The sequence below is a fragment of the Dermochelys coriacea genome, chromosome 1 (assembly GCF_009764565.3).
Source record: "Dermochelys coriacea isolate rDerCor1 chromosome 1, rDerCor1.pri.v4, whole genome shotgun sequence".
Classification (NCBI taxonomy): Eukaryota; Metazoa; Chordata; order Testudines; family Dermochelyidae; genus Dermochelys; species Dermochelys coriacea.
The window spans coordinates 4,964,273-5,036,361 of NC_050068.2; the positions used below are offsets into that span (position 1 = coordinate 4,964,273).

The following is a 72,089-nucleotide window of genomic DNA, read 5'->3' on the forward strand; positions in this document are numbered from 1 at the left end:
GCCACCCTGGTCTCCAAAGTCCGTACACGGTCTCTGAGGGCCAGGAGTTCCTTGCACCGAGTGCACACATACGCCACCAGCCCATAGTGCTCATAGGGCCGGCAATCATACATGTTGCATTGGGTACAGTAAACTGGGTAGCTCCCACTCTGTTGCTGGACTTCTGCCTGCTTTATTTTTTTTACTCCCGAGGCTTATTCCCTTGTTGGTGATTTGTTTTTATCAAGCAGTGTTTTGACCTATAAGTGCAAAGAATGTTAGGTGTATCTCGCCCCTGCTCAAACTCCCCCTGTAAACTCCCTTGCCAAACTCCCCTGTTAGCCACTCCTGTTCACTAGCTCAGAATAGCTAGCTAGAAACAGAAATTAAAAGGTAGAGTACCAAAAGTAAAATTCCTGCAAGCTGCATGGAAACTTTTTAAAGACACCATAGTAGAGGCGCACCTTAAATGTATATCCCAATTTAAAAAACAAAGTAAGAGAACCAAAAAAGAGCCACCATAGTTAAACAACAAAGTAAAAGAAGCAGTGAGAGGCAAAAAGGCATCCTTTAAAAAGTGGAAGATAAATCCAAATGAGGAAAATAGAAAGAGCATAAACTCTGGCAAATGAAGTGTAAAAATATAATTAGAAAGACCAAAAAAGAAGTTGAAGAACAACTAGCCAAAGACTCCAAAAGTAATAGCAAGAACATTTTTAAATACATCAGAAACAGCAAGCCTGCAAAACAACAAGTGGAGTCACTGGACGATCAAGATGCTAAAGGAGCACTCAAAGACAATAAGGCCATTGTGGAGAAACTAAATTAATTCTTTGCATCAGTTTTCACTATAGAGGATGTTAGGGAAATTCTTTAACTTGAGCCATTCTTTTTGGGTGAGACATCTGAGGAACTGTCCCAAATAGAGGTGTCATTAGATGATGTTTTGGAACAAATTGATAAACTAAACAGCAATAAGTCTCCAAGACCTGATGGTATTCATCCAAGAGTTCTGAGGGAACTCAAATGTGAAATTGCAGAAGTACTAACTTTCATATGTAACCTATCATTTAAATCAGCTTCTGTACCAAATGACTGGAGGATAGTTAACGTGACACCAATTTTTAAAAAGGGCTCCAGAGGTGACCCTGGGAACTACAGGTCCGTAAGCCTTCTCTTCAGTATCGCGCAAATTGGTTGAAACTATCATAAAGAACAAAATTGTCAGACACATAGATGAACATAATTTGTTGGGAAAGAGTCAACATGGTTTTTATAAGGGAAGTCATGTCTCACCAATCTACTAGAATACTTTGAGGGGGTCAACAAGCATGTGGACAAAGAGGATCCAGTGGATATAGTGTATTTAGATTTTCAGAAAGCCTTTGACATGGTCCTCAGCAAAGGCTCTTAAGCAAAATAAGCAGTCATGGGATAAGAGGGAAGGTTCTCTCATGGATTGGTAACTGGTTAAAAGATAGGAAACAAAGGGTAGGAATAAATGGTCAGTTTTTAGAATGGAGAGAGGTAAATAGTGGTGTCCCCCAGGGAGCTGTACTGGGCCCAGTTCTATTTAACATATTCATAAAAGATCTGGAAAAAGGGGTAAACAGTGAGGTGGCAAAATTTGCAGATGATACACAACTACTCAAGATAGTTAAGTCCCAGGCAGACAGTGAAGAGCTACGAAAGGATTTCAAAAAACTGGGTGACTGGGCAACAAAATGGCAGATGAAATTTTATGTTGATAAATGCAAAGTAATGCACACTGGAAAACATAGTCCCAACTATACATATACAATGATGGGGTTGAAATTAGCTGTTATCACTCAAGAAAGAGATCTTGGAGTCATTGTGGATAGTTCTCTGAAATCATCCACTCAACGTGCAGTGGCAATCAAAAAAGCAAACAGAATGTTGGGAATCATCAAAAAAGGGATAGATAATAAGACAGAAAATATCATATTGCCTCTATATAAATCCATGGTACGCCCACACCTTAATCTGCGTGCAGATGTGGTCACCCCATTTCAAAAAACATATATTGGAATTGGAAAAGGTTCAGAAAAGGGCAACAAAAATGATTAGGGGCATGGAGCGGCTTCCATATAAGGAAAGATTAATAAGACAGGGACTTTTCAACTTGGAAAAGAGTCGACTAAGGGGGGATATGATAGAGGTCTATAAAATCATGAGTGGTATAAAGAAAGTAAATAAGGAAAAGTTATTTACTTGTTCCCATAATATAAGAACTAGGGGCCACCAAATGAAATTAATAGGTAGTGAGTTTAAAACAAACACAAGAAAGTATTTTTTCATGCAACACATTGTCAACCTCTCGAACTCCTTGCAAGAGGGTGTTGTGAAGGCCAATACTATAACGGGGTTCAAAAGGAAGCTAGATAGATTCATGAAAGATAGGTCCATCAATGGTTATTCACCAGGATGGGCAGGGATGGTGTCCCTAGCCTAAGTTTGCCAGAAGCTGGGATTGGGTGACAGGGTATGGATCACTTGATGATAACCTGTCTGTTCATTCCCTTTGGGGCACCTGCCACTGGCCACTGTCAAAGGACAGGATACTGGACTTGATCGACTTCACACTATGGTTCATAGATCTCAGTGGAATGTCCAGAATTACAGAAACACCCTCCTAGAGATCTCACCGCCACACCTATGCAAGGGGTATTAATCAACTAACTTCTGGGTACTTTCTGGGTACTCTTCTTGTGCTACATTGATGACATCTTCGTCATCTGGACCCATGGAAAAGAAGCCCTTGAGGAATTCCACCATGATTTCAACAATTTCCATCCCATCATCAACCTTAGCCTGGACTAGTCCACACAAGAGATCCACTTCCTGGACACTACAGTGCTAATAAGCAATGGTTACATAAACACCACCCTATACCGGAAACCTACTGACCACTATGCCTACCTACATGCCTCCAGCTTTCATCCAGACCACACCACAGGATCCACTGTCTACAGCCAAGCTCTATGATACAACCGCATTTGCTTGAACCCCTCAGACAGAGACGAACACCTACAAGATCTCTATCAAGCATTCTTACAACTACAATACCCACCTGCTGAAGTGAAGAAACAGATTGACAGAGCCAGAAGAGTACCCAGAAGTCACCTATTACAGGACAGGCCCAAAAAAGAAAATAATAGAACACCACTAGCCATCACCTTCAGCCCCCAACTAAAACCTCTCCAACGCATCATCAAGGATCTACAACCTATCCTGAAGGATATTGGGCCTAATCACATCAGCCACACTATCAGAGGCTCATTCACCTGCACATCTACCCATGTGATATATGCCATCATGTGCCAGCAATGCACCTCTGCCATGTACATTGGCCAACCAGACAGTCTCTACATAAAAGAATAAATGGACACAAATCAGACGTCAAGAATTATAACATTCAAAAACCAGTCGGAGAACACTTCAATCTCTCCGGTCACTCGATTACAGACCTAAGAGTGGCTATCCTTCCACAAAAAAACTTCAAAAACAGACTCCAGCGAGAGACTGCTGAATTGGAATGAATTTGCAAACTTGATACAATTAACTTAGGCTTGAATAAAGACTGGGAGTAGGTGGGTCTTTACACAAAGTAAAACTATTTCCCCATGTTTATTCTCCCCTTCCCCTCCCACACTGTTCCTCAGATGTTCTTGTCAATTGCTGGAAATGACCCACCCTGATTATCACTACAAAAGGTCCCACCGGCTCTCCAGCTGGTAATAGCTCACATTAAGTGATCACTCTGGTTAAAGTGTATATGGTAACACCCATTGTTTCATGTTCTCTATGTATATAAATCTCCCCACTGTATTTTCCATTGAATGCATCTGATGAAGTGAGCTGTAGCTCACAAAAGCTTATGCTCTAATAAATTTGTTAGTCTCTAAGGTGCCACAAGTACTCCTTTTCTTTTTGCGGATACAGACTAACACGGCTGCTACTCTGATAATGTCAAAGTTATTCATACATATTTTAAAGTAGAGGTAAAGGCAATGACAGTGGGTGACGGGGGGATAGAGGGGGGGAACCACGATTCATAGAACTCAGTGGAATGTCCAGAATTACAGAAAGGCCCTCCTAGTGATCTCACTGCCACACCTACACTAGGGGTATTAATCAACCAAGTACAATTCATGCATAAACTTGTTTTATGCTTTTTATTCACCAGCGTGTTTTGAGTAACATGTCTGGGGAAAATCTCAGTTCTGTGCCACACACCCAACTAAGCTACCTGAGTGTTTTATTCCTAAGCCACTCAAGGACAAACAGGAGACAACAGCCAATTTCCCAGCTCCCCAGCCTTGCACCCTTGGTGGAGTATAAACCCAGATTAATACTATCTTGCACTGCACAGAGATCTGCACAATGCAAGCTCATTAATATAGGTCACTTTCCTCTCAGTGTGGGATAGATAGGCAATGACCTTTGTTTACAGAACTGAGCTTATGGATCCCCAAGAGAAACTGGAGACTTTCCATCCGCCTCTCCCTCACAATAAAATGAAGGTTGCACTGATGGAGTCTATGGCTGCACTCTGGGTATAGAAAGTTCAAAACCTCCTGACCAGTCTAGGGCTGGGGTATTGTGCCCATCTTCTACTCTAAGCAGCCTTCCCATCACTGTACAGCCCCTTCCACCCTGTACAATGCTCCTTCAGCAGATCCTGGGGGCCGTGGCTACTGTGATAGGACCGGGTCACACATTTCTGATGAACCGGTGCTGGCCGGGAGTTGGAGAGGGTCCTAGAGCAGTTGTGGAGGCCCAGAGATTATGGGGAGGTGGCCTAGCTACCAGTGGTCACTGAAAGCTGTTTCCATTGGCAGATGTTCTGTGCAACAGTAGAGGACTCAGCTGGGCTGTTGGGGTGACTCAGGGAAGGGCTGGTGGACTGGTAGCACTGGGGAGCTTGGGAACCCCCCCCCCACACTACACCTGCCCATGGTCCTTAGGGGGTTATTGAAGCTGCACACAAATCTGACATTCAAAGCGAGCCTGGAGTTTTAAAAAAAACACAATATGCCCAGTGAGGCTTTCTGGAGGTGCAGTGTGCTCTGGGCCCGATCCTGCCAGGAGCAGAGTGACAGGAGACCCCAGGGAATATCAGTTAATAGTTCAAAAATTGCCACAGGTTTATTTGCTCCTGGAAATTTAATCAGCAAATGCATTTTCAAAAGTTTAATTATTTGGGTCAATTATAAACGCAGGTATTCAGAGCTGCTTTGCTCTGTGGGAACAGGTCAGATAGGGAATATTTCTGTTTCCTTAGTGGCTGAGGGCTCCAGCATCTCTGCTCTGTAGATACCAATAAGAGTTACAGGGGTACTTGCATCTCGCCCCCCCTCTCTGGTCTATGAGTGCTAGATGTCAGGTAAAGTAGCTATTTTCACGTATGAAATGAAGTTCAATTTCCATGAATACTCATGCATTTATCTTTGAAATCTGTGTCCTGCAAACCCTCATCGTGGCTGAATAACAGGTGCTGGTGTTACTATGTACAAGAGAGTTTTCAGAATAGCAGCCGTGTTACTACTGTATCCGCAAAAAAAACAGGAGTATTTGTGGCATCTTAGAGACTAACAAATTTATTAGAGCATAAGCATTTGTGGGCTATACCTATGGCCCACTTCATCAGATGCATAGATAGATAGATAGATAGATAGATAGATAGATAGATAGATAGATAGATAGATAGATAGATAGATAGAGAAGGTGGAAGTTGCCATACAAACTGTAAGAGGCTAATTATTTAAGATAAGCTATTATTAGCAGGAGAAAAAAAAACTTTTGTAGTGATAATCAAGATGGCCCATTTGGACATTTGACAAGAAGGTGTGAGGATACTTAACATAGGGAAAGAGATTCAATATGTGTAATGAGCCAGCCACTACCAATCTCTATTCAAACCCAAGTTAATGGTATCTAGTTTGCATATTAATTCAGGCTCAGGAGTTTGTCGTTGGAGTCTGTTTTTGAAGCTTTTCTGTTGCAAAATTGCCACCCTTAAATCTTTTACTGAGTGGCCAGAGAGATTGAAGTGTTCTCCTTCCGGTTTTTGAAATGTTATGATTCCTGATGTCAGATTTGTGTCCATTTATTCTTTTGCATTGGCCAATGTGCATGGCAGAGGGGCATTGCTGGTACATGATGGCATATATCACATGGGTAGATGTGCAGGTGAATGAGCTCCTGATGGCGTGGCTAATGAGATTAGGTCGTATGATGGTGTCACTTGAATAAATATGTGGACAGAGTTGGCATCAGGCTTTGTTGCAAGGATAGGTTCCTGGGTTAGTTTTTTTGTTGTGTGGTGTGTGGTTGCTGGTGAGTATTTGCTTCAGGTTGGGGGGCTGTCTGTAAGTGAGAACTGGTCTGTCTCCCAATACCCGTGAGAGTGAGGGATCATTTTTCAGGATAGGTTGTAAATCTTTGATAATGCACTGGAGAGGTTTTAGTTGGGGGCTGAAGGTGATGGCTAGTGGCGTTTCTTTGTTGGGCCTGTCCTGTAGTAGGTGACTTCTGAGTACTCTTCTGGCTCTGTCAATCTGTTTCTTCACTTCAGCAGGTGGGTATTGTAGTTGTAAGAACGCTTGATAGAGATCCTGTAGGTGTTTGTCTCTGTCTGAGAGATCGGAGCAAATGTGGTTGTATCTTAGCACTTGGCTGTAGACAACGGATCGTTGGGCCTGGTTCTGGTTGAATTTACACATGTAAATCTGGAGTGATGCAGTTGAAATCATAATTACTGAATTAAGAAATTGGCCCTAAGAATGTATCCCTCTACTGCAAAGAGACAGTGGCATAATATAGAATCTGAGGAGTGGAGGAAATTATATATTTATATATTCGGCAAGGAAACCATGGGTGGTGGTGAAACCACAACTGGAGCAGGCAAGCCCCCAGCCCTGCCCCTTCCACCTGAGGCTCCACCCCTTCCACAACCCCCCCCGCAACACAACCGCAGCAACAGGCCATGCCCCAGACTAGTGACCCCAGCCCCAGAGCAACCCTATCTCCCCAGCCTCCTCCCTCCCAGTGTGTGGCGCAGCCCCAGCCTTTCCGGCCCTGGAGCATGGGGGCCAGGCAGCCACACAGAGACAACCGTCAGCCCCAGCACCAGACCAAGAGCAGCCTGCCTTCCCTTGCCTTCCTTACGTTCCACCCATGAAGGAAACACATTAACAAATAGCTTCAATGCAGGACAGATAAATACAATGACCATTTTCACTATGCACCTGCCATGTGTTTACACACATGTCATGGTACAATGGGCCACACTCCAAAGTGGAGGGCCAGAAAGGGAGTCAGTGGAACGGTCACAATTGTAAAATTGCAAAGTGCTCAATTAGACTGCAGAACTCCCAACCACAAGATATCAATGGGTCCAAGAGCTTAACAGGTTTGAAACAGGGACTGGATGTTTATATGGGTAAACAGAAAATCCAACTACAGTAGTGAGGACTTAACAAAAAAGCTCTAAGAAGGGCTCTAAACCTGCCTAATTTGTACTACAATATATGTCTAATTAGTGGGTCTTGGGGAGAAACTTTCCTTGGGAGCAGGTTATCTCATAGCTGCCTATTTCAGGGCTTCTTTCACCTTCTTCTGACCATCTGGTACTGGGCATCGGATACGAGCCTAGATGGACTACAGGTCTGATCTAGTCTGGCAATGCTTATATTCCTATCGATGATGTAAATTCAAGACCATGCTTTAGGTTATCTTCCTTGAGCTCCTGGGAGTCTCTAGACTTGCACTGAGATTAGAACAAAGTCTCATTAAATATCATCTAGTCTCATGTGGGGTTTTTTTGCCTTTCAGGAGGGATATTTCAAAACTCCTTGGACCTGTCCAGTACACTATGTCAGCTGTCAATGACATCAAATTCAGGTCTGCAGTGTTCCTTCTCACTGGGAGGAAGACATCCATCTCTGGATCTCTATCACCTTCTGCTTAGTGTATGTTATTTCAATAACAGGAAATTCAGTCATTCTGTTCATTATAAAAACTGATCCGAGCCTCCATGAGCCCATGTACATTTTCCTTTCCATGTTGGCCATCACAGACCTTGCCTTATTGATATCCACCATGCCAACAACACTGGATATATTCTTGTTTAACTCTAGGGAGATCAGTGTGGATACTTGTTTTTCCCAGCTGTTCTTCATTCATTCACTTTCTTTCATTGAATCATTGGTACTCCCGCTGATGGCCTTTGATCGATTTGTTGCTATCTGTAACCCACTGAGATATGCTTCTATCTTAACCCTTTCGAGAACTGGAAAAATGGGACTGGTGTTTGTGCTAAGAGGAGTGGGGCTGTAATATTCTCACTCCCCTTTCTCCTTAAACGGTTCTGATATTGTTGAGCCAATGTCCTCTCTCATTGCTACTGCTTGCACCAAGAGGTCATGAAGCTGGCTTATTCAGATATCACAGTCAACTACATCTATGGCTTCTTTCTTACAGTCTCCATGGTAGTGTTGGATTCACTGTTCATCTTCCTCTCATATGTGAAAAGAAAAGGAGTACTTGTGGCACCTTAGAGACTAACAAATTTATTTGAGCATAAGCTTTCTTGAGCTACAGCTCACTTCATCGGATGCATCCGATGAAGCTCACAAAAGCTTATGCTCAAATAAATTTCTTAGTCTCTAAGGTGCCACCAGTACTCCTTTTCTTTTTGCGAATACAGACTAACACGACTGCTACTCTGAAACCTCTCATATGTGATGATCCTCAAAACAGTGCTGAAAGTCACGTCCCATGCAGAGCACCTTAGGGCCCTGAACACGTGTCTCCCACCTCTGTGCTGTCCTACTCTTCTACACACCAGAGATTGGCTTGGCTGTGATATACAGATTTGAGGAGGGCTCTCCTCCATTGCTCAAGGTTCTCCTGGGCTATATCTCTCTATTTGTCCCACCACTTATGAATCCAATTGTGTACAGCGTGAAAAGCAAACAGCTTTGTACGAGGATAATCAGGGTGTTTGTCAAGTGAAGGGTCAGATCATCACTTGGCTCCAGGGCCAGTGACATGGGAGATGAAAAACACGGGCCACAACTACCTATTCTATTCAGGACCTTACATCCGAAATGACATGGTCTACTGAACTCTACTCTGTAAAGAGAGGTTCAGATTGGGTATAAGGCCTGGAAGAATGGAAGAGGGGCTGGTGAGGAAGGCTAGCACACTGGGGGAAGGAGACCAAGGCAGGTAGCAGCTTTTACAATCTGTCTGTTAATGGAGAGCCAGTGGACCAGTATGATGTTTGTTCATAAAGAGCCATATCAGTGCCTGCTCCAAACTCAGAGTTCCTCTTGATAGAGTCAATAAAGAGAAGGGATTTGGCTGTTGTTTCCCATTACACCTGACCTGTCACTGTTCCGTCTCTGGTTAAACATCCATGAGCCAGGGAAAAAGCTGTGAAATGTTCTGCAGTTCCAGTCCTCGCCTCTCCTGAATGCTCTGGGTATCGCGTGATCCAACAGCTGTGTTCAGGGGCTATTCAAGTGACACAGTCATCCCCCTTTCCCTCTGCACTCAGCCAGGTGCATGTGTCTGAGTTGTGTCAGCGACATGGTTAAAGCAGGAGCCCCAGGAGCAGTCATTTAGGCAGCTCCTCTCCCATTGATGACTGTGCACTGCACACCTGATGCATTCACGCCCATCTGTCTGTAATGCCACTGACACAGAGCAGTGCTGCACATGTTATTAGGAAATGGGGAAATTTTTGTGAATGAGGGAGCCTATACAGGAAGGCTGGGCTCCACCTAAGCCAAATGGAACCAGATTGCTAGCACTTAACATTAAGAAGGTTGTAGAGCCATTTTTAAACTAAGGGCTGGGGGACAGCTGACAGGTGTAGAGGAGCACATAGTTTGGACAGCGACATCCGTTAGGGAAGATAGATTAATGGAGATTCGCTATGACCTAGTAAGGAGGAGAGGATGGAAGATGATAAAATACAGGTAGGATCTGTTGAGAAACAATCCAATAAAAAAAAAAGTCCCATTCAATTACATCATTTAATGCAGAAAGCTAAATAATAAGACGGGTGAACTAGAGTGCCTCGTATTAAATGAGGATATTGATCTAATAGCCATCACAGAAAGTTGGTGGAATGAGGATAATCAATGGGACACAGTAATACCAAGGTACAAAATACATTGAAAGAACAGAATAGGTAATGCTGGTGAGGAAGTTGCATTATATGTGAAAGAAATTGTACCATCAAATGAAGTATAAATCCTAAATTAACCAAACTGTACCATATAATCTCTATGGGTGGAAATTCTATGTTCTAATGATAAGAATACAGTGGTAGGGATATATTACTGACCACTTCCCCAGGATGGTGATCATGACTGTGAAATGCTCAGGGAGATTAGAGAGGCTATTACAATTTTTTAAAAAATCATTAATAATAATAACAGGGGATTTCAACTGTCCCCATACTGACTGGGTACATGTCACTTCAGGACGGGATGCCGAAATAAAGTTTCTTGACACCTTAACTGACTGCTTCTTGGAGCAGCTAGTCCTGGAACCCACAAGATGTTCTGAAGGCCACATCTATAACACGGTTCAAAAAAGAACTAGATAAATTCACGGAGGACAGGCCCCTCAAAGGCTATTAGCCAGAATGGGCAGGGATGGTGTTCATAGCCTTTGTTTGCCAGAAGCTTGGAATGGGTAACTGGGGTGGACCACTTGATGTTTGCCTGTTCTGTTCATTCCTTCTGGGGCACCTGGCACTGGCCACAGTCTAAAGACATTATACTGGGCTCGATGGACCTTTGATCTGACCCAGTATGGCCTCCATAGAGGTGGATAATAGCCCTGCCCTGCCTCACAGGGATGGTGAGAGGATAAATACATTCAAAAAGTTATGTGTGAATGAGGGTCTGACACACAAAAGACCTTGCAAGAGACTCAAGCCCAGATTCCCTCCCTGGCCCCTCTGTGCTGCCCTAGCAATGCAAAGGGGTGGAAATGGGACTCATCTCCCCCACAGAAGCACAGCTAGCTCCTATCCCAGCCCAGCCCATTCACTATAGGATGACCACCTTCTCCAAAGGAAAAAGCGGGACATATGCAGAAGCTCCACCCCCTCTGTGTCCCCCAACTATGCCCCTCTTCTCATTTGAGGCCCCTCTCTCTGCCCCGTCCCTTCCCCCAACACCTCACTCCTGCTCCTCCTCTTTACCTGAGACTCCACCCTCTCTTCAGGAGAGAAGCCAAAGCTGGGCCATGGTAAGGGCTGCTCAGGGATCCAGAGCGACTGTGAGGAGCCCCAGACCGTCCTTGGCATTAGGCTAAAGGGCCCAAAAGAATCCCCTAGCCTGCATCCCCAGCCCCCAGTATGCACCCCCTAGGGAAGGTGGAGAGTCCGGGCTCCCTATGGTAGTCTGGGCTCTTAGGGCACCTCTTACCATGGCCTAGCTCCTGCCTAGCCAGGGGGAGGAGGCTTGGTGGAAGTGGAGGGCTAGGAGGAAGGGCCTGGTGCGAAAAGATGAGGCAGTAGGTGGGGCCTCATAGCAGTGGTGGGAGGATAAATACATTCAAGGGTGCTCAGATACTCTGAGACCATAAGATCAGGGCTATGTCAGGGTTCCACAGACCAACACCTCTGACATTTGTCTATAAAAGGCTTCTTATCACAGCCTCCTGTGACAGCTGGCTTCTGGGAAGCTCCATGAATCCACCCCTTGGTATCTGTGGCAGATATGGGGGTGCTCAGGGGTAACAGTGTGGGATAGGTTGTGGATTTATGAGGGAGAGTTGGAGCGTCACGGGATGGCTGGGAGGTTCAGCAAAGTAGAGTAAAAGGACATAAACAGTGAGGTTGCAAAATTTGCAGATGATGCAAAATTATTCAGGATAGTTAATTCCAAAGCAGACTGCAAAGAGTTTCAAAGGGATCTCACAAAACTTTGCAACAGGGCAAAAAAATGGCAGATGAAATTCAGTGTCTGTGGTAAATGAGGCAGCAGGGTATGGAGTTCCTATTTCCCCAAAATATCCCAACAAGCCCTTACACCCCATTTCCTGGGGAGGCTTGAAAATAAACAAGATGAGCACAAACCAGCCTTGGATTTTTACAACCCAAAAAAACCAATCAGATTCTTAAAAAACAGAACTTTATTAGAAGAACAAAAAAAGATAAGAGAACAACTCCATAAGATCAGAATGGAAGATAAACTTATAGGCAGTCAGATTCAAAACAGAGAGCATCCCTCTAAGCAAAACCTTAAGTTACAAAAAGGCACAGAAACAGGAATATACATTTCCTCCAGCACAGCAAATTTCACAAGCTACAGGTGGATCACTGAGATCTGTGCCTAACTGTTGGGATCCCTGTGTCCCCCCTTTCAGTTCTCAGGGAGAAGGGAAGGGAACCCCTCCCCTTGAATGATGCTAGGAAAATTCCCATGTAGGGAGCCATGTAGAATTTCCTCTCCTTGGCTTGCACCCTGGGTTTGTAATGCAGGAAAGGGGGATGCCGGGGAAAAATCTGGTCCTATATTATTATTATTCTATTTTATTTCAGCAAGATCACAGTTGTGACAGTATCATTGTTACCACTTGGCCGCCCCCCGAGGTAGCTATGTGACTAATCAGAACCATACAAGAAGTGATGATAAGCCTGGATTCCAAAATTAGAGCCTGTGGGATGGCTTCTGCTACAGTCCAGTTGGGTAGCATCATCACATCCCCCGTGATTTGGTCTCCTGCACTTTGCCATTGGTCGTGATGGGAGTTAAAGCTGGTGCACACTAAGCCAAGCAGCTGAGGTTCCCTGATGGCCAAGTGGCCCCCAAGGGAATGTGCCGGCATGCTTCATAAAGACACCTGCCTCCCTATCTGAACAGATACTGCCTGCTGCCCGTATCACCTCTCCAATGACTCCTTGTCCTTAGGGTGAAGACCTCTGGTGTCAGCGGCTCCCCATCTAGCAGGAATTGGATACGTTGACAGGTTTCACTGTCTTTAAAATGTGAAGTGGAGGGGAAAGGCCGGAAGCTGTTCACATTTGCAGATGTTCTGTGCAGCGGCAGAGGGCTCACCGTGGCTGTCGGGGTGACTCAGTGATGGGGCTGGAGGACAGGCAGCGCTAGGTAGGTTGGGAACCCCTCCCCCACATCTGCCCATGCTCCTTGCTGGGTTATTCAAACTACACAGAAAGCTGACACTAAAAGCGAACTCGGAGTGTTAAACTCCAAGGCCCCAAGTCAGGATTTGTCAAGGGGGTCCCATTTCTAGAAGAGCCATGTGCTCTGGGCCCAATCCTTCCAGGGGCTGTGTGAGAGAAGACCCCACAGAATCTCAGTGACTAGGTCCCAAATCGCCTCAGATTTATTTGCTCCAGGAAACTTAATCAGCAAATGCATTTTCTAAGTCATGAGACAACAGAACTGCTGGTCTGTGTTTCAGCAAAGAGTTGACCTGAGGTGTAGGAAAGGGGAGTGCAATAGTAGTTCTATGCAATTCACACCTATCACCTATTACACTCCCATGGCTGAATTAACATGTACACTCAACTGGACATTAGTGCAGTACCAGTGATTGCAGTCTTCACCCATGTGTGACACCAACCCCTCCCGCTCCCAGCTGAACTAACTGTCTGTCTTATCTTGAAACTTGCCAGATAGCTACAGACCGTTGCATGGGGAGAGGAGGCAGGTCCTGTGAGGATGAAAATAAACCTGTAGGGTGACCTCTCTGGATTCAGTCAACATTGGCCAGGCAAATCACTTCAGCTTTTCTTGGAGGAATTCTTGGGATCAGAGTGTATTACCGGGAGCATTTGGTAAAGGAAAGTTATAGAACCCGGTTCTGATCAAAATTACATATGTAAATCTGGAGTGACACCATTGAAGTTACTGTTATTGAATGCGGAACCTGGTCCAAAAATGCTGCAAAGAGACAGTGGCATAATTTGGACTCTCAGGAGTGGAGAAAATATACAATGAGTCTATGCAACATGTTTATAAATAGTTTCAATTCAGGACAGATAAACACAATGCCCATTTTCACTATGCAATTGCCATCTGTTTCTACACGCCATGATACAATGGGCCACATGCAGAAGTGGAGGGCCAGAAAGTGAGTCTGTATGAAGGTCACAACTGTAAAATCACATCGTGCTTAAGTAGTCTGTGGAATTCACAGCCAAAAGATATCAATGGGGCCATGAGATTAGCAGGATTCAAAGAGGGACTGGGTGTTTATATGGGTAACCAGTGAGAATTCTTTTTAAAAATCTTGGAAGGGCTCTAAACCTTCTTGATTTGCACCACAAAATATGTCTAACTAGTGGGTGTCTGGGGAAACTTTCCCTGGGAGCAGGTTATCTCAGAGCTGCCTATTGCAAGGCTTCTACCACCTTCCATTGAAACCTCTGTACCTGGCTACAGGATACAGGGCTATATGGACTACAGAGCTGATCCAGTCTGGCAGTGCATGTCTTCCTATGAGTGTAAATCATAACTATTTTTGCTGATCTTCCTTTACCTCTTGGGAATCTCTAGGCTTGCACTGGGAGCAGAAAGATGTCTCGTTAAATATCATCTAGTCTCCTGTTCTTTTTCTTTTCAGGAAGGAAATTTCAAAACTTCTTGGACATGCCCAGTATATTATGTCAGCTCTCAATGACACCAAATTCAACTCTGCAGCATTCCTTCTCACCGGGATACCTGGGCAGGATGACGTCCATCTCTGGATCATCTCTATCCCTTTTTGTTTAATGTATGTTATTTTGATAGTAGGAAATTCAGTCATTCTGTTCATTATAAAAACAGATCCAAGCCTCCATGAGCCCATGTACATTTTCCTTTCCATGTTGGCCATCACAGACCTTGGCTTATCAATAGCCACCATACCGACGATACTGGGCATATACTTGTTTAAATCTAGGGAGATCAGCCTCAATGCTTGTTTCGCCCAGCTGTTCTTCATCCACTCATTTTCATTCATTGAATCCTCTGTGCTCCTGTTAATGGCCTTGGACCGCTTTGTTGCGATCTATCACCCACTGAAATATGCTTATATCCTAACCATGCAGAGAATAGCTAAGATAGGACTGGTGTTTGTGCTAAGAGGGTTGGCTGTAGTATTCCCAGTCCCCTTTCTCCTAAAACGGTTCCAATACTGTCGAGCCAATGTCCTCTCCCATCCCTACTGCCTGCACCAGGAGGTCATGAAGTTGGCTTGTTCAGACATCACGGTCAGCAGCATCTATGGCTTGTTCATAATAGTCTCCACGGTGGGTTTGGACTTCCTGCTCATCCTGCTATCTTATGTGATGATCCTCAAAACAGTGCTGAGCATCATGTCCCATGTGGAGCGTGTCAGGGCCCTGAACACCTGCGTCTCCCACCTCTGTGCTGTCCTGCTCTTCTATACACCAATGATTGGCCTGTCTGTGATACACAGATTCGGGAATAGCTTTTCTCCCTTGCTTCAGGTTCTCCTGGGATATGTCTACCTGCTGGTCCCGCCCCTAATGAACCCAATTGTGTACAGTGTGAAAAGCAAACATCTTCGTGCGAGGATAATGAGGGCATTCATCAAATGAGCGGTTCATTCATCACCTGGCTCCAGCGCTGGTGACATGGGAGACAAACAACACAGGTGACCTGAATCCTTACATCTGAGATGACATGAGTTACTGATCTTCACTCTGTAGAGAAAGGTTCATACAGGATCCAAGGCCTGGGCCTAGCTGAGAGGCACTGATGTGGGAGGAGAGGGCACTGGGGGAAGGAGGCCAAGCCAGGCAGAAGCATTTACCAAGTGACTCTGTCCATGGAGAGCCAGGGGTCCTGTAGGATTTTGGCCCATTAAGAGCCATATCGGTTGCTTCTGTGACCTTAGATTTTATGTCAATGCAATCAATAAAGAGAAGGGACATGGATGTTCTTTCCCATTACACCTGGCCTGTCACTGTCTCATCTCTGGTTAAATATCCAGGGGCCATGACAAAATCTGCAGAGCTGTTCTGCATTCACAGTCCTTCTCCTTCCTGAGCACTCTGGGTGTTGCATGATCCATGGGCCTTGCACCAACTGTGGACAGGGCCATTAAAGGTGCACGGACACCTGCCCTTCCCCCACGCCCTCAGCCAGGTGTTTGTGACTGTGTCCTGTCAGAGAAATATTAATGCTGGAGCCCCAGGAGAAGCCATTCAGGCAGCCCCTCCCCCACTGATGCCTCTGCACACCTGCTGAGTTCACCCACATCAGGCTCTAATGCTCCATAGCCAGGGCGGAGCTGCGTGTGCTAGTGAGGCTTTGACACACAGCAGAGCTGGCAAGAGACTCAGGTTCAGGTTCCCTCCCCGTTCACTTAGTTTGTGCTTCTCCAGCCATGCAAAGAGGTGGAAACAGGCCTCAGCTCCCCAACAGAGGCACGGTTAGCTCCTATCCCAGCCCAGACCATTCAGTGTAGGGTGACCACCTATTCAAAAGGCAAAAGTGGGTGAATGGCAGGAGCCCCAGCTGCTCTGTGAACCCACCCATGTCTGCTTCTCTTCCCCTCAGGCTCTGCTCACTGGCCAGGCTGGAAGCCAGAAATGGTCTATCATAATAGCTGCTCAGGGAGCCAGAGCTAATGTGAGAAACTTCAGACCCTCCACCTGTGTTGGGTGGGGGGCCCATGAGCAGCACACAGCCTGTCTTCCCAACCCCCAATAAGCCCCTCCCAGGGAAGGTGGAGAGTCTGAGGTTTCCCACAGTGGCATGGCCTCCCTGGGCAGCTCTTATCATGACCCAGCCCCAGCCTGGCTGGAGGGTGATGCCTCAGGGTACGAGAAGGGTAGAAGGTGCGGCAAGCCTGATCCAGCTAGCAGGGTGGTGGGGGACTCCTGAGTAAAGGAGGAGGATGGGGCTGGAGGATCGGAGACCTTGTGTTTTGGACAAGATTGAATTAATGTGAACCCATAAAGGGGCTCTTGTTTTAGGTATTCCAGGCTGAGAGTAAGTCATTGCAAGGACCTTACAGGGAAGGACAGGGCAGCTTCAGGGCTATCTCAGGCTCTCAGTGGTACTCTGCAGTGGCACGTGTGTGCAGAGACTTGGCCAGAGTGTGGTCTGTTCTTGGATATCATTACCAGCAGGTGGAGTTCCACCCAGCCCCCAGGCTGCTCTAAACTCCACTTAGGCAGGGGAAGAACAGGCTAGAAAATCAAGCCCCTCTAACTAGCTCCTTGCTAGCCCCACTCTCTGCAGCACAGAGGGTAGCTCTGCCAATGCAGCAGAGAATATAGGTGGGCCCGTCATTACTCAGAAGGCTGGTCCTGTGATCTGGGCATCACTATGCGATTCAAGAGATCTGGATTTGATTCCCTTGCCATATGTGACTCTGGTCAAGCCATTGGATGTCTCTGAGCCTCTGCACTATGGTGACTGGGCCCAGTTTCACACAGGTTTCAGCAAAAGCTGCTTCAGTAAGAAAGGGGCAAACAGGGGGGAAGATGCTCTCAGAGACCAGGGAAACTAGGCTGAGTCCAAAAGATCTTCTTGGCTTCACAAAAGAATTAATGTTCAGAGTAGCAACCTGTTCAAGTTGGAGCCAAGATAACGATCCACTCAAGATAATGGGCTTGTCTTTATCGATGCATGGTGATCGATCCACTGGGGGTCAATTTAGTGGGGCTAGTGAAGACCTGCTAAATTGATCACCAATCGCTCTCCCATCAACTCCAGTACTCCACCAGAATGAGATGAGTAAGGGGAGTCAACGGGAGAGTTTCTTCTGTCGACCCAGCATGCTGTGGACCCCACAGTAAGTAGATCTAAGCTACGTCGATCTAAGTTACACTGCTAACATAACTCAAGTTGTATAGCTTAGATCAACCTGTCCCCATAGTGTAAACCTGCCCAATGATTCATAGATTCAGAATTTAAGACCAGATGGAGCCATTAGATAACCTAGTCCAGGGATTCTCAACCTGAGGAGCAGCCCCCCTTTGAGGTGTGTGGAATGTATTCAGAGGGAGGCCAGGGGGCTTGAGAAGTTTTAGGGAAAAAAACTGACTATGCACATTTTACTGACGGTAATGAATAACTAGCAAATCTGATTCCTCCAGAGAGATCCAGTCCTCAGACGACTGTGTGTTTGACTCCAGGTGGCATTTGGACGGATTTCTCCTACGCTTGCACAGCATTATATAAAGTCGTTAACATCTGTACATAGATCCGTTTCTTTTTCCTTTAGTACAAAGGATCATTGGTTCGTTCATGCAACAACAAAAACTCAAGTGAAAGACAAAGAAGCTGAAACTGATTCGAATGAAGCACCGACATGACATATATCAATATATGTGTTGAGGGGGCAGTAGGTCGTACATTTTTACAGACACAATGAAAGGCAGCATTCTGACACTGCACCCCCATATTCTTCACAGCGATATTATTATGATATGAGTATGGCATAATTATGATAAATCATGTGAGGTGTCTTTGGAAAAGTTATGATTTGCTGAATCTGATTATCCCTATTGGTATTCATGCATTATTTTTGTATCTGAAGTTATGAGTGTTGACTAAATAACTGTTTTTCAACTGTAGTTACACTTGGGCAATGCCCACTAGACAAGATGTTTTCAGTCTAGATAGTAGGTGTGGAAGGGCCTGTTAAGGGCAATGGGCCATTAGGAAAAAAACAATAGACCTTAGGAGAAGCTTATCTCCCAGCTGGTGAGCCTTCCTGTGAATGCTACAGACAACCGGCAAGTAATGGCTATTGTGATTCCATCTTCGAATGTCAATATTTCAACAGATTGGTCTGGGAACCAAGCTTTAAAAGAAAGTGTTCTCACCATATGAAAAACTATATAAGGCAATGACTGACATCATCTGGTGTTCTTGACTCATCATCCAAGAAGACCCCGGGAAAAACACCTGAGACTGAACTGGGGGAAGTGCTGGACCTTGGCTGAGACACCTGGGGATTTCAAGCTGTAAAGCAAGTGTGGGTTCCTTCTTCAGAATCTGCAGCCTGTTTGTATAATCTTTTAGCGTGAGAATCTGACATTCATATTTGATCGATTAAACTTAGTTTGTGTTTTTTATTTATTTTCTAGGTAATCTGCTTGGATCTGTTTGCTATCACTTATAATCACTTAAAATCTACCTTTTGTAGTAAATAAACTTGTTTTTCTCTATCTAAACCAGTGAGTTGGAGTGAAGTATGTGGAAATCATAACTCTGGGGTAAAGGCTATTGCATATTCCTCTCCAAATTGAGGGAGTTCCCTGTGCAGCACAAGACGGTATAATTTTTGGTTTATACTCCAGAGATGGGGTGTGCCTGGGGAAGCTGGGAGTTGCCTTATCTGTATCCCGCAAGTAACCAGCTGGGTGTGTCCCTACCTATATGTATTTTGGTGAAAGTGCAGGCTGGTGGGTTTTGCAATTTGTAACAGCAGTGCAGTGTGAGAGGGAACCCAGCCCGGTGGGTCAGGGGGCTCAATGTTTCCTCAGCTCCCAGACTGCAACTCAGGGGTGATAACTGATCACATGTGTGAAAGTCAGTTTTCAGAGCAGAGAGAGGTAAATAGTGGTGTCCCCCAGAGGTCTGTACTGGGACTAGTCCTATTCATAATGTTGATAAATGCTATTTAATGCACATTGGAAAGCATAATCCCAACCATACATATAAAATGATGGGGTGTAAATTAGCTGTTACCACTCACGAAAGAGATCTTGGAGTCATTGTGGAGAGTTCTCTGAAAATTTCCTCTCAATGTGCAATGGCAGTCCAAATAGAGAACAGAATGTTGGGAATCATTAAGAAAGGGATAGATAATAAGACAGAAAATACCATATTGCCTCTGTATATTTCCATGGTACTCCCACATCTTGAACACTGTGTGCAGATGTGGTTGCCCCATCTCAAAAAAAGATATATTGGAAAGGAAAACAAAAATGATGAGGGGTGTGGAACAGCTTCCATATGAGGAGAGATTAATACGATTGGGACTTTTCAGCTTGGAAAAGAGATGTCTAAGGGGGGATATGATCGAGGTCTCTAAAATCATGACTGGTGTGGGGGAAAGTAAATAAGGAAGTGTTGTTTACTCCTTCTCATAACACAAGAACTAGGAGTCACCAAATGAAATTAATAGGCAGCAGGTTGAAATACTTCCTTTTGTTTGTTTTATTCATACAACACACAGTCAACCTGTGGATCTCCCTGACAGAGGATGTTGTGAAGACCAAGACTCTAAGTGAGTTAAAAAAAGAACTAGATTAGTTCATAGTTTATCAACAGCTATTAGTCAGGTTGGGCAGGGATAGGGTCCCTCGCTTCCGTTTGCCAGAAGCTGGGAATGGGTGACAGGGGATGGATCACTTGATGATTCCCTGTTCTGTTCATTCCCTCTGGGGCACCTGGCACTGACCACTGTCGTAAGACACGATGCTGGGCTAGATGGACCTTTGGTCTGACCCAGTGTGGCCATTCTTATGTTCTTACTCATATTCAAGAAAGATGAATTAGGACTGGAACAAATGCCGAGAAGAGCTCCTAGAATGGGCAAGTGAATGGAGGTCCAGTCTTATGTGGAGATTTTGAAAGAGCTTGGCAGGTTTAGTCTAACACATGGCAGGATGAGTGCGGATAGGATTGCTCTATAAATACATCAGGGAAATGGGGGAAGACCACAGAGATAGAAGAGCTCTTGAAGCTAAAGGACAGTATTGCCCAGCCCAAAATGGGAGAAGCTGGCCAGGAGAAAACTGAGGCTGGAAAGGAGAAGGAGGTTTTTGACCATCTGAGGAGGGAGGCTCTGGAACAGCCGCCCAAAAGGAACAGTGGGGGAGGGGGAGAGAAACAACCCAGCTCATTTTAAGATTGAACTTGACAGGTTTAAGCACTGGGCTATATGCCAGGGATACCTGCCAGAGCAGGGGACAGGACTCATTGACCCAGGAGGTCTCTTCCTGGCCTATGTGCCTGTGCATCATATTCACCTATTTTGCATCACTGTGGGAGCTTATGTGGAGTTTCTCATCCACTAGGACCACTGCTCTGTGCCCTGGCCAATGTATCTGTCTCTCAATAGATTCAAGAGAAAGCAGAACTCAGCCTTATTATCTGGCAAGGGAATTGTTCTTGGGTTATTGTTCAATGATATCACAGGAGTATAAGTCCCTAAATTTCTGCTAATCTCAGCATGCTGAGCTCTCAGTTGCCCTCTCCCCAGCAACTAACCCCAAAGAGGAAGGATGGCTCAGCGGATAAAGTGCTGGCCTGCGACTCAGAAGAACTGGTTTCAGGAAGAGCATCTTCGCAAGCAGGCTGGCTAACCTAGTGAGGAGGGCTAGGTTCACTGGGGGAAGGAGACCAAAGCCCTGAGGTAAATGGAGACGTGGGATACCGGGAGGAAGCACGAGCAGGAAAACACGAGAGGGGAGGGCTCCTGCCTCATACTGAGAAAGCAGGACAAACAGCAAGTTATCTCAAGTGCCTATACACAAATGCAAGAAGCCTGGGAAACAAGCAGGGAGAACTGGAAGTTTTGGCATAGTCAAGAAATTATGATGTGATTGGAATAACAGAGACTTGGTGAGATAACTCAAATGACTGGAGTACTGTCATGGATGGATATAAACTGTTTAGGAAGGACAGGCAGGGCAGAAAAGGTGGGGGAGTTGAACTGTATGTAAGAGAGCAGTATGACTGCTCAGAGCTCCGGTATGAAATGCAGAAAAAATTTGTTAGTCTCTAAGGTGCCACAAGTATTCCTTTTCTTTTTTGAGAAAAACCTGAGAGTCTCTGGATTAAGTTTAGAAGCATGAGCAACAAGGGTAATGTCGTGGTGGGAGTCTGATACAGACCACCAGACCAGGGGGATGAGATGGATGAGGCTTTCTTCAGGCAACTAACAGAAGTTACTAGATCGCAGGCCCTGGTTCTCATGGGAGACTTCAATCATCCTGATATCTGCTGGGAGAGCAATACAGTGGTGCACAGACAATCCAGGAAGTTTTTGGAAAGCGTAGGGGACAATTTCCTGGTGCAACTGCTGGAGAAACCAACTAGGGGCAGAGCTCTTCTTGACCTGCTGCTCACACTGGGAAGAATTAGTAGGAGATGCAAAAGTGGATGGGAACCTGGGAGGCAGTGACCCCGAGATGGTCAAGTTCAGGATCCTGACACAAGGAAGAAAGGAGAGCAGCAGGATACAGACCCTGGACTTCAGAAAAGCAGACTTTGACTCCCTCAGGGAACTGATGGGCAGGACCCCTTGGGAGAATAACATAAGGGGGAAAGGAGTCCAGGAGAGCTGGCTGTATTTTAAAGAATCCTTATTGAGGTTACAGGGACAAACCATCCCGATGTGTAGAAAGAATAGTAAATATGGCAGGCGACCAGATTGGCTTAACAGTGCAATTCTTGCTGATTTTAAACACAAAAAAGAAGCTTACAAGAAGTGGAAGATTGGACAAACGACCAGGGAGGAGTATAAAAATATTACTCGGGCATGCAGGAGTGAAATCAAGAAGGCCAAGAAAGCTGGAGTTGCAGCTAGCAAGAGATGTTAAGAGTAACAGGAAGGGTTTCTTCAGGTATGTTAGCAACAAAAAGAAAGTCAAGGAAAGTGTGGGCCCCTTACTGAATGAGGGAGGCAACCTAGTGACAGAGGATGTGGGAAAAGCTAATGTACTCAATTCTTTTTTTGTCTCTGTCTTCATGAACAAGGTCAGCTCCCAAACTGCTGCACTGGGCAGCACAGCATGGGGAGGAGGTGACCAGCCCTCTGTGGAGAAAGAAGTGGTTTGGGACTATTTATAAAAGTTGGATGAGCACAAGTGCATGAGGCCAGATGCACTGCATCGGAGAGTGCTAAAGGAGTTGGTGGATGTAATTTCAGAGCCATTGGCCATTATCTTTGAAAACTCATGGCGATTGGGGGAGGTCCTGGATGCCTGGAAAAAGGCTAATGTAGTGCCCATCTTTAAAAAAGGGAAGGAGGAGGATCCGGGGAACTATAGGCCAGTCAGCCTCACCTCAGTCCCTGGAAAAATCATGGAGAAGGTCCTCAAGGAATCAATTCTGAAGCACTTAGAGGAGAGGAAAGTGATCAGGAACAATCAACATGGATTCACCAAAGGCAAGTCATGCCTGACTAATCTAATTGCCTTCTATGACAAGATAACTGGCTCTGTGGTGAGGGGAAAGCAGTGGACGTGTTATGCCTTGACTTTAGCAAAGCTTTTGACACGGTCTCCCACAGTATGCTTGCCAGTAAGTTAAAGAAGTGTGGGCTGGATGAATGGACTATAAAGTGGATAGAAAGCTGGCTAGATTGTCGGGCTCAACGGATAGTGATCAATGGTTCCATGTCTAGTTGGCAGCTGGTATCAAGTGGAGTGCCCCAACGCTTGGTCCTGGGGCTGATTTTGTTCAATATCTTCATTAATGATCTGGAGGATGGTGTGGATTGCACCCTCAGCAAGTTTGCAGATGACACTAAACTGGGAGCAGAGGTAGATACGCTGGAGGGCAGGGATAAGATACAGAAGGACCTAGACAAATTAGAGGCTTGGGCCAAAAGAAATCTGATGAGGTTCAACAAGAACAAATGCAGAGTCCTGCACTTAGGACGGAAAAATCCCATGCACCGCTACAGACTAGGGGCCGAGTGGTTAGGCAGCAGTTCTGCAGAAAAGGACCTAGGGGTTACAGTGGAAGAGAAGCTGGATATGAGTTAACAATGTGCCATTGTTGCCAAGGCCAATGACATTTTGGGATATATAAGTAGGGGCATTGCCAGCAGATCAAGGGATGTGATCGTTCCCCTCTATTCAACATTGGTGAGGCCTCATCTGGAGTATTGTGTCCAGTTTTGGGCCCCACACTACAAGAAGGATGTGGAAAAAATGGAAAACGTCCAGTGGAGGGCAACAAAAATTATTAGGGGACTGGAACACATAACTTATGAGGAGAGGTTGAGGGAACTGGGATTGTTTAGTCTGCGGAAGAGAAGAATGAGGGGGGATTTGATAGCTGCTTTCAACTACCTGAAAGGGGGTTTCAAAAAGGATGGATCTAGACTGTTCAGTGGTAGCAGATGACAGAATGAGGAGTAATGGTCTCAGGTTGCAGTGGGGAGGTTTAGGTTGGATATTAGGAAAAACTTTTTCACTAGGAGGTGGTGAAGCACTGGAATGTGTTACCTGGGGAGGTGGTGGAATCTCCTTCCATCGAAGTTTTTAAGGTCAGGCTTGACAAAGCCCTGGCTGGGATGATTTAGTTGGGGATTGGTTCTGCTTTGAGCAGGGGGTTGGATTAGATGACATCCTGAGATCCCTTCCAACCCTAATATTCTATGATTCTATGATTCCAGGCTCATCCACTGACTCCCTTGTGACCTTGGGCAACTTACTTTTTGCCTCAGCAGTGTGTGTTTTATTACGGATCAATGTAGAGGAACAAGGGATGCAGACACATCTTTACTGGATGGGGGACCCAATCCTTTGAATCAGTGAGTCTGAAAAAGACTGGGGGGGGTCATAAACACCTGTACATTAGCTCCCAGGGTGGTGCTATGGCCGAAAAAGCAGGGGCAATCTGTGATGTAGAAACAGGGGAATCTCAGTAGGAGCAGAGAGGTTTTAAATCTGATTTTGGCATTGGTGAGATCAGTGCTGGAATCCTGGGACTAACTCTCGTGTCTAGAGTTTTGAGAAATTGGAGAGAGTTCAGAGAAGAGCCCATGGGAATGATTAAAGGATTACAAAACCTGCTTTAGAGTGATAGACTCCAGGATCTCAATCGATTTAGCATAACAAAGAGAAGGTTCAGGGGTGACTTGATCACAGTCTATAATTACCTGAACGAGGAACAAAAGTTTAACAATGGGCCCAATCTAGCAGAGAAAGTTATAACAGCATCCAATGGCTGGAAGCTGAAGCTATAGACACATTGAGACAGGAACTAAGGTACTATTTTTTAAACAATAACAATAATTAACTATTGGAACAAGTTACCAAGGGCCGTGGTAGATTCTCCAAGATTGGCAATTGTTAATCAAGACAGGATTTTGTTCTAACATCACTGCCCTACATCAGGCCAGGTCTCTGCCCTGTGCTATACTGTGATGGGTGATCACAGTGGTGCCTTCTGGTCTTGGGATCTGCCCAGTACTATTAATAGAACTGCCCTACTGCTCGGGGTGGTGTACCGATAACTATGTTACAGATTGTGCTGTGCACAGACTATGCAATAGTTGGGGACATAGCTACGTAGCTATCCCCTGTTGTCCATTAAGTAGCAGCTAAGTAGTTGCACTGTATGTAGGAGAACAGTTTGATTGCTCAGATCTCCAGTATAAAACTGGAGAAAAACCTGTTGAGAGCCTTCTTTAGAGGCAAAAGCAACAAGGGTGATGTTGTGCTGGGTGTCTGCTATAAACCACTAGGCCAGGAGGATGAGGTAGACAAGGCTTTTTTTGGACAACTAACAGAAGTTTCCAGATCACAGGCCCTGGTTTTCATGGGGGACTTCAATCACCTGACATCTGCTGGGAGAACAATAAAAGAGTGTACAGACAATCCAGGAAGTTTTTGAGAGTGTTGAGGACAACTTCCGAGCGCAAGTGCTGCAGGAACCAACTTGGGGCCGTGCTCCTCTTGACCAGCTGCTCACAAACAGGGAAGAAATGGTAGGAGAAGTAGAATTGGATGACAACCTGGGCAGTAGTGACCATGAGATGGTCGCATTCAGGATCATAACAAAAGGAAGAAAGGAGAACAGCAGAACATGGACCCTGGATTTCAGAAAAGCAGACTTTGACTCCCATAGGGAACTGATGGGCAGGATCCCCTGGGAGGCTAATATGAGGGGGAAAAGGAGTCTAGGAGACCTGGCTGTATTTTAAGGAAGCCTTATTGAGATTGCAGGAACAAACCATCCCGATGTGCAGAAAGAACAGGAAGTATGGCAGGCAACCACCTTGGCTTAACAGAAAAACCTTTGGTGAGCAAAAACAATAAAAGGAAGTTTACAAGAAGTGGAAATTTGGGCCGATGACTAGGAAGGAGTATAAAAATATTGCTTGAGCATGCAGGAATAAAATCAGGAAGGCCAAAGCACAACTGGAGTTGCAGCTAGTGAGGGATGTGAAGGGTAGCACGAAGGCTTTCTACGGGTATGTTAGCAGCAAGGTCAGGGAAAGTGTGGGACCCTTACTGAATGGGGGAGGCAACCTAGTGACAGATGATGTGGAAAAAGCTGAAGCACTCAATGCTTTTTTTGCCTCAGTCTTCACAGACAAGGTCAGCTCCCAGACTGCTCCACAGGGCAGCACAGAATGGGGAGGAGGTGAGCAGCCTTCAGTGGTGAAAGAACAAGTTAAGGACTATTTAGAAAAGCTGGACATGCACAAGTCCATTGGTCCAGATCTAATGCATCTGAGGGTGCTGAGGGAGTTGGCTGAGGAGATTCCAGAGCATTGGACATTATCTTTGAAAACTTGTGGTGATCAGGAGAGGTCCCAGATGGTTGTAAAAGAAAATGTAGTGACCATCTTTAAAAAAGGGAAGAAAGAGAACCTGGGGAACTACAGACAGGTCAGTCTCACCTCAGCCCCTGGAATAATCATGGAGCAGGTCCTCAAGGAATCCATTTTGAAGCACTTGGAGGAGAGGAGGGTAATCAGGAACAGTCAACATGGATTCACCAAGTGCAAGTCATGCATGACCTATCTCATTGCCTTCTATATTGAGATACCTTGCTCTGTGAATATGGTGAAAGCGGTGGACTTGATATATCTTAACTTTAGCAAAGCTATTGATATGGACTCCTACAGTATTTTTGCCAGCAAGTTAAAGAAGTATGGACTATACGGTGGATAGAAAGCTGGCTAGAATGTCGGACTCAATGGGTGGTGATCAATGGCTCAATGTCTAGTTGGCAGCCAGTATCAAGCGAAGTGCCGTGGGGGTTGGTCCTGGGGCTGGTTTTGTTCAACATCTTTATTAATGATCTGGATGATGGGATGAATTGTACCCTCAGCAAGTTTTCAGATGACACTAAGCTGAGGAGAAAGGTAGATACATTGAAGGGTAGGGCTAAGGTCCAGAGTGACCTAGATAAATGGGAGGATTGGGCCAAAAGAAATTTGATGAGGTTCAAAAAGGACAAGTGCAGAGTCCTGCACTTAGGATGGAAGAATGCCATGCACCGCTACAGGCTGGGGACTGACTTGCTAAGCAGCAGTTCTGCAGAAAAGGATTTGGGGATTACACTGGACAAGAAGCTGGATATGACTCAGCAGTGTGCCCTTGTTGCCAAGGAGCCTAATGGCATATTGGGCTGCATTAGTAGGAGGATTGTCAGCAGATCGTGGGAAGTGGTTCCCCCCCCCAGCTATTCCACACTGGTGAGGCAACATCTGGATTATTGTGTCCAGTTTTGGGTCCCCCGCTACAGAAAGTATGTGATGAGTAGGAGAGAGTCCAGCGGAGGGCAAGGAAAATGATTAGGGGTCCTGGGGCTCATGACTTCTGAGGAGAGGCTGATGGAACTGGACTTATTTTACCTGCAGAGGGGGGTATTTGAAGGGGGATTTGATACCAGCTTTTAACTACCTGAAGGGGGGTTCCAAAGAGGATGGAGCTCGGCTGTTCTCTCTTTGTGGCAGATGACAGAAGAAGGAGCAATTGTCTCAAGTTGCAGTGGGGGAGGTCTAGGTTGGATATTTGGAAACAATATTTCACTAGGAGAGTGGCGAAGCACGGGAACAGGTTACCTAGGAAGGTGGTGGAATCTCCCTCCTTAGAGGTTTTTAAGGTCCAGCTTGACAAAGCCTTGGCTGGGATTATTTAGTTGGGATTGGTCTTGTTTTGAGCATGGGATTGGACCACAAAACCTCCTCAGGGCTCTTCCAACTCTAATCTTCTATGATTAGCACAGCACCCTTTGATGAGGGAGTTCTGCGCCCCTCCTGCAGCTCAGTCATAAGAGGGGGAATCAGGATGCGCTTTCAAAGAGCGAAGGGTCTGAAGAGTGTTGCCTGGCCAAACAGAGCTCTACTGGGCTGCCCCTCGGTCTGATGCTGACCCTCACCCATTCCATGAGCACTGAGAGCTGCTCTAGCACTGGAGATCGACCTCACATCCTGCATGCAAATTTCCAATATCTCCAAGTATAGGGACAGCTGGATCTGGGGGAAGGGGGGATTTTTGTGTCCAATTGAGAGCCAGCAGCAGGCATTTGGAGCTGGGCTTGGGTCATGCCCCTTTCTATTAAGAATGTGTATGTCCTTGCTGACTTGGCATGTGCATGTCTCATGCCAGAACAGGTGGAGGAGACATTGAGCTGTTCCTGAGGAATCAGTGAATCTGCAACACAGTTACTGTTATGTTGGGTTGTCTCTGGTGCAACCGTGATCCTTAAAACAGGAGGCTTTGTAGCCCAGTGCAGAGGGAAACAGTGTCTCTTGCACTGATGGACTGTGTGACCAGAAATATCCACTAACTAACCCTCAGTGCTTTCGTTTGTTGGTGGTCTGCTTGAGATATGCCCAGCAGTGCCACCTCTTGGGATTTTACTGGGAGTCTTGCACTATTTCCTCTTTCTTAAATCCCCAACTTCAGGAATCAAGACACTGCATGGGAATCTCAGCTTTCAGTTTTCTTAAAAAAGTTTCTCTAAAAAAAGTGAGCTGCAGAAAAAGTAGAAAACCTGAACTAGGTGACCCCCAAACCTTAGAAACCAAAGGCAAATGAAAAAGAAATGTACATAAATATATTTCAAAATATCATTATTTTTAATCAATCTACTATTTTTTTAGGGGAGTGACTCATACTTGTTGACTGGGGTTGGGCGATACTGCATACCTAGTTCCAAAGCAAAACTCACAAAAGTTAACAATTTTTTATCAGAGTATATCAGAAGTGGTAAACCTGCAAAACCATAAGTGGGACCCCTGGATGACTGAGGTGCTAAAGGTGCACTCAAGGAAGATGAGGCTGCTACAGAGAGGCTAAATGAATTCTTTGCATCGGTCTTCACTGCAGAGGATGTGAGGGAGATTCCCACACCTGAGTCATTCTTTTTAGGTGACAAGTGTAAGGAACTGTCCCACATTGAGGTGTCAATAGAGGAGGTTTTGACACAAACTGAAAAATTAAACAATATTAAGTCACCAGGACCAGATGGGATTTACCAAAGAGTTATGAAGGAACTCAAATACCAAATTGCAGAGATACTAACTGTGGTATGTAACCTATCATTTATATCAGTCTCTGTACAAGATGACTGGCAAATAGCTAATGTGATGCTGATTTTTTTAAAAAAAAGGCTCCAGAGGTGATCCTGGCAATTAATCAATCTAATAAAATGATTTGAGGGGGTCAACAAACATGTGGTCAAGGGTGATTCAGGGCATATAGTGTACTTGGACTTTCAGAAAGCATTTGAAAAGGTCCCTCACCAAATGCTCTTAAGAAAAGGAAGCTGTCATGGGATAAGAAGTAAAGTCCTCCCATGGATCGATAATTGGTTAAAAGATAGGAAACAAAGGGTAGGAATAAATTATTAGTTTTCAGAATAGAGAGGTAAATAGCAGGATCCCCCAGGGGTCTGGCCTGGGACTAGTGTTGTTCACTATATTCATAAATGATCTGGAGAAAGGGGTAAACAGTGAGGTGGCAAAATTTGCAGATGATAAAAATTATTCAAGATAGTTAAACCCAAAGCAGACCTTAAAGACTTACAAAGGGATCTCACAAAACTTTGTAATTGCTCAAAAATATGGCAGGTGCATTTCTGGTTGCCCCCTCTCAAAAATGATTTACTTGAATTAGGAAAAGTACAGAGAGGAGCGACAAAAAATATCTAGAGGTATGAAACAGCTTGCAGAAGCAGGGAAAAGAGATGGCAAAGGGGGGATAGGATAGAGGTCTACAAATTCAAGAGTGATGTGGAGGAAGTAAGTATGGAAGTGTTATTTACCCCTTCACAAGAGCCAGGAGTCACCCATGAAGTTAATAGGCAGCAGGTTTAAAACAAACAAAAGAAAGTACTTCACACAACACACAGCCTGTGGCGCTCATTGCCAAGAGATGTTGTGAAGGCCAAAACTATAACTGATCCACATAGAATTAGGTAAGTTCCTGGAGGATTGGTCCATCAGCAGCTATTAGCCAAGATGGTCAGGGATGCAGGCAAATGCTCTTGATGTCTCTGAACCTCTGATGGTCAGTGGCTCTCTCTGTTAAAGAGTTGGCATAGCCCCACCCAATCAGAAATCCATGCTCTGTGTGGGAGGCTGATGGGGGGCTAGTGCTGCTACCTAGGGGCGTGTTCCTGTAACATGGGTGATAGAGGCCCATGCTTGGAGCTAGAGCTGGGCTGGAAAACAGAGAGGTTTTTTTTGCCCATGATAAATTTTGATCTAAACTGAAATGTTTCCTTTTGCATCCATTTTTTTAAAATATTTTTTCTCTGAGTGCTCAGTTGCCATGATGCTGCCCAGATGCAGCTCCCTGGATCCCAGACTTCTCATCTCTGTGCAGACCCCTCTACCCTGTACAGTGGATCATTGACATCCATGCATAATTTGGGGATCCCTGGACCCTTGGTCCTCCTTTTAATTGCTCAGGGAGAAGGGAAGAGACCTCCTGTCCTGGAGTGATCGGAGGGAAATTTCCATGTGGGGAGCCTTGGGGAATGTCCCTTCCCCGGCCTGCACCCTGGGTTTGTAATGCAGGAAAGGGGGCTGCAGGGAAGAAATCTGGTTCTATGTTGTTTTTATTTCAGCAAGACACAGCTCTGACAGCATCATCATAACCACTTGGCCTCCCCCGAGGGAGCCATGTGACTAATCAGAACCATACGAACAGTGACAACAAGCATGGATTCCAAAAATAGAGCCTGTACGAGGACTGGCGCTGCAGTCCAGGTGGGCAGCATCACCACATCCCCTGTGATTTGGCCTCCTGCGGTTTGCCATTGACCATGACGGGGGTTAAAGCTGATTCACACTAAGCCAAGCACCTGAGGTTCCCTGATGGCCACGTGGCCCCCAAGGAAATGTACAAGCATGCTTCATAAAGACAGTTGCCTCTATATCTCAACAGATACAGCCTGCTGCTCATGCAATCTCTCCGATGGCTCTTTGTCCTTTACCGTGAAGACCTCTCAGCGACTCCCCTTCTGGCAGGAACTGGGTACGTCGGCAGGTTTCACCATCTTTGCAATCCGAAGCGAAGGGGAAAGGTTTCAACCTCTTTCCATTTGCAGCTGTTCTGACAGTGGCAGGGGACTCAGCGGGGCTGTCGGGGTGACTCAGTGACAGGGCTGGAGGCAGGCAGAACTAGATGGCTTGGGAACCCCTCCCCCACATCTCCTCCATGGTGGGTTACTCAAGCTACACAGAAATGTGGCATTCAAAGTGTTAAAACCCCAATGCCCTGAGTCAGGTTTTCTCAAGGGGTCCCATTTCTAGAGGTGCCATGTGCTCTGGGGCCGACCCTGCCAGGGGCTGAGCGAGAGGAGACCACACGGAATATCAGTGACTAGTTCCCCAATCGCCTCAGGTTTATTTACTACTGGAAATTTAATCATCAAATGCATTTTCAATGTCATGAGACAACAGAACTGCTGGTCTATGTTTCAACAAAGAGTAGAGCTGAGGTGCAGGAAAGGGAAGTGCAGTAGTGCTTGCATGACATTTAAACCTAACACCTGTTACATGAGCACGGATGAAGTAACTTGCACTCACCTGGATATAAGTACAAAACTAGTGTTTGCACTATTCACCCTTTTGTGACACCAGCACTTCCCATGCCCTGCTGAAGTAACTGTCTGTTGGTTTAAAGAAAAGGAGTACTTGTGGCACCTTAGAGACTAACAAATTTATTAGAGCATAAGCTTTCGTGAGCTACAGCTCACTTCATCGGATGCATTTGGTGGAAAAAACAGAGGAGAGATTTATATACACACACACAGAGAACATGAAACAATGGGTTTATCATACACACTGTAAGGAGAGTGATCACTTAAGATAAGCCATCACCAGCAGCAGGGGGGGGGAAGGAGGAAAACCTTTCATGGTGACAAGCAGGTAGGCTAATTCCAGCAGTTAACAAGAATATCAGAGGAACAGTGGGGGGTGGGGTGGGGGGGAGAAATACCATGGGGAAATAGTTTTACTTTGTGTAATGACTCATCCATTCCCAGTCTCTATTCAAGCCTAAGTTAATTGTATCCAGTTTGCAAATTAATTCCAATTCAGCAGTCTCTCGTTGGAGTCTGTTTTTGAAGCTTTTTTGTTGAAGTATAGCCACTCTTAGGTCTGTGATCGAGTGACCAGAGAGATTGAAGTGTTCTCCAACTGGTTTTTGAATGTTATAATTCTTGACGTCTGATTTGTGTCCATTCATTCTTTTACGTAGAGACTGTCCAGTTTGGCCAAAGTAAAACTATTTCCCCATGGTATTTCTCCCCCCCACCCCACCCCCCACTGTTCCTCTGATATTCTTGTTAACTGCTGGAATTAGCCTACCTGCTTGTCACCATGGAAGGTTTTCCTCCTTTCCCCCCCCCTGCTGTGGGTGATGGCTTATCTTAAGTGATCACTCTCCTTACAGTGTGTATGATAAACCCATTGTTTCATGTTCTCTGTGTGTGTGTATATAAATCTCTCCTCTGTTTTTTCCACCAAATGCATCCGATGAAGTGAGCTGTAGCTCACGAAAGCTTATGCTCTAATAAATTTGTTAGTCTCTAAGGTGCCACAAGTACTCCTTTTCTTTTTGCGAATACAGACTAACACGGCTGCTACTCTGAAACCTGTCTGTTGGTTTGTAACTTACCAGATATCTACAGACTGTTGTATGGGGAGAGGATGCAGGTCCTGTGAGGATGATCTATCTCTTTAGATTCCGTCAACACTGGCCAGGCAAAGCACTTCAGCTTCTCCTGGAGAGATTCTTGCGGGTCAGAGTGTATCACTGGGAGAATTTGGTGAAGAAAAGTTAATAGAGCCCTGTTCGGATAGCATTTACACATGTAAATCTGGAGTGATACTTTTGAAGCCAATTTTATTGAATTCAGAATGTGGTCCTAAAATGTATCCCATATGCTGCAAAGACGCAGTGGTATAATTTGGATTCTCAGGAGTGGAGAAAATAAACAACAAGGCAATGAAACGTTTATAAATAGTTTCAATTCAGGACAGATAAATACAATGACCATTTTCACCGTGCAATTGCCATATGTTTCTACACATGTCATGATTCAATGGGCCAAATGCAGAAGTGGAGGTCCAAAAAGTGAGTCTGTGTGAAGGTCATAATTGTAAAATCACATAGTGCTTAAGTACTGTGGAACTCCCAGCCACAAGGTATCAATGGGGCCATGACCTTAGAAGCTTTCAAAGAGGGACTGGATGTGTTTATGGAAAAAGAAAAGGAGTACTTGTGGCACCTTAGAGACTAACAAAATGGGTAACCAGAAAATTCAATTACAGTAGTGAGGTTTACTTTAAAAGTATTGGAAGGGCTCTAAACCTTTCTGATTTGCACTACAAAATATGGCTAACTAGTGGGTGTCGGGAAAACTTGCTTTCGGAGCAGATTTTTTCAGAGCTCTCTATTGCAGGGCTTCTTCCACTTTCCTCTGAATCATCAATAAGGACAAATGCAAAGTACTCCAATTAGGAAGGAACAATCATATGCACATAGAGAATGGGAAATGACTGCCTAGGAAGGAGTACTGTAGAAAGGGATCTGGGGGTCCTAGTGAACCACAAGGTAAATATGAGTCAACAGTGTAACATTGTTGCAAAAAAAAGCAAACATAATTCTGGGATGTATTAGTAGGAGTGTTGTAAGCAAGACATGAAAAGTAATTCTTCCACTCTACTCTGCACCGATTAAGCCTCAACTGGAGTATTGTGTCCAGTTCTGGGTGCCACATTTCAGGAAAGATATGGACAAGTTGGAGAGAGTCCAGAGAAGAGCAAAAAGGATGATTGGGGTCTGGAAAATATGACCTATGAGGTAAGATTGAAAGAAGTGGGTCTGTTTAATCTGAAAAAGAGAAGACTAAGAAGGGACATAATAACAGTTTTCAACTTGCTAAAAGGTGGTTACAAGGAGGAGGAAGAAAAATGTCTCTCTTTAAACTCTGATGATAGGACAAGAAGGAATGGGCTTAAATTGCAGCAAGGGAGGCTTAGGTTGGACATCAGGAAAATCTTCCTAACTGTCAGGGTGGTGAGGCACTGGAATAAATTGCCTAGGGAGGTTGTGGAATCTCCCTCATTGGACATTTTTAAGAGTAGGTTAGACAAGCACCTGTCACGGATGGTCTAGATGGTGATGGTCCTGGCATGCACGCAGGGGACTGGACTTGATGAGCTCTCGAGGTCCTTTCCAGTTCTATGATTCTATAATCTGGAACTGGCCACTGGGCTAGATGGATTAAAGGCCTGATCCAGTCTGGCAGCATGTGTCTTCCTGTCTGTGGTGTAAACCCAAGACTATGTTTTTGCTGATTCTCCTTGAGCTCCTGGGAGTCTCTAGACTTGCAATGAGTGCAGAAAAATGTGTCATTAAATATCATCTAGTCTCCTGTTCTTTTTCTTTTCAGGAAGGAGAGTTCAAAACTCCTGGGACCTTCCCAGTCCATGATGTCAGCTGTAAATGACACCAAATTCAGCTCTGCAGTGTTCCTTCTCACCGCGATACCTGGGCAAAAAGACGTCTATCTCTGGATATCTGTCCCCTTCTGCTTAATATATGTTATTTCAATAGTAGGAAATTCAGTCATTCTGTTCACTATAAAAACAGATCCAAGCCTCCATGAGCCTATGTACATTTTCCTTTCCATGTTGGCTGTCACAGACCTTGGCTTATCGATAGCCACCATACCGACAATATTAGGCATATTGTGGTTTAACTCTAGGGAGATCAGTTTCAATGCCTGTTTAGCACAGCTCTTCTTCATCCACTCGTTTTCATTCATTGAATCCTCTGTGCTCCTGTCTATGGCCTTTGACCGCTTTGTTGCGATTCGTGACCCTCTGAGATATGCTTCTATTTTAACCCCACCGAGAATAGCCAAGATTGGACTGGTGTTTGTGCTAAGAGGAGTGGCCTTAATATTCCCAATTCCCTTTCTCCTAAAACGGTTCCAGTACTGTCAAGCCAATGTCCTCTCCCATGCCTACTGTCTGCACCAGGATGTTATGAAGATGGCTTGTTCAGACTTCACGGTCAACAGCATCTATGGCTTGTTCATAATAATCTCCACAGTGGGTTTGGACTCACTGCTTATCCTCCTATCTTATGTAATGATCCTCAAAACAGTGCTAAGCATTGCGTGCCACGCGGAACGTGTCAGGGCCCTGAACACCTGCGTCTCCCACCTCTGTGCTGTCCTGCTCTTCTACCTGCCAATGATTGGCCTGTCTGTGATACACAGATTTGGGAAGGGCTCCTCTCCCTTGCCTCAGATTTTCCTGGGTTACATCTACTTGCTGGTCCCACCCCTGATTAACCCAATTGTGTACAGTGTGAAAAGCAGACATCTTCGTGTGAGGATAATCAGGGTGTTCGTCAAGTGAAGGTTCAGTTCATCACCAGGCTTCAGCGCTGGTGACAGAGGAGACAAAAATCACAGGCTATCTATTCCATCCTGGACCCTTACACCTGAGATGACATGCGTTACTGATCTTCTCTCTATATACAGAGGTTCAGACAGGTTCTAAGGCTTGTGGCCAGCAGAGAGACACTGATGTTGGAGGACAGGGCACTGCGGGAAGGAGACCAAGGCAGGTAGCAGCATTTACTAAGTGACTGTGTCCATGGAGAGCCAGGGATCCTGTAGGATTTTGGCCCATTAAGAGCTGTATCGGTTGCTGCTGTGACCTTAGATTTTATGTCAATGCAGTCAATAAAGAGAAGGGACGTGGATGTTCTTTCCCATTACACCTGGCCTGTCCTTGTCTCGTCTCTGGTTAAACATCCAAGGGCCATGACAATATCTGAAAAGCTGCTCTGCATTCACAATCCTGGCCCTTCCCAAGCACTCTGGGTTCTTTGTGAACCATGGGCCCTGCACCAGGTGTGGACAGGGTCATTCCAGGAGCACCCACCCTTCCCCTACGCCCTCAGCCAAGTGCTTGGGACTGAGTCATGTCAGAGACTTGATTAATGCTGGAGCCCCAGGAGAAGCCATTCAGGCAGCCCCTTCCCCACTGATGGCTCTGCACACTGCACACCTGCTGAATTCACCCCCATCTGACTGCAGTGCTCCCTAGCCAGAGCAGAGCTGCATGTGCTAGTGAGGGTCTGACACGCAGGAGTCTTGGCAAGAAACTAAGGCCCAGGTTCCCAACCTGGCCGCTCCATTTGTGCTGCCCTAGCAATGCAAAGGGGTGGAAACAGGCCTCAGCTCCCCCACAGAAGCACAGCTCACTCCTATCCCAGCCCAGCCCATTCAGTGTAGGATGGCCACCTTTTCAAAAGGCAAGTGCAGGTGAAAGGCAGGAGCCCCATCTCTTCTGTTACCCCATGTCTGCTCCTCTTCCCCTCAGTCTCTGCTCACTGGCCAGGCTAGAAGCCAGAGATGGACCACAGTCAATCTGTGGAACTCCTTGTCAGAGGATGTTCTGAAGGCAAAGATTACAACTGGGGTAAAAAAAAACTAGATTAGTTCACGGAGGATAGGTCCATCAATGGCTATTAGCCTGGTTGGGCAGGGATGGTGTCTCTAGCCTCTGTTTGCCAAAAGGTGGGAATGTGCAACAGGAGTGGATCACTTGATGCCTATCTGCTCTAGGTCATCTGATATTGGCCAATGTCGGAAGAGAGCATTCTGGGCTACATGCGCCTTTGGTCTGACCCTGTATGGCCATTTTTATGTTCTTACTCATATTCAAGAAAGATTAATTAGGACTGGAAAAAATTCCAAGATGGGCTGCAAGGATGGACAGGTGAATGGAGGGCCTGTCTCATGTGGAGAATGAAAGATCTGGCTGGTATGGCCTAACACAAGGCAGGCTGAGCAGGGATTGGATTACTCTATAAATACATTGGAGGGAACGGTAAAGACCACAGCGGGAGGTGAGCTCCGGAAGCTAAAGGACAGTAGTGGCACAAGAACAAATGGGGAGAAACTGTCGAGGAGTAAACTCAGGCTGGAAAGCAGAAGGAGGTTTCTGACCATCTGAGGAGGGAGGCTCTGGAACAGATGCCCAACTGGAGCAGTGGCGTGGCAAACAACCCAGCTCATGTTAAGATGGAGCTTGACAGGTTTATGCACTGGGTGACATGCCAGGGTCGCCTGCCATAGCAGGGGACTGGGCTCATTGACCCAGGAGGTCCCTTCCAGGCTATGTTCCTATGGGTCACATTCACCCATTTTGCATCAGGTTGGGAGCTCATGTGGAGTCGCTTGCCTGCTCTGGGTAATCTCAACATGCTGAGCTGCCAGCTGCCCCCTCCCCAGCCACTAGCCCCAGAGAGGAAGGGTGATTCAGAGTTAAAGTGCTGGCCTGGCCCTCAGAAGAACTGGCTTCAGTTCCAGGCTCTTCCACAGATTTCTTCCGTGACCTTGGGTAACTCACTTTGTGCCTCAGTAATATGTGTTTTATTATGGATCAATGTAAGGTTTACATCTGGGAAGAAAAAACCGGGGATGTGTCATAAACACCTGAACATTAGCTCCCAGTGCAATGCTATGGCTGAAAAAGCTAGGCAATCTAGAACACAGAACCAAGGGAATCTCAGTAGAAGCAGAGAGATAATTTTACCTTTGTATTTGGACCTGCTGTGACCAGTGCTGGAATCCTGTGTCTAACTCTGGTGTCTAGAGTGTTGATAAATTGAAGAAGGTTCAGAGAAGAGCCCATGGGAATGATTAAAGGATTAGAAAACCTGCCTTAGAGTGACAGACACCAGGAGCTCAATCGACTTAGCATAACAAAGAGAAGGTTCAGGGGTGACTTGATCACAATCAGTAAGTACCTGGAGGAGGAACAAAGGATTAACAATCAACCCTTCAATCTAGCTGAAAAAGTTATAACAGTATCCTATGGCTGGAAGCTGAAGCAAAACACATTCAGACTGGAACTAAGGTGTTTTTTTTAAAATAATAACCATAATTAACTATTGTAACAAGTTACCAAGAGCCGTGGTAGATTCTCCGTGACTGACAATTGTTAAATCAAGACAGGATTTTGTTCTAACAGCTCTGCCCTAAGTGAGGGTAGGTCTCTGGCCTGTGCTGTAGAGTGATAGGTGATCACAATGGTGCCTTCTTGCCTGGAGATCTGCCCCATGTTGTTAATAGCACCGCCCTACTGCACGAGGTGTTGTATAGATAAATATGTTACAGATTGAGAGGTGCTCAGGCACTGCAATAGTGGGGGACATAGCTACGTAGCTATCCCATGTTGCCCATTAAGGAGCAACTAAGTATTTGTATTATATGTAAGAGAGCAGTTTGATTGCTCAGAGCTCCAGTATGAAACTGAAGAAACCCCTTGCCACGGTTCCTTCCCCACTCAGAACTCTAGGGTACAGATGTGGGGATCTGCATGAAAGACCCCCTAAGCTTATTTTTACCAGCTTAGGTTAAAAACTTCCCCAAGGTACAAACTTTGCCCTGTCCTTGAACTCTATGCTGCCACCACCAAGCATGTTAAACAAAGAACAGGGAAAGAGCCCACTTGGAGACGTCTACCCCCAAAATATCCCTCCAAGCCCTACACCCCCTTTCCTGGGGAAGGCTTGATAAGAATCCTCACCAAATTTTACAGGTGACCACAGACCCAAACCCTTGGATCTTAAGAACAATGAAAAAGCAATCAGGTTCTTAAAAGAAGAATTTTAATTAAAGAAAAGGTAAAAGAATCACCTCTGTAAAATCAGGATGGTAAATACCTTACAGGGTAATCAGATTCCAAACATAGAGAATCACTCTAGGCAAAACCTTAAGTTTACAAAAAGACACAAGAACAGGAATATACATTCCTTTCAGCACAGCTTATTTTACCAGCCATTTAACAAAAGGAAATCTAACGCATTTCTAGCTAGATTACTTACTAACTTAACAGAGTTTCTGAGACTGCATTCTTGATCTGTTCCCAGCAAAAGCATCACAGAGACAGACAGACCCTTTGTTTCCCCCCCTCCAGCTTTGAAAGTATCTTGTCTCCTCATTGGTCATTGTGGTCAGGTGCCAGCGAGGTTATCCTAGCTTCTTAACCCTGTACAGGTGAAAGGGTTTTGCCTCTGGTCAGGAGGGATTTTATAGCACTGTATACAGAAATGTGGTTACCCTTCCCTTTATTTTTATGACACCCCTGTTGAGAGTTTTCGTTAGAGGCAATAGGAACTAGGGTGATGTTGTGGTGCGCATCTGCTATAGACCACCAGACCAGGAGAATGAGGTAGACAAGGCTTTCTTCAGACAACTAACAGAAGTGATGTGGTGGAGAAAAGGGAGAATCAGGAAGCCGCAAGTGAAATACCGGCCAGCAGAGGGTGCTCCAAAACTGGAAGAGTTAATTCCTGGTATAACCAGCAGGAGGCACTGTGGCAGTAAGTCAGCACTTTGCTCCAGAAGCCGTATTGAGGGCACAGGAACAAACCATCCCAATGTGCAGAAAGAATAGCAAATATGGCAGGCAACCAGCTTGGCTTAACAGTGAAATTTTCTGTAAGCTTAAAAACAAAAGGAAGCCTACAAGTATTGTAAACGTGGACAGATGACTAGGGAGGAGTATAAAAATATTGCCGGAGCATGCAGGGGTGTAATCGGGAAGGCCAAAGCACAATTGGAGTTGAAGCTAGCAAGGTACATGAAGGGTAACAAGAAGGGTTTCTAGAGGTATGTTAGCAAGAAGAAGAAGAAGGTCAGGGAATGTGTGCAACCCTTACTGAATGGGGGAGGCAACCTAGTGACAGAGGATGTGGAAAAAGCTGAAGTACTCAATGCTTTCTTTGCCTCAGTCTTCACAGACAAGGTCAGTCCCCAGACTGCTGCACTGGGCAGTACAATATGGGGAGGAGGTGAGCAGCCCTGAGGGGTGAAAGAAAAGGCTAAGGACCATTTAGAAAAGCTGGACATGCACAAGTCCATTAGTTGGGATCTAATGCATCCATGGGTGCTTAGGGTGTTGGCTGATGTAATTGCAGAGCCAATGGCCGTTATCTTTGAAAATTCATGGTGATCGGGGGAGGCCCTAGACAACTGGAAAAAGGAAAATATAGTGCCCAACTTTAAAAAAATGAAGAAGGATAATCCAGAGAACCCCATTCAGCCTCTCTTCAGTCCCAGGCAAAATCATGGAGCAGGTCCTCAAGGAATCCATTTTGAAGCACTTGGAGGAGAGGAAGGTGATCAGAAACAGTCAACATGGATTCACCAAGGTCAAGTCATGCCTGACCAACCTGATTGCCTTCTATGATGAGGTAACTGGCTCTGTGAATATGGGGGAAATGGCGGACATGGTATTTCTTAACTTTAGCAAAGCTTTTGATATGGTCTCCCACAGTATTCTTGACAGCAAGTTGAAAAAGCATGGACTGGATGAATGGACTATAAGGTGGATAGAAAGCTGGCTAGACTGTCAGACCCAATGGGTAGTGATCAACGACTTGATGTCTAGTTGGCAGCCAGTATCAAGTGGAGTGCCCCGGAGGTTGGTTCTTGGGACCAGTTTTGTTCAGTATCTTCATTAATGATCTGGATGATGGGATGGATTGCACCCTCAGCAAATTCGCACCTGTTGGGCTGCCCCTCGGTCTCATCTTGACCCCCCACCTGTTCCATGGGCACTGAGAGCCGCTCTAGCACTGAATAGACCTCACACCCTGCATCCAAACTTCCAATATCAACAAGTTTTGGGGTAGCTGAATCTGGGGGAGGGGGTTGATTGGGTCCCATAGTGAGCTAGCTGCAGGCATTTGGAACTGGGCTTGGGTCACACCCCTTTCTATTAAGAAAGTGTATGTCCTTGTTTACCTGGCATGTTCAGGTCTCATGCCAGAACAGGTGGAGGAGACCCTATGAGCTGTGCTTGAGGAACCAGTGAGAGCAGATGACAGCGTATGGACAGCGTATGGATTATTCTATAATTGTCCGGTTTTGTTTGTTCCCTCTGAAGAATTTTACAGGTTATCGTCAGAAGACAGGATACTGGGCTAGATGGAATAATGGTCTGAACAAATATGGCTGTTCTTCTGATCCTAAATTGTTCCATTGATGGAGGGACTACTGCAGACCAGCCTTTTTAAGGGGCTTCCCTCTGCTGATGTAGCCACCCTAGAAGACTCCAGGGGGTGCTGAGTGTGGGATGCTGATGGGGGGGGTGAGTTCTGCCACCTAGGGGTGTGGTCCTGTAGCACAAGGGACAGAGTCTCATGGGTTGAGCTAGAACTGGGCTGGAAAACCAAAAGTTCCCCCCCACACACACACCCATGAAAATTTTGGCCCAAACTAAAATGTTTCCTTTTCATCCATTTTTGGGGATGAGTTTTTTTCATACAAAACAGATCATTTTTTCTCTGAAAGCTCAGCTGCCATGATGCTGCCAAGCTGCAGCTGCCTGGATCCCCAAAAGCAATTGGAGGTTTTTCATCTGCCTTTCCCTTATAACATAAATGAAAGTTGCACTGACGGAGTGTATGGCTGCACTCTGGGTAAGGAAAGGTCTAAACTTCTCAACCAGTCTGCGGCTGGGGCATAGTGCCCATCAGCTACTCTACCCAGCCTTCCCATCTCTGTGCAGCATCTGCCACCCTGTACAATGCTACTTCAGCAGATCCTGCAGTCGGAGACTACTGAGACAGGTCGTGGTAGCACATCTGAGATGATTCTTTACTAGCCGGGAGCTGGAGAGGGTCCTAGAGCAGTTGTGGAGGCACAGAAATTGAGGGGAGGGTAGCTACCAGTGAATCACTGAGATCTGCACCTAACTTTGGGGATCCCTGTATTCTGGGGGTCAGTGTTTATTCCTCAGGGAAAAGGGAAGGGACCTCTCCTATGAGAACAGTCGGAAGGAATTTTCCCTGTAGGGAGCCTTGTGAAATCTTCCTTCCCTGGTTGCACCTTGGGTTTGCAATGCAGGACAAGGGGCTGCTGGGGAGAAATCTGAATCTATATTTATTTATTATTATTATTATTATTTATTTGTTATTATTATTTCAGCAAGATCAAGCTGTGACAACATGGTTACCACTTGGCCGCCCCCGAGGTAGCCCTGTGACTAGTCAGAACCATACAAACAGTGATGACAAGCCCGGATTCCAGGAGCAGAGCCTGCAGTCGGGCTTGTGCTGCCATCCAGCTGGGCAGCATCACCACGCGTCCCCTGTGATTTGGCCTCCCGCAGTTTGCCCTTGGTCGTGACAGGGGTTAAAGCTGGTGCACACTAAGCCAAGTAGCTGAGGTTCCCTAATGGCCAGGTGGCCCAAAGGGACTGTGCAGACATGCTTCATAAAGACACCTGCCTCCCTATCTGAACAGATACAGCCTGCTGCCCATGTAACCTCTCCGATGACTCCTTGTCCTTTAGGGTGAAGACCTCTAGTGTCAGCGGCTCCCCTTCTAGCAGGAATTTGGTACGTTGGCAGGTTTCACCATCTTTGAAATGTGGAGTTTAGGGGAAAGGCTCAAAGCTGTTTCCATTTGCAGGTGTTCTGTGCAGTGGCAGAGGACACAGCTGGGCTGTCGGGGTGACTCAGTGACGGGGCTGGAGGGCAGGCAGCGCTGGGTAGCTTGGGAACCCTTCCCCTACATGTAGCCAAGATACTCGGTGGGCTATTCATGCTACACATAAATCTGAGATTCAAAGTGAGCTTGGAATATTAAAAACCCAGGTCCCATTTCTAGATGTGCTGTTTGCTCTAGGACCGATCCTGCCAGGGGCTGAGCAAGAGGAGACCCCACAGAATGTCAGTGATTAGTTCCCAAATCACTTCAGGTTTATTTGCTCCTGGAAATTTTATCAGCAAATGCATTTTAAAAGGTTTTATAATCTGGCTCGATTGTAAAGGCAGGAGTCCAGAGCTGTGTTGCTCTGTGGTAGCAGGGCTGATAAGGCATATTTCTGTTTCCTGATTGGCTGAGGCCTCCAGGTTTTTTATCCCGTAGATACCCCTCAGAGTTGCAGGCTTACTGGCATCTCTGCCCCCTCTCTGGTCTCCCAATACCAGATGTCAAGCATCATAGCCTACCCACTCATGGGGTGGAATCCCCCAAACCTGCCATCCTCAGACAGGACCCTTTGTAGCCTTCACACTCATGAGGTGGAAATTCGGGATCCTCCACCCTCAGACTGGGCCCTGGGCTACAGCACACCGGAGGTCAACTGTGCTTGCCGAGCAGGTCCGAGTGGGTTCAGCACCTGAGATTCTTCCCTTTGGGAGTCTGTGACTAGTGGTGAGACGAGTGAGTAGTCAGATTTCTAGAACCAAAATACTGTTTAATCTGAACAGCAGGAAGAAAGTGTAACATGGGAGAATAAGAAGTTATCTGACCCCAAGTCCTTCCACTCTGATGGGGACCCAGGCAGGCCAAGGGCCTTCAAATTTCGCCAGCGGTGTCTGTGCCTGTCAGTCTGAAGAGCTTCTCAGCAACAGCTGCCCAGCATCTGGAGAGACTCCCAGCACTGGCAAAACAAGTTGTGTAATGTGTCTGGAGCCCAGAAATAAGCTCTTCCAAGCTTGTAGCTCCAGTGTGGTCTTTCACCCTCCCTGGGGTGGTTAGTGAGCGATGGCTCTTCTTGAGCTTAATGACAGGTTTCAGAGTAGCAGCCGTGTTAATCTGATTCGCAAAAAGAAAAGGAGGACTTATGGCACCTTAGAGACTAACAAATTTGTTAACTGCTGGAAATGGCCCACCTTGATTATCACCACAAAAGGTTTTCCTCCTCCCTCCCCCCCCACTTCCTGCTGGTAATAGCTCATCTTAAGTGATGACTCTCCTTACAGTGTGTATGATAAAACTCATTGTTTCATGTTCTCTCTCTATATAAATTTCCCCACTGTATTTTCCACTGAACGCATCCGATGAAGTGAGCTGTAGCTCACGAAAGCTTACGCTCAAATAAATTTGTTAGTCTCTAAGGTGCCACAAGTACTCCTTTTCTTTTTATGTATTTGAGAGTGACAGCTCAGGGAATGAATATTTTATATACTGATCCCAATGCCTGTTACCACTCTGCATACAGGCTACAGACTGACAGAACAGAACCCGAGGATAACCAGTCAGCTATTAACCCAGGGACAGAGAATCATCGAATATCAGGGTTGGAAGGGACCTCAGGAGGTCATCTAGTCCAACCCCCTGCTCAAAGCAGGACTAATCCTCAACTAAATCATCCCCGCCAGGAGAAATCCAAATGAGAGATGCTATGTTTTAAGTCCCACTCCAACCTGAGAAATCACCTCTGAAAGAAGATCAGAAGCGAAAGAATGGGTTGATGTGTGTGTGCTAAGGTACGGATGTGTAAATGTTATGCCAAAATTTTTCATTGTAATACAACTATTACAAACCAAATATTCATGACATGCTTGTATATCTAAAGCAAACAGCAGCGTTGTTCGAATCTCTACAGGAAGGAGCAGCAGTAACTTTACTGCTTAATGGCTTGGCTTTAGAAAGTGTTTCAGAAGTGCTCCACATACTGTTTGCAATGGGTTTGTGCTATTAACTCTTTGTGCAGTGAACAGCTGTATGATACTGTCTTCTGGTAACTGACCCGAAGCTGCTTATAACACTTACATTCAGGTTGTCCATTCAATCACGCTGCAATACATGTGCAGGAACATAAGACTTTCCAAAAAGTCCTGAGAGACCAGAACCACTGGTCTGTGTTTCAGCAAAGAGTAGAGCTGAGGGGCAAGAAAGGGGAGTGTAATCGTGGATGTAAGTAATTTACGCCCCTTACATTTTACATGAGCATGGCTGAAGTAACTTGTACACTCAGCTGGATATTAGAGCATACATAGTAACATAGTTTTTGCGCTATTCACCCATTTTTGCCACCTACTCCTCCCCCACCCAACTGAAGTAACTGTCTGCATTAGCTTGTAACTTGCCAGACACCTACAGACCTTTGTATGGGGAGAGGATGCAGTTCCTGAGAGCATGATGAGAGTCCTGTAGGATGATTGAACTCTTTGGATTCAGGCAAAGGCACTTCGGCTTCTCTTGGAGGGATTCCTGGGGGTCTGAGTATATCATCACAAGCACTTGTTAAGGGAAAGTTAACAGAGCCCAATTCACACATGTAAATCTGGAGTGCGGTAGTTTAAGTCAATGTTATTGAATTAAAATCCTAGCTCTAAGAATTTTCCCCATGTGCTACAAAGAGGAAGTGGCTTAATTTGGACTCTCAAGCATGGAAAAAAATATATATAACGAGGCAGTGAAACACATTTATAAATAGCTTTAATGTAGAAGAGATATTTACAGTAACCATTTCCCCCATGAATTTCCCTTGTGTTTACCCATATATCATGATACAGTAGGCCCCACTTAGAAGTGGAGGGCCAGAAAGGTGTCTGTGGTAAGGTCAATATTGTAAAATCACGCAGTGTTCAAGCAGGCTGTGGAACTCCCAGCCACAAGACATCAATGGGCCAAGAGCTTAGCCGATTGAAAGAGGGACTGGAAGTTTATGTGCGTTACCAGAAAATTAACCCAATTCCAGTATTGAGGATTGTTTGAAAAAAGTCTTGGAAGGTCTCTAAACCTTCCTGATTTACACCACAAAATATGTTTAGCTAGGGGCATCAAGGGGAAACTTTCCTTAGGAGCAGGTTATCTCAGAGCTGCCTATTACAGGGTTCCTTCCACTTTATTCTGAAGCTTCTGGAACTGGCCTCTGGATATTGGGCTAGATGGACTGCAGGTCTGATCCTGTCTGGCAGTGCCTATCTCCTATCAGTGGTGTAAAGCCAAGACAATGTTTTTGCTAATTCTCCTTGAGCTCCTAGTCTCTAGACTTGCACTGAGACCAGAAAAATGCCTCACTAATTATCATCTAGTCTCCTGTTCTTTTTCCTTTCAGGAAGGAAAGTTCAGAACTCCTTGGACCTTCCCAGTCCATTATGTCAACTGTAAATGACACCAAATGCAAATCTGCAGTATTCCTTCTCACCGGGATACCTGGGCAGGAATATGTTCATCTGTGGATCTCCATCCCCTTTTGTTTCATGTATCTTATTTCAATATTAGGAAATTCAGTCATTCTGTTCATTATAAAAACAGATCCAAGCCTCCATGAGCCCATGTATATTTTCCTTTCCATGTTGGCTGTCACAGATGTTGGCTTATCGATAGCCACAATACCGACGATACTGGGCATATTCTTGTTTAATTCTAGGGAAATAAGCTTTGATGCCTGTTTTGTCCAGCTGTTCTTCATCCACTCGCTTCAATTCATTGAATCCTCCATGCTCTTTCTGATGGCCTTTGACCGCTTCGTCGCGATCTGTTACCCACTGAGATATGCTTCCATCTTAACCCGGCAAAGAATAGCCAAGATGGGATTTCTGTTTGTGCTAAGAGGGTTGGCCATAGTATTCCCAATCCCCTTTCTCCTAAAACGGTTCCAATATTGTCGAGCTAATATCCTCTCCCATTCCTACTGCCTGCACCAGGACGTTATTAAGATGGCTTGTTCGGACATCACATTCAATAGCACCTATGGCTTGGTTGTTACACTCTTAACAGTGGGTTTGGACTCACTTTTCATCTTCCTCTCTTATGTGATGATCCTCAAAGCAGTGCTGAGCCTTGCGTCCCACATGGAGTGCCTCAGGGCCTTGAACACCTGTGTCTCCCACCTCTGCGCCATCCTGCTCTTTTACACTCCAGAAATTGGTTTGTCTGTGCTACACAGATTTGGGAAGGGCTCTTCTCCCTTGTTTCAGATTCTCCTGGGCTACATCTACTTGTTGGTTCCACCTCTGATTAATCCAGTTGTGTACAGCGTGAAAAGCAAACACCTTCGTGAGAGGATAATCAGGGTGTTCATCAAGTGAAGGTTCAGTTCATCACCTGGCTCCAGCACTGGTGACACGGGGGATGGAAAACACAGGCCACCTAATGCAACCTGGACTCTTGCATCTTAGATGACATGAGCTACTGAGCTCCATTCTGTAAAGAGAGGTTCAGGTGGAGTCTAAGGAGAGAGTCTGGGTGAAGAAGGACAGCTCACTGGCAGATGGAGAGCAAGGCAGCCGGCAGCATTTACAAAGTGATTGTGTTCATGTAGAGCCAGGGGACTGGTTGGATGTTGGCCCATAAAGAGCCCTATCAGTGGCTGCTCCCCTCTCAGAATTCCTGTCTATATAGTCAATAAAGAGAAAAGTGTTGGATGTTGTTTCCCATTACACCTGGCCTGTCATTGTCCCGTCTCTAGTTAAACATTCATGAGCTATGAAGAAAGCTGCAGAAGTCTTCTGTAGTCACAGTCCTGGCCCTTCCTGAGCGCTCTGGATAACGTGTGATCCATGGGGGCTGCACCAGCTGTGGACAGGGGCTATTCAAGGGACAAGGACACTCACCCAGGACTCCTCTGTGTCAGACCCGCACTCACACAGGCCGCTCTTCCCTGCCTTGGTGGGGAGTGGGCTTAGCAGGTGTACGTTGTGCAGAGCCATCAAAGGGGCTGCCCGAGTGGCTTCTCCTGGGACTGCCACGTTATTCATGTCTCTGACAGGATTCAGTCACGTGCACATGGCTGAGCGCATAGGGGAGGGGTGGTATCTGTGCCCCTTGAATACAGCTGGAGCAGAGCTCCTGGATCACACAGATTCCAGAGCGCTCAGGAAGGGCTAGGACTCTGACTGCAGAACAGCCCTGCAGACATTTTCATGGCCCGTGGATGTTTAGCCAGAGATGGGACAGAGACAGGCCAGGTGTAACGGGAAACAACATCCACGTCCCCTCTCTTTATTAACTGTATCAGGAGGAATTCTGATGTCAGAGCAGCCACCAAAACGGGCTATGTATGGGCCAACACCCCAGAGGTCCCCTGACTCTCCATGAACACAGTCACTTTGTAAATGCTGCTGCCTGCCTTGGTCTCCTTCCCCCAAGTGTGCTGTCCTCACTCACCAGCAGGTGGGAACAGCGACTATACCATTGCTTCAGGTCTCACATCCCATCTGAACCTCTCTCTACAGCATGTAGATCAGTAGCTTAAGTCATCTCGGATGTAAGGGTCTAGGACGCATTAGATGTGTGACAATATTGACATGAACTATGACCATATAGACCATTGTTGCAACCAAGGTCCTATAGTTGCATCAAATCTTGTACGAAGGAGGTCAAGTAGATGTCTATGAAAAGCTTATGATTTGCTTGTTATGATTATGCTATCTGTATTCATGTATCATTTTGTATTTAACGTTATAAGTATTGGCTGTATACCTGTTTCAAATGTTGGCTCCTGGGGTAATGCCCACGAAGTAATCAGCCAGATATGCCATGTAAGATATCTGCAAAAATGCTATAATTTGCCAGATATGATAATTTTGTTTATATGTTTGTATCACCTTTGTATTCTGAGTTATAGATATGTATGTATGTCTGTATTTCAAACTTGTGCTATGCTTCCGGGTGACAACCCCAGATTGTTCGGCATCAGCACTGCTTCATGGCCCATTAAGGACCATCAACTATACAAGTGACCCATTGAGAGAAGGCAGATCCACCTTCTGACTCAGCAAGGCCTGCAGGGACCTGTCTATGGACAGAACTCTAAGGCTTCCAAGCCATATGTTGGGAACCTTCTGTTTGAAACAAAGGAAGCACAAGCCGCATGGTAAGGGACTATAAAAGGCAGCTGCATCTTCTCCATTTTGTCTTCAATCCGGCTTCTTACCCCTGGAGGAACTTTGCAACAAACTGAAGCTCTGAACAATGGGCTTGAATGACCCATCCCAGCTGTGGATGTACTCCAGAGACTTAACTTAAGCCAGCAGTTTATTCCATCACTGCTACAAGCCTGAAACAAGAACGTTGCACTGAATGTTGTCATTACTGTATGTAGTTGATTCCATTTAACCAATTTTAACTCTCATCTATATTTCTTACTTTTTATGAATAAACCTTTAGATTTTAGATTCTAAAGCAGAGGTGGGCAAACTATGGCCTAGAGCCCACATCTGGCCCACAGGGCCCTCCTGCCCAGCCCCTGAGCTCCTGGCCGGGGAAGCTACCGCTGGTCCCTCCCCCACAGCCTCACCTCGCCGCTGGAGCAATGCTCTGTGCGGCGGAGCTGGGAGCTCCTGGGGCAGTGCAGTTGCAGAGCCCAGCCTGACCCAGTGCTCTGTGCTGCACGGTGGCAGTGGCAGCATGGCCCGGCTCCAGCCGGGTGGCGTTGCTGTAGCACCACCAGCCACCAGTGCTCCAGGCAGCGCGGTAAGTGGGCACGGAGCAGGGGGGTGGACTAGAAGACAGGGGAGTTCGTGGTGGTGGTCAGAGGGCGGGGGTGTGGATAGGGGTTGGGGTGGGAACAGGAGGTTGAATGGGGGCAGGAGTCCTAGGGGGGCAGTCAGGAAGTGGGAGTTGGATGGGGCAGAGGTCCCGGGGGGACCATCAGGGAACAGGGCAGGTTGGATGGAGCAGGAGTTCTGGGGGTGGGGGGGTGGATAGGAGGTGGGGTCTGGGCCATAACCCCCTCCCCTAACCGGCCCTCCATACAATTTCTAAAACCCAATGAGGCTCTTAGGCCAAAAAGTTTGCCCAGCCCCTGTTCTAAAGGATTGGCAACAGCATGATTTGTGGGTAAGATCTGACTTGTATATTGACCTGGGTCTGGGTCTTGGTCCTTTGGGATCAGGAGACCCTTTTTTTTTTACTGGGTTATTGGTTTTTATAACCATTTATCCCCATAACGAGTGGCACTGGTGGTGATACTGGGAAACTGGAGTATCTGAGGGAATTCCTTGTATGACTTCTGGTTAGCCAGTGGGGTGAAACCAAAGTCTTCTCTGTTTGCCTGGTTTGGTGTGCCTTAGTAGTAAGGAACCCCCCAGCCCTGGGCTGTGACTGAATTGATACTCTCAGTTGTGTCCTTCCAGAAATCGCTTTGTTACAAGGTGGCCCATGTTTTTCATCTCCCATGTCACCAGCACTGGAGCCAGGTGATGAACTGACCCTTCACTTGATGAACAACCTGATTATCGTTGCACGAAGGGGTTTGCTTTTCATGCTGTACACAATTGGGTTCATCAGGGGCAGGACCAGCAGGCAGATGTAACCTAGGAGAATCTGAAGCAAGGGAGAAGGGCCCTTCCCGAATCTGTGTATCACAGACAGTCCAATTATTGGTGTGTAGAAAAGCAGGACAGCATAGAGGTGGGAGACGCAGGTGTTCAGGGGCCTGAGACACTCCATGGGTGATGCAAGGCTCAACACTGTTTTGAGGATCATCACATAAGAGAGGAAGATGAGCAGCGTGTCCAACCCCACCGTTAAGAGTGCAACAGACAAGCCATAGATGCTGTTGACTGTGATATCAGAACAAGCCGCCATCATGACCTCCTGGTGCAGGCAGTAAGAATGGGAGAGGGTATTGGTTCGAAAGTATTGGAACTGTTTCAGGAGAAAGGGGAGTGGGAATATTATTGCCACCCCTTTCAGCATAAACACCAGTCCCCATCTTAGTTATTCTCTGTGGGGTTAAGATGGAAGCATATCTCAGCAGCTCACGGATCGCAATGAAGTGGTCAAAGGCCATCAACAAGAGTAGGGAGGATTCAGTGCACTGAAGCGAGTGGATGAAGAACACAGGGGCAAAACAGGCATCGAGGCTGATCTCCCTAACATTAAACAAGAATATACCCAGTGTCGTCAACATGGTGGCTATCGATAAACCAAGGTCTGTGGCAGCCAACATGGAAAAGAAAATGTACATGGGCTCATGGAGGCTTGGATCTGTTTTTATAATGCACTGGATGACTGAATTTCCTAATATCGAAATAATGTATGTTAAGCAGAATGCGATAGAGATCCAGAGATGTACTTCTTCCTGCCCAGGTATCCCAGTGAGAAGGAACACTGCAGAGTTGAATTTGGTGTTATTGACAGCTGACATAATGGGCAGGTCAGAGGAATTTTGAACTTTCCTTCCTGAAAGGAAAAAGAACAGGAGACTAGATTATATTTAACTAGACATCTTTCTCCTCTCAGTACAAGTCTAGACACTCCCAGAAGTTCAAGAAAGATCAGCAAAAACATAGTTTTGGATTTACACAACCAATAGGAAGATAGGCACTGCCAGACTGGATCAGACCAGCAGTCCATCTAGCCCAGTGTCCAGTTCCAGATTGTTCAGAGGAAGGTGGAAAAAGCCTGCAATAGGCGGCTATGAGATAACCTGCTCCCACAGATAGTTTCCCCCTTATACCTATTAGACACATTTTTGATGTAAATCAAGAAGGATTAGATCTCTTCCAAGAGTTTTTGAAACCATCCTTACGACTGTAATTGCATTTTCTTGTTATCCATATAAACATCCAGTCCCTCTTTGAATCCTGCTAAGCTTTTGGTCCCATTGATATCTTGTGGCTGGGAGTTCCTCACCCTACTTGAGCGCTGTATAATTTTCAGTTGTGAATTTACCACAGACAACCTTTTTGGCCCTCTACTTCTGAGTATGGCCCATTATATGATGATGTATTTATGAACACACGGCAAGTGCATGGTGAAAACAGTCATTGTATTTATCTCTCCATCTGTCCTGCATTGATACTATCTACCTATCTATCTATCTACCTATCTATGTATCTATCTATCTACCTATCTATGTATCTATTTCATTTTCCCCATGCCTGAGAGTCTAAATTAAGCTACTCCCTCCTCGCAGTACATGAGATAAATTCTTAGGGCCAGGATTTTAATTCAATAATTTTGACTTCAACCGTGTCATTCCAGATTTACATTTGTAAATTCAGTCAGAACTGGGCTATATTAACTTTATCTTACCAAATACTCCCCTGTGATATACTCTGACCCCCAAGAATCCCTCCAACAGGTGCTGAAGTGCTTTGCCTGGCCAATGTTGACTGAATCCAGAAGGTTTGATCTGACTACAGGCTTCTCCTCACCCGCACAGGACCTGCATCCTCTCCCCATGCAAGGGTCTGTAGATATCTGGAACTTACAAGCTAACACATAGGGTTACTTCACCTGGGTGGGGGAGAGGTCGGTGTCACAAATGACTGAATTGTGAAAATACTATGGTTGCACTAGTATCCACTTGAGTGTGCAAGTTACTTTAGCCAGGCTCGTGTCACTGTAGATAGGCATAAATTACATATAACTACTAATACACTCCCCTTTCCTGTACCTCAGCTCTGCTCTGCTGAAACAGAGGCCAGTGGTTCTGTTCTCTCATGACCTTTTGGAAATTCTTGCACAGGTATTGCAAAGGAATTACGTTTATGACCCTGAATGTAAGTTTTAAATAAAGCTTCTGGTCAGTTACCGGGGCGGTGTCATACAACTGTTCACTAAACAAAGAGTTAATGGCAGAAACCCATTGCAAACGGTAAGTTCAGAACTACTTTGTAAACCAAAAGCCATTAAGCAATAAAGCCGTCACTCCTCCTTCCCGCAGAGATTCCAACAACTCTGCTGCTGGCTTTCAATATCATGCCAAGTCATGAAAGTTTGGTTTGCAATATTTGCATTACAATGAAAAGTTTAGCATAACATTTACACAATTGTACTTTAGTACACTCATGTCAACAAATTCTTTCCCCTCTGATCTTTTTTTTCAGAAATGATTTCTCAGGTGAGAATAGAACTTTAAATGTAGAGTCTGTCATCTGAAATTCTTCACAAACTGAAAAGATTACAATGTCTCAGCCCTCATTCAGTCACTTGTTGGCAAACAAAAATATAGTAGCTCCTCTGTCCCTTGGTTAATAGCTGACTGGTTCTGCTCAGGTTCTGTAGTGTCAGTCTGTAGCCTCTATCTGCAGCATTAAGATCAATATTGAAAATACTCATTCCCTGAGCTCTCACTGTCTAGTATTTATATGATGGGTTCTCTCATCGGGACCCCCTTGGGACTGTCAGTCGATCTGTGGAGATTCCCCTGAGCCTTACCCTTCTGCCAACATGGACACTCCTTAACTCTGTCTTGCTGAGTTAGACCCTCCAGGCCTCCTCCAGCACAGACCCAGAGATAGGGCCACACCCCTCTGTAAAATATAGACACTGAGATCAGCTCCGTTCAGGGAAGAGTCAGTTAAAGGGACTTGCCTCAGCATCCCAGTGCACAGCCTTTCTGAGAGCCTGAACCCCAGATAAATTCATTCATGTTATTCACCCTCTTTCTCAAAGTAGAGAGAGATATACACAGATTGGTTGCCCCCCAAGTAACTATTACTTACACTGGATTTATTAATAAACAAAAGTGATTTTATTAAGGATGAAAGGTAGGATTTAAGTGATCATAAGAGATAACAGACAGAACAAAGTAGGTTACTAAGCAAAATAAAACAAACACGCATGGCTAAGCTTAATACACTAAGAAATTGTTACATGTAAAATCACCCTCAAAGATGTTTCAATAAGCTTCTTTCACAGACTAGACTCTTTTCTAGTCTGGACACAATCCTTTCCCCTGTTTAGTCTCTGTTAGTTCCAGCAGACATCTTGGATGATAAGCAGGGGTATCTTCACCACTCCCCCTCTGTCCTGCTTCACACCCTTATATAGATTTGGCAAAAGATGGCATAATGAATGTGTATATTAAACACAGATCTTGGGATGTTTGCTGTATAGCTATACTGGGTTAACTATTGGGATGTTTCTGTTGTGGCATTATTGGGTGAAACCATTATTGCTCTTCTTAGTTTAACAGTGGGCTCCTGGAAATCATGAAGGAAGGGAAGTAACAGCTCAAGAAAAGCCATCTCTCATTAAAATATTCAAAGAGGCTGAGAGACAACACCAGAACTGGGAAGAACCTATTTCCAGTCTCCAGCCATGTTACACAGCTTGTTTTGCCAGTGCTGGGAGCCTGTCCAGAGGTGGGGTAGCAGTTGCTGAGAAGCTCTTCAGACTGAGAGGCACAGAGACCACTGGGGAAGTCTGAAGGCCCTCAGCCTACCTAGGTCCCCATCAAAGTGGGAAGGCTTTGGGTAAGAGAAGTTTCCAGGCTGTTTTTTTTAAACCCTCTTATTCTACCATGTTACACTTTATTCCTACTTTTCAGATTAAACAATATTTTGGTTCGGTTAGGCTGGCTGGACACTCATCTCACCACTGCTCACAGACTCCCATAGAGAAGAACCGCAGGTGCCAAACCCATGCAGACCTGCTCAATCTACAGTTGACCTGCAGTGAGCTGGAGCCCAGGGCCCAGTCTGAGGCGGGAGGATCACAGGATGCCACCCCATGAGAAGGAAGGCTACAAGGCCTGAAATCTGGCACTGAGAGACCAGAGATGGGGGTGAGTTGCAGGTAGCCCTGTTACTCTTAGTGGTATCTACAGAGCAGAGATGCTGGAGTCCTCAGCTATTCAGGAAAAAGAAATATGCCCATTCGGACTTGTTACCACAGAGCAATACAGCTCAGAACTCCTGCGCTCACAATCAAGCCAGAGAATAAAACCTTTGAAAATGGATTTGTTGATTTAATTTCCATTAGTAAATAAACCTGGAGATGATTTGGGAACTAGTCACTGATATTCCCTGGGGTCTCTTCTCACTCAGCCCCTGGCAGGATCGGGCCCAGAGCACATGGCATCTCTGGAAATGGGACACCTTGAGAAATCCTTACATGGGGCATCGGGGTTTTAATACTCTGAGGTTGCTTTGAATCTCAGATTTCTGTGTAGCTTGAACAGCCCACAGTGGAGCAGGTGGAGGGGGGGTGGTTTCTAAGCTTTCTCCAGCCCCGTCACTGAGTCACCCCGACAGCCCAGCTGAGTCCTCTGCCACTGCACAGAACAGCTGCCAATGTGAACAACTCACAGCCTTTGCCCTTCACTTCGCATTCTAAAGACAGTGAAACTTGCCAATGTACCTAGTTCCTGCTAGACAGGGAGCCGCTGACACCAGAGGTCTTCACCTGAAACGACAAGGAGTCATCGGAGAGGTTGCACTGGCTGTAGGCAGTATCTGTTCAGATAGGGAGGCAGGTGTCTTTATGAAGTGTGCTCGCACAGTCCCTTGGGGGCCACTTGGCCATCAGGGAACCTCAGGAAAGTTCACCAGCTTTGGTCCCCATCATGGCCCATGGCAAACTGCAGGAGGCCAAATCACAGGGGATGAGTGATGATGCTACCCAACTAGACTGTAGCAAATGCCCTGTTGCAGGCTCCATTCCTGGAATCCTTTGGGGCAGGTGTAATCCTGTTGAAATAATAATAATAATAATAATAATAATAATTAATGAACAACAACAACAACCCTATTTGTGCCCAGTAGCCCCCTTTCCTGGATTACAAACTCTTGGTTCAGACCAGAGAAGGGAGATTCCATAAGGCTCCCCACATGGAAATTTACCTCAGATCGTTCCAAGAGGGGAGATCCTGTCTCTTCTCCCTGAGAAATGAAATGGGGGACCCAGGATCCCCAATGTTATATACAGATCTCAATGATCCACTGGTAGCTAGGCCCACTCACCCACAATCTCTGGGCCTTCACAACCACTCTAGGACCCTCTCCAGCTCCCTGCTAGCACAGGTTCATCAGAGATGGGCTACCAGGGCCTGTCACAGTAGCAACTGCCCATGGCACGTGCTGAGGGGGGTGTTGTATAGGGTGGCAGGGGCAGCACAGAGATGGGAGAGCTGGTTAGAGTAGCTGATGTGCACAATACCACAGCCCTAGACTGGGCAGGAGGTTTCGATCTTTCCATGCCCAGAGTGCAGCCACAGACTCCGTCAGTGCAACCTTCATTTACGTTATGAAGAACAGGTAGATGAAAAGCCTCCAATTTCTCTTGGGGATCCAGGCAGCTGCAGCTGGGCAGCTTACAAAGAAAAATGATCTGTTTTCTATGAAAACTCACCCCCCAAAAATGGATGAAAATGAAACATTTTAGTTTGGGTCAAATTTTTTCATGGGCGGGGGGGACTCTGTTTTCCAGCACAGCTCTAGCTCAAACCATGAGCCTCTGTGGCTTGTACTACAGAACTATGTCCCTAGTTGGCAGCACTCTCCCTCCATCAGCTTCTTATGCAGAGCAGCCCCTGGACTAATTCTACAGTGGCTACGCCAGATCTGTACCACAGGGAGCTCCTGAAAAAGGCTTGTCTGGAGCAGCCCATCCATCAATGGCACAATTTAAGAACCTAAGAATGGCCCTATTGGGTCAGCCCAATGGTGCATCTAGCCCAGTGTCCTGTCTTGTGACAGTGGCCAGTGCAGATACTTCAGAGGGAATGAACAGAACAGGGCAATTACCAAATGATCCATCCCCTGCGTTTCCTCACAGATTCTGGCAGTCAGAGGTTTAGGGACACCCAGAACATGCGGCTGCATCCTCGACCATTTTGGCTAATAGCTATTGATGGACCTGTCCTCCATGCACTTATCTAAACCTTTTTTAGACCCAGTTATACTTTTGGATTTCACAATATTCTTAGTTAATGAGTTCCTCTGGCTGGCTGGGGGTTGTGTGAAAAAAGTACTTTTGTTGGTTTGTTTTAAACCTGCTGCCTACTGACTTCATTTGGGTGAGCCCTGGTTCTTGTGAAGGGGTGAGTAACACTTCCATATTCACTGTCTCCACACCACTTATGATTTTATAGACTTGAACCACATCCCCACTTAGTCGTCTCTTTTCCAAGATAAACAGTCCAGGCTTTTAATCTCTCTTCATCTGGAAGCTGCTCCATCCCCCTAAACATGTCTGTCATCCTTTGCAGTATTTTTTCAGTTCAAATATATCTTTTTTGAGATGGGGCGACCAGATCTGCAGTCAGAATTCAAAGTGTGAGTCGACCTTGGATTTGTACAGAGGCAATATGTTATTTTCTCTCTCATTATCTATCCCTTTCCTAATGGTTCCCAATGGGCAGTCAGTGCAGCTCCCCTTTGGGGAGGCTAGCCCCACTAGACCCAGTGCTTCTGCCTGAGGCACCCCGCCATGACCATGCCCCCACATCTCGGCGATCCCCAGAGCCTCCCCAGCCCCCGAGGCTGGAGGCCCAAACCGCACCCACTCCCCCATGGTGGGAGAAGCCCCAGGTCAGCCAGAGCCCCCCCTCCCATGCAGCCGCACCTGGAACTCTCTGCTGGGACCCTAAGCTGCCTCATGGAAATAGCTTGTGTCTTCTCATGGGGAAAAGAGAAGACAGAGAGGGGATATGATAACAGTTTTCAAGTACATAAAAAGATTGTTACACGGAGAAGGAAGAAAAATTGTTCTCCTTAACCTCTGAGGCTAGGACAAGAAGCAATGGGCTTAAATCGCAGCAAGGGAGGTTTAGGTTGGACATTAGGAAAATCTTCTTAACTGTCAGGGTGGTGAGGCACTGGAATAAATTGCCCAGGGAGGTTGTGGAATCTCCCTCATTGGAGATTTTTAAGAGCAGGTTGGACAAACACCTGCCAGGCATGGTCTAAATGGTGCTTGGTTCTGCCACGAGTGCAGGGCACTGGACTTGATGACCTCTCAAGGTCCCTTCCTATGCTATGATTCTGTGATTCCCTAAGAACCTGAGATTTTATATGTGCCATGCAGGATTCAGGGCAGCTGAGGAGATGGTTGTGACACTACCCCCATAGGGTTATGACTTAGTTATGATGCATCTTGTACAAAACATGATTTGTGAGGTGTCTGGAACAATTATGGTTTGCAGAATATGATGATCCTATTTGTGTGCAAGTGTCATTTTTGTATCTGAAGTTATGAATATCGACTGTGTATCTCTATTTCAAATGTAGTTACACCTGGGTGACACCCACTAGGCAAAATGCTTCCAGTCTAGACAGCTAGTTGTGAAGGGCCTGTTCAGGGTAATGGGCCATTAGGGGAAGCAATAGGCCTGAGACGAAGCTTATCCCCCATCTGGTGAGCCTTCCTGAGCATGCTCCAGACTGCGTATGGATAATGGATGCTATGATTGAGCAAGGCAGGCAAGGGCATGTGAGCAGACCACATGTCACTAAACTCCATTTTGGTATCTGTATTTTCCCACTATATAAGGTGGATGGTGACATCACCTTTTGGCCTCACTCCTCACAGAAGAGAACTCCTGGAAACACCCGAGGAACAAAGACTGAACTGGGGGAAGCGCTGGTCCCAGGCTAAAGGGATTTCTCGCCTGTGTATGGAAACTTGGTGGACTGCTTGTATCATCAATCATAGTGCAAAATTGCTAATTCATACCCAATCTATCTTGTAGCTTAAGCTTAGTTTGTGGTTTTGTTTATTTGTTAGGTAATTGGCTTTGATCTGTTTGCTATCACTTATAATCACTTAAAATTATTTTTGTCATTAATAAACTTATTTTATGCTTTATCTTTACCAGCAACAAGTCAGTGGAAAATCTCAGCTCTTTGTACAAAGTCTGTTGCATCTTTCCCACATCAAGAGGAAAGTGACCTATACTATGGAGCTTATGCTGTACAGACTCCTGTGCAGTGCAAGATGGTTTATGTGGCACTACACCCCATATTTTTCATAGAAATATTGTTATAATATAATTTTGGCATAACTAAGAACTGGTTTATGTGAGATGGGTCAAGTAAGATAGCATTGGAAAGGTGATGATTTACTGAATGTGATTATCCTATTTGTATGCATGTATCATTTCTGCATCTGAAATTAGGAATGTTGATTATGTATCAATTACAAAAGTGTTTGAACCTGGGGAACATCCAGCATAAAAAATGCAATCAGTCTTGTTGGTTAGTCAATGAGCCATTCCACCTTCCTGGAAAGATTCCTGGGATGCTCCAAACAATCTTTGACATGTGCCTGACATGTACTGGACTCCATCCTGGACTGCAAGTATTTTTGCACTAGGGGGTAGGGATCAAATTGGGAAACAAAGGATTCCTGCTATATGTAAATATTATTTAAGGCTGAGGAGTGAGATAATCAGGGTTCTTTTTTTCACTTAATCCCTCACACACACACACACACACACCCCTAATGACTGCTGGAAACATCTAAGAAACAAGGACAAAGGGCAGGGTGGGAGTTTGAGCCCAGGCTGGAAAAGTTGTCTGGCCTGTGAAAGGAATGCCTGGAGTTTTAAGGAGCAAGAAAGAGTAGTTTGTCTTCAAGACACTCTGCAACCTCCTTAAAACAACATTTAGGGTGAGAAATTACTATTTGCAGCCAGTTTCTTTCATGTATTAAGCTTAATATTCATGTTTGTTTTATCTGCGCAGTAATCTGCTTTGATCTGTTTGCTATCCCTTATAATCACTCAAAAACTGGTTTTGTAGCTAATAAAATTGTTTTATTTTGTCTAAACCGAGTTTTTGGAATTTATAATGTGGGGAAAGGGCGAGCAAAGGGCTGTGCATATCTTCCTCCACATTGAGAGAAGAGGTGAGTTTCACTTAGCTTAGACTTTACAGTTCTCTGTGCAGTGCAAGACAATACAAATTTAGGTTTAGGGGGCGTGCACTTGAGTGCTGGGCAATTCTTTAGCTTAAAGCCTTCCCATGCAGAGCTGATTTCAGTATCTGTGTCTGTCTGCAGCTGGATATGTCCCTACCTGTGTGCGTGTGCTCTAGGAAGCTTGAGGGCCATGCGCAGCAGGAAAGGATGAGGGAGCCCAGGCTGGTGGAACAGGCAGGCTCAATGTAACCCCAGTACGTCAGGTAGCACCCCAGAAGGTGCTGGGCAACCCATCACAGTATAATACTGTGTTATACTCCAGCAAACATGAAAGGTCGGGGAGATGGGAAATTGGCTGTTGTCTCCTGTCTGTCTTTGAGTGGATTAGGTAAAGCACTCAGGCACCTTAGTTAGTTGTCAGAGTAGCAGCTGTGTTAGTCTGTATTCACAAAAAGAAAAGGAGTACTTGTGGCACCTTAGAGACTAACAAATTTATTTGAGCATAAGCTTTCGTGAGCTACAGCTCACTTCATCGGATGCATTCGGGTGGAAAATACAGTGGGGAGATTTATATACACACAGAGAGAACATGAAACAATGGGTTTTATCATACACACTGTAAGGAGAGTGATTACTTAAAATGAGCTATTACCAGCAGGAAGGGGGGGAGGAGGAAAAACTTTTATGTTGATAATCAAGGTGGGCCATTTTCAGCAGTTAACAAGAACATCTGAGGAACAGTGGGGGGTGAGGTGGGGGGGAGAAATAACATGGGGAAATAGTTTTACTTTGTGTAATGACCCATCCACTCCCAGTCTCTATTCAAGCCTAAGTTAATTGTATCCAGTTTGCGAATTAATTCCAATTAAGCAGTCTCTCCTTGGAGTCTGTTTCTGAAGTTTTTTTGTTGAAGGATAGCCACTCTCAGGTCTGTAATCGAATGACTGGAGAGATTGAAGTGTTCTCCGACTGGTTTTTGAATGTTATAATTCTTGACGTCTGATTTGTGTCCATTTATTCTTTTACATAGAGACTGTCCAGTTTGACCAATGTACATGGCAGAGGGGCATTGCTGGCACATGATGGCATATATCACATTGGTAGATGTGCAGGTGAACGAGCCTCTGATAGTGTGGCTGATGTGATTAGACCCTATGATAGTGTCTCCTGAATAGATATCTGGACACAGTTGGCAACGGGCTTTGTTGCAAGGATAGGTTCCTGGGCTAGTGGTTCTGTTGTGTGGTGTGTGGTTGCTGGTGCGTATTTGCTACAGGTTGGGGGGCTGTCTGTTAGCAAGGACTGGCCTGTCTCCCAAGATCTGTGAGAGTGACGGGTCGTCCTTCAGGATAGGTTGTAGATCCTTGATAATGCGTTGGAGAGGTTTTAGTTGGAGGCTGAAGGTGATGGCTAGTGGCGTTCTGTTATTTTCTTTGTTGAGCCTCTCCTGTAGTAGGTGACTTCTGGGGACTCTTCTGGCTCTGTCAATCTGTTTCTTCACTTCAGCAGGTGGGTATTGTAGTTGTAAGAACGCTTGATAGAGATCTTGTAGGTGTTTGTCTCTGTCTGAGGGGTTGGAGCAAATGCGGTTATATCGTAGAGCTTGGCTGTAGACAATGGATCGTGTGGTTTGATCTGAATGAAACCTAGAGCCATGTAGGTAGGAATAGCGGTCAGTAGGTTTCTGATATAGGGTGGTGTTTATGTGTCATTGCTTATTAGCACCGTAGTGTCCAGGAAGTGGATCTCTTTTGTGGACTGGTCCAGGCTGAGGTTGATGGTGGGATGGAAATTGTTGAAATCGTGGTGGAATTCCTCAAGGGCTTCTTTTCCATGGGTCCAGATGATGAAAATAGGTGAATAGTGCAAACAGTGGGTTTCAACTAATATCCAGTTGATGGGCAAGTTACCTCAGCCATGTGCATGTGACAGCAGATGGACATAAATTATTTAAAAGGATTATAGCATTCTCCTTTCCTGAGAACCAGATCTCCTCTTTGCTGAAATACAAACCAGCAGTTTTGTTCTTTCATGACTTTTTGGAAAGTCTTGCCCAGGTACAGCATTTATTGTGTGCCTGGCTCTGAATATAAATGTTTGAAACAACTTCTCATGAGTTTACCAGGAGACAGTATCATACAACTTTTCACTGACAAAAGAGTTAATACCAAAACCAATTGCAAACAGTATTTGGGGTATTTGGCATAACATTTACACATCTATACTCTAGCACACAGATGTGAACCCATTCTTTCCTCTCTGATCTTCCTTCAGAGGTAATTCTTCAGGTTAGAGTGTGACTTAAAATGTAATATCTCTCATCTGGATTTCTTCAGAACCTGAACATTTTGCAGTGTCTCACCCCCCATTCAGTCACTTGTGAGCAAACAGAAGTCTAGTAGCTCCTCTATCCCTGGGTTAATAGCTGACTGGTTCTCCTCAGGTTCTGTTCTGTCAGTCTGTAGCCTGTATCCATAGTGGTAACAGGCATTGGCGTCAGTATAGAAAATATTCATTCCCTGAGCTCCCACACTCTCATACATAGTAACCCCAGCAACTATTATTTAGCCGCAATGCAGGTTTGCAGGAAATGAATTTCAACGTCAAATGCATGAGTGTTCATGGAAATGGAACTTCATTTCCCACAGGAAAGTAGCCTATTGCTCTCTCTGTCTCCGTCTGTCTTTGTCCTGTATTCGTAAAATCTGTAGCACCTGGGGCAGACATTGGCACAGATGTGGAGCTGAGCTGCCGTAATGAATGTGTATGTTAAACCCAGTTGTTGGGATGTTTGCTGAAGAGCTATATAGAGTTAACTATTGGGATGTTTATGTTATGGCTGTACTGGGTGAAACTAGTATGGATCTTCTTAGTTTACTAGCAGGCTGCTGGAAAACATGAAGGAAGGGAAGCAAGAGCTCAAGAAAAGCCATTGCTCAGTAACCACCCAAGGGAGGTTGAGAGACCACAATGGAGCTATAAGCTAGGAAGCCCTTTTTAATGTTTTTAATAAAGTAAATACTAATGGAAACTGTGTGATCATGGGAGACTAACTTCCCAGATATAGACTGGAGGACCAGTAATAATAGTAATAATAATAGGGCTCAGATTTTCCTAGATGCGATAGCTGATGGATTCCTTCATCAAGTAGTTGCTGAACCGACTAGAGGGGATGCCATTTTAGATTTGGTTTTGATAAGTAGTGAGGACCTCATAGAAGAAATGGTTGTAGGGGATAATCTTGGTTCAAGTGATCATGAGCTAATTCAGTTCAAACTGAACGGAAGGATTAACAAAAATAAATCTGCAACTAGGGTTTTTGATTTCAAAAGGGCTAACTTTCAAAAATTAAGGTAATTAGTTAGGGAAGTGGATTGGACTGAAGAATTTATGGATCTGAAGGTAGAGGAGGCCTGGGATTATTTTAAATCAAAGCTGCAGAAGCTATCGGAAGCCTGTATCCCAAGAAAGGGGAAAAAATTCATAGGCAGGAGTTGTAGACCAAGCTGGATGAGCAAACATCTTAGAGAGGTGATTAAGAAGAAGCAGAAAGCATACAGGGAGTGGAAGATGGGAGGGATCAGCAAGGAAAGCTTACCTTACCTCAGAACATGTAGGGATAAAGTGAGACAGGCTAAAAGTTAAGTAGAGTTGGACCTTGCAAAGGAAATTAAAACTAATAGTAAAAGGTTCTATAGCCATATAAATAAGAAGAAAACAAAGAAAGAAGAAGTGGGGCCGCTAAACACTGAGGATGGAGTGGGGGTTAAGGATAATCTAGGCATGGCCCAATATCTAAACAAATACTTTGCCTCAGTCTTTAATAAGGCTAAAGAGGATCTTAGGGATAATGGTAGCATGACAAATGGGAATGAGGATATGGAGGTAGATATTACCATATCTGAGGTAGAAGTGAAACTCAAACAGTTTAATGGGACTAAATCGGGGGGCCCAGATAATCTTCATCCAAGAATATTAAAGGAATTGGCACCTGAAATTGCAAGCCCATTAAGCAAAAAATTTTAATGAATCTGTCAACTCAGGAGTTGTACCATATGATTGGAGAATTGCTAATACAGTTCCTATTTTTAAGAAAGGAAAAAAAGTGATCCGGGTAACTACAGGCCTGTTAGTTTGACATCTGTAGTATGCAAAGTCCTGGAAAAAAATTTGAAGGAGAAAATAGTTAAGGACATTTAAGTCAATGGTAAATGGGACAAAATACAACATGGTTTTACAAAAGGTAGATCGTGCCAAACCAACCTGATCTTCTTTTTTGCGAAAGGAACAGAATATTTAGACAAAGGAAACGCAGTGGATCTAATTCACCTAGATTTCAGTAAGGCGTTTGATACCGTGCCACATGGGGAATTATTAGTTAAATTGGAAAAGATGGGGATCAATATGAACATCGAAAGGTGGATAAGGAATTGGTTAAAGGGGAGACTACAACGGGTCCTACTGAAAGGTGAACTATCAGGTTGGAGGGAGGTTACTAGTGGAGTTCCTCAGGGATCAGTTTTGGGACCAATCTCATTTAATCTTTTTATTACTGACCTCATCACAAAAAGTGGGAGTGTGCTAATAAAGTTTGCAGATGATACAAAGCTGGGAGGTATTGCCAATTCAGAGAAGGATCGGGATATCATACAGGAGAATCTGGATGACCTTGTAAACTGGAATAATAGTAATAGGATGAAATTTAATAGTGAGAAGTGTTAGGTTATGCATTTAGGGATTAATAACAAGAATTTTAGTTATAAGATGGGGACGCATCAATTAGAAGTAATGGAGGAGGAGAAGAACCTTGGAGTATTGGTTGATCATAGGATGACTATGAGCTGTCAGTGGGAGATGGCTGTGAAAAAAGCTAATGCAGTTTTGGGATGCATCAGGAGAGGTATTTCCAGTGGAGATAAGGAGGTGTTAATACCGTTATACAAGGCACTAGTGAGACCTCACCTGGAATACTGTGTGCATATCTGGTCTCCCATGTTTAAATGAATTCAAACTGGAGCAGGTACACAGAAGGGCTACTAGGATGAGGAATGGAAAATTTGTCTTAAGAAAGGAGACTCAAGGAGCTTGGCTTGTTTAGCCTAACTGAAAGAAGGTTGAGGGGAGATATGATTGCTCTCTATAAATATATCAGAGGGATAAATACCAGAGAGGGAGAGGAATTATTTAAGCTCAGTACCAATGTAGACACAAGAACAAATGGGTATAAATTGGCCACCCGGAAGTTTAGACTTGAAATTAGACGAAAGTTTCTAACCATTAGAGGAGTGAAGTTTTGGAATAGCCTTCCAAGGGAAGCAGTGAGGGCAAAAGATCTATCTGGCTTTAAGATTCTACTCAATAAGTTTATGGAGGAGATGGTATGATGGGATAATGTGATTTTGGTAATTAATTGATCTTTAAATATTCATGGTAAATAGGCCTAATCCCCTGAGATGGGATATTAGATGGGTGGGATCTGAGTTACCCAGGAAAGAATTTTCTCTGGTATCTGGCTGGTCAATCTTGCCCATATGCTCAGGGTTTAGCTGATCGCCATAGTTGGGGTCGGGAAGGAATTTTCCTCCAGGACAGATTTGAAGAGGCCCTGGAGATTTTTTGTCTTCCTCTTTAGCATGGGGCATGCGTCACTTGAGGGAGGATTCTCTGCTCCTTGAAGTCTTTAAACCATGATTTGAGGACTTCAATAGCTCAGACATAGGTGATGTTTTTCATAGGAGTGGGTGGGCGAGATTCTGTGACCTGCATTCTGCAGGACATCAGACTAGATGATCAGAATGGTCCCTTCTGACCTTAGTATCTATGAATCTATAAGAGCCTATTCCCAGGCTTCAGCCACATTACACAGCTTGTTTTGCCAGTGCTGGGAGTCTGTCCAGAGGTTGGGCAGCTGTTGCTGAGGAGCTCTTCAGGTTGACAGGCACAGAAACCACTGGGGATGTCTGAAGGCTCTTGGCCTGCCTAGGTCCCAGTCAGAGTGGGAGGGCTTGGGGTCAGAGACATGTACAGGCTGTTGTTTGAAACCCCTCTTACTCTCCAATGTTACGCTTTAGTCCTACTGTTCAGATTAAACAAGATTTTGGTTCAAAAAGGCTGGCTGGTCACTTGTCTTACCACTAGTCCCAGACTCCCAAAGGGATGAACCACAGGTGCCAAACCCATTCAGACCTGCTCAGCAAGCTGTCGATCCACCATGTGTTCTAGTCTAGGGCCCAGACTGAGGGTGGGAGGATCACGGGATTCCATCCCAGGAGAGGACAGGGACCGAGGCCTGACATGTGACACTCAGAGACCAGAGAGGGTCAGAGATGCCAGGAGCCCTGTAACTCTGAGGATTATCCACAGGGCAGAAATGCTGGAGCCCTCAGCCTGTCAGGAAACACAAATGTGAGTGGCTGGATCATTACACATATTGAATCTATTTCCCTATGTTAAGTATCCTCACACCTTCTTGTCAACTTTCTAAATGGGCCATCTTAATTATCACTACAAAAGTTTTTTTCTCCTGCTGATAATAGCTCATCTTAATTAATTAGCCTCTCACAGTTTGTATGGCAACTTCCACCTTCTCTGTATGTATATATATATCTATATCTTACTATATGTTCTATTATATATCCGATGAAGTGAGCTGTAGCCAACAAAAGCTTAGGCTCTAATAAATTTGTTAGTCTCTAAGGTGCCTCAAGTACTCCTGTTCTTTTTTCAGATAGACTAACATGGCTGCTACTCTGAAACCTATCTGACCTGTTACTACAGAGCAACACAGCTCTGAATTTCTGTGTTCACAATCAAGCCAGAGAATAAACCCTTTGAAAATGCATTTGTTGATTACATTTCCAGAAGCAAATAAACCTGAGGCGATTTGGAAACTAGTCACTGAGATTCCATGTCCCTCAGCCCCTGGCAGGATTGTGCCCAGAGCACATGGTACCTCTAGAAAAGGGACACTAGAGAAATCCTGACTTGAGGCATTGGGGTTTTAACACTCCAAGCTTGCTTTAATCTTAGATTTCTCTGTAGTTTGAAGAGCCCACTGTGGAGCATGATCAGATGTGGGGGAGGGGTTCCCAAGCTACCTAGCGCTGACTGCCCCCCATCCCCGCTACTGAGTCACCCCGACAGCCCATCTGAGTCTTCTGCCTCTGCACAGAACATCTGCCAATGGAAACAGCTTCCAGCCTTTACCCTCCACTTCGCATTTTAAAGAGAGTGAAACCTGCCAACATACCAAGTTCCTGCTAGGCATGGAGCCGCTGACACCAGAGGCCTTCACCTGAAAGGACGAGGAGCTATCTGAGAGGCTACATGGGCAGCAGGCAGTATCTGTTCAGAGGCAGGTGTCTTTATGAAGCATGCCTACAAATTTCCTTGGGGGCCACTTGGCCATCAGGGAACATCAGCTGCTTGGCTTCGTGTGCATCAGCTTTAACCCCATCATGGCCAATGACAAACTGCAGGAGGCCAAATCACAGGGGACGCGTGGTGATGCTACCTAATTGGACTGCAGGCCAGCCCGGCTGCAGGCTCTATTCCTGGAATCAGGACTTGCCGTCACTTTGTTCCTATGGTTCCAGTAAGTCACATAACTACATCAAGGGTGGCCAAGTGGTAAGCATGATGCCGTCACAGCTGTGATCTTGCTGAAATAAAATATAATAGTAATAATAATAATTAATTAATAATAACATAGGACCAAATTTCTCCCCAGCAGCCCCCTTTCCTGCATTACAAATCCAGGGTGGAGGCCAGAGAAAGGAGATTCCACAAGGCTCCCTTCATGGAAATTTCCCTCTGATCATTCCATGACACGAGGTCCCTTCCCTTCTCTCTGAGGAATGAAAAGGGGGACCCAGGATCACTGAATCCCCAAAGTTAAGCATAGATCTCAGTGATCCACTGGTAGCTAGGCCTCCCACCCACAATCTCTGGGCCTCCACAACTGCTCTAGGACCCTCTCTAGCTCCCTGCTAGCACAGGCTCAAAAGAGATGTGCTACCAGAGCCTGTCACACTAACCACTGCCCACAGGACCTTCTGAAGGGGTGTTGTAGAGGGTGGAGAGGGCTTCACAGAGACGGGAGGGCTGGCTAGAGTAGCTGATGGACTCAATACCCTAGCCCTAGACTGGTCAGGGAGTTTTGACCTTTCCATACCCAGACTGCAGCCAGAGACTCCATCAGTGCAACCTTCTTTTACTATATGAGGAAGAGGCTGATGAAAAGCCTCCAATTTCTCTTGGGGATCCTGGCAGTTGTAGCTGGGCAGCATCCTGGCAGCTGAGATTACAGAGAAAAAATGATCCATTTTCGATGAAAACTCACCTCAAAAAACGGGTGAAAAGGAAACACTTTTGTTTGGATCAAAATTTTTCATGCAGGGAAATATCTCTGTTATCCCAGCTCTAGCTCAAATCATGAGGGTCTGTCCCGAATGCTACAGGACCATGCCCCTAGGTGCCAGCACTCGCCCTGCATCAGTCTCCCACACTCAGCAGGCCCTGAACTAGGGTGAACATATTTTCAACAGAGAAAACAGGAGAACCCCAGCTGCTTTCCCAATCTCCCCCTGACCTCACGTGCGAGAGGCCACTCAGATCTCAGGTGCGGGGGGGTGGCATCTCCATTCACCTTCCCTGAAGATCAAGTGTAGTATCAAGTTTTGCCTTCCCTGAACATCCTTCCGCAACCCACTTCCACACTTTTTTGACAGAAGTGGACATTTGTCCTGTTTGCTCTTGCCAACTAATTAAGTCAGCAAGAGCAATTGGGACAAATGCCTCCTTTTGCCGGGGGGGGAGTCAGGCAGCTGGCACAGGGCTTAAAAAATGAACTATATCAGCTAAAACAGGACGTGTGGTCACCCTACCACAGACGTCTACTACAGTGGTTACACCAGCTTTATAACAGAGGGAGCCCCTAGAAAAGGCTTGTCTGCAGCAGCCCATCCATTAGAGCAACAATTTAAGAACATAAGAATGATCATACTGATGATTCAGATCAATGGTCCATTTATGTCCATCTAACCCAGTGTCCCGTCTTCTGACAGTGACCAGTGCAGATACCCAGAGGGAACAAACAGATCAGGGCAATTATCGAGTGATCCCGTCCTCTGCCATCTGCTCCCATATACTGGCAATCAGAGGTTTTCAGACACTCAGACATGGTGCTGCATCCATGATCATTTTGACTTACAGCTATTGATGGACCTATCCTCTATGAACTTACCTAGTTCTTTTTTGGACCCAGTTGTACTTTAGGCCTTAACAACATCCCCTGGCAATGGATTCCACAGGCTGACTCTGCATTGTGTGAATAAATACTTTATTTTGTTTGTTTTAAACCTGACCCCCTGATTGTTGTGTTATGTGAAGGGATAAATAACACTTCCTTATTCACTTTCTCTACACCACTCATGATTTTATAGACCTCTGTCATAGCCCCCTGTGGCAGGGTGTGATGTTATTGACATGAACTGTTACCATATAGATAATTGTTGCAACCAAGGTCTGAAAGTTGCACCAAATCTTGTATAAAGGAGATCAAGTAAGGTGTCTATGAAAAGGTTGTAATTTGCTGATTATGATTATGCTGTGTGTATGTGTGTATCATTTTTGTATTTGAAGTTATGAATATTGGCTATGTACTTGTATCTCAATGTGTTTGATTCTAAGCAGCATCAGTGAAGCATTTGGTCAGCTTCTTGAGATAGGAGAAACACTTAACTGACAATGGACCTTGGAAGATTTCAATCTACATCTGATGAGCCTTCTTCGGAATATTCATGATAGCATGTGAGCAATGGCTGCCGCCTGCAAACTGAGTCATGCATGGACATGTGACCTGCCCATGTGTCTCCAAACTCTATCTTGCTGCTGTGATTTTCCACAGAAAGAACAAAGGGATCCTTCCACATGGCAGAGGATATAAAATGCCCTAGAAACCCCTCCATTTTGTCTTCAATCCTGCTTCTTACCTCTGGAGGAACTTTGCTACAAACTGAAGCTCTGAACAAAGGACTGAATGACCCATCCCAGCTGTGGATGTTCTCCAGAGACTTTATTTGAGCCTGCAGTTTATTCCATCACTGCTACAAGCCTGAACCAAGAACTTTGCCATTATTGTATGTATTTGACTCCATTTAATCAATTTTAGCTCTCATCTGTGTTTCTTTATTTTTATGAATAAACCTTTAGTTTTTAGATTCTAAAGGACTGGCAACAGTGTGATTTGTGGGTAAGATCAGAGTTGTATATTGATCTGGGTCTGGAGCTTGGTCCTTTGGGATCGGGAGAACCTTTTTCTTTTACTGGGGTATTGGCTTTCATAACTATTCATCCCCATAACGAGTGGCACTGGTGGTGATACTGGGAAACTGGAGTATCTAAGGGACTTTCTTGTATGACTTCTGGTTAGCCAGTGGGGTAAAACTGAAATCCTCTCTGTCTGTTTGGTGTGCCTTGGAAGTAGAGAAACCCCAGCCTTGGGCTGTAACTGCCCTGCTCTAAACAATTTGTCCTGAATTCATACTCTCAGTAGTGTTCCACCAGAGGTAGCTTCATTACATAGGGCACTGTAGGGAAAGCTGTAATCAGCTCCTACCACTCCAGTCCTAATCAGGGGAAATAGATTGGGGCTGGGTAACTAGCGAGGACTGACCTGGAAATGGGCAAAACCTGCCAGCCTCGTTAACAGGGTCTAAAAGCTTGGGGGGGAAGTGAGTCTGGGGGGTGGAGACCAGGAGGGGAGAGTAAACTCAGAAGGAGCTAGGAACCTGTTACTCTGTTTCCACTAAAGCCAGACCCAAAAATAGTCTGTAAATAGTGGGAGTTTGGTGGTGGGAACCAGACACGTGAATAAAGAGCACAGGTATAGCATGAGCTTGAAGTGCTCCTGTCTCATTGGGAAGTGGGGCCAGGCCTTTTTGTCAGCTCTTTACCAAACTAAAAAGTCTGGGAATTTTCACTCTCTCTTCATATGGAAGCTATTCCATATCCCTGAACATTTTTGTCACCCTTCTCTGTACTTTTTCCTGTTCTAATATATCTTATATTAGATGGGATGACCAGAACTGCACACAGTATTCAAGGTGTGTGTATACCATGGATTTATATACAGGCATGATATTTTCTGTCTTATTATCTATCTCTTTCCTAATGTTCCTAACATTCTGTTAGCTTTTTTTTGACTGCTGCAGCACACTGAATGGATGTTTTCAGAGAGCTATACACAATGCCTTCAAGATCTCATATTTTGCATTGAATACTTTTGTCTTGTCTGCAAATTTTGCCATCTCACTAATTACCCTTTTTTTTCCAGATCAATTATGAATATGATGAACAGTACAAACTCCAGGAGGACACCATTCTTTACCTCTCTCTCTTCTGAAAACTCATCCTTTATTGCTATCTTTTGTTTCCTCTCTTTTAACCAGTTACTGATCCATGAGAGGACCTTCCTCCTTCTCCCATGACTGCTGACTTTTCTTAAGAGCCTTTGGTGAGGGACCTTCTTTAAGACTTTCTGAAAGTCCTAGTACACTATGTCCACTGGATCACTCTTGTCCACATGTTTGTTGACCCACTCAAGATAATTGTAATAGATGGGTGAGGCATGATTTCCCTTTAGAAAAACTGATTCTTCCCCAATAAAATGTGTTCATCTTATGTAACTAATAATTCTGTTCTTTATTATATTTTCAATCAATTGCATGGTACTGAAGTTAGCTAATAGGCTTCAAAATCAGCATCACATCTGCCAGTCATCTGGTACACAGGCTGATTTAAGTGATAGGTAACTTACCACAGTTAGTAGTTCTGTAATTTGATATTTGAATTGCTTCAGAACTCTTGGGTGAATCCCATCGGGTCCTCATGACTTATTACTAGGTCTATCAAGTAATTAAAAATGAATTGTGATTAATCACCCGATTAAAACATTACTTGAAATTAATCACATGATTAATCATGCTGTTAAAAATAGAATACCATTTATTTAAATATTTTTGGATGTTTTCTACATTTTCAAATAGTGATTTCTGTTATAACAGAATAAAAAGTGTACAGTGCTCACTATATTTTTGATTACAAATATTTGCACAGTAAAAAAGGTATTTTTCAATTACTGTAGTGCAATTCTCTTTATCACGAAAGTTGAACTTACAAATGTAAAATTATGTACAAAATAACTTCATTCAAACAAAAACAATATTAAACTTTAGAGCCGAAAGTCCTACTCAGTCCTACTTCAGCCAATCATTAAGACAAACAAGTATGGTTACAATTTGCAGGAATTTGCTGCTGGCTTCTTGTTTACATCACCTGAAAATAAGAACAGGTGTTCAAATGGCACTGTTGTAGCTGGGCGTCGCAAGATATTTACATGCCAGATATGATAAAATTCACATCCCTTCATGCTGCAACCATTGTTCCAGAAGACATGAGTCCATGCTCATGAGTTCTGCTCGATAAAGATCCAAAGAAGAGCAGACTGATGCATGTTCATGTTCATCATCTGAGTCA

At 45.2% G+C, this 72,089-nt stretch overlaps 3 protein-coding genes and 2 pseudogenes across 3 annotated transcripts; 4 read left to right on the plus strand and 1 right to left on the minus strand.

The window, feature by feature from the left end:
* Positions 1–7,876: 7,876 nt before the first annotated feature.
* On the plus strand, positions 7,877–9,018 carry LOC119846919 (annotated as a pseudogene).
* A 5,617-nt stretch (positions 9,019–14,635) lies between these two features.
* Positions 14,636–15,598, plus strand: LOC119849848 (olfactory receptor 51G2-like). The gene has a single exon (XM_038387131.2). It carries the CDS (start codon positions 14,660–14,662, stop codon positions 15,596–15,598), a length of 939 nt encoding a protein of 312 aa, XP_038243059.1. The 5' UTR covers positions 14,636–14,659.
* Positions 15,599–34,638: 19,040 nt separating this feature from the next.
* On the plus strand, positions 34,639–35,607 carry LOC119849778 (olfactory receptor 51G2-like). The gene has a single exon (XM_038386997.2). It carries the CDS (start codon positions 34,669–34,671, stop codon positions 35,605–35,607), a length of 939 nt encoding a protein of 312 aa, XP_038242925.1. The 5' UTR covers positions 34,639–34,668.
* Positions 35,608–46,075: 10,468 nt separating this feature from the next.
* Positions 46,076–47,044, plus strand: LOC119849745 (olfactory receptor 51G2-like). Its single transcript, XM_043503977.1, has one exon. It carries the CDS (start codon positions 46,109–46,111, stop codon positions 47,042–47,044), a length of 936 nt encoding a protein of 311 aa, XP_043359912.1. The 5' UTR covers positions 46,076–46,108.
* A 3,127-nt stretch (positions 47,045–50,171) lies between these two features.
* Positions 50,172–51,108, minus strand: LOC119849746 (annotated as a pseudogene).
* Between the last annotated feature and the right edge of the window lie 20,981 nt (positions 51,109–72,089).

Bases quoted from the DNA above. Each gene is read 5' to 3' on its own strand.
- LOC119849848 (XM_038387131.2), top strand. From the start codon at position 14,660: ATGTCAGCTCTCAATGACACCAAATTCAACTCTGCAGCATTCCTTCTC.
- LOC119849778 (XM_038386997.2), top strand. From the start codon at position 34,669: ATGATGTCAGCTGTAAATGACACCAAATTCAGCTCTGCAGTGTTCCTT.
- LOC119849745 (XM_043503977.1), top strand. From the start codon at position 46,109: ATGTCAACTGTAAATGACACCAAATGCAAATCTGCAGTATTCCTTCTC.